We start from the raw sequence: 68,870 nt of genomic DNA on the forward strand, positions 1-68,870 counted from the left end.
CCTCCAACTTTATTCATATTTTTCTAAATTGTTTGAATGGTTTTAGTTCCTTTGACTTCCCATATAAATTTTACATTCAGCTTGTCTGTATCTATTTTAAAAATTCTGCCACTGGAATTTTTATTGTAATAACATTGAAGTTGCAGATCAGTTTGGGGAGAATTGGCATCTTTACTATTTTGACTCCTCCAAACCATGAGCATAGCCTGTCTCTCTATGTATTTAGATCTTCTCTGATTTATTTCACCATAATTTTTTAGTTTTCAGCATAGAGTTCCTGTTCATATTTTGTTAGATTTATAGCAAGTATTTCATGTGTTTTGGAGCTATTGTAAATGGTAGTTCTTTAATTTTTACTTAAAAAAATGTTTGCTCTTACCTGTTTTTCTTTTGTTTGTTTGTTTTTTTGCTGCACTGCTCATCATGCAGGATCTTAGTTCCTGGACCAGGGATGGAACCTGCACCCTGTGCAGTGGAAGTGCAGAGTCTTAACCACTGGACTGCCAGGCAAGTCCCTAAATGGTAGTTTTTTTTAAAAAGTTTCTGTTTCCCAAATCAGTAGAAATGTTATTGATTTTCCTGTATTGAACTTGTATCCTGAAACCTTGCTAAACTAACTGGTTAGTTTTAACGGGGTTTTTAGGAGGATAGATTTTGGGGGACTTTCTACCTAGATAATCACATTATCTGCAAAGAGAAACAGTTTCTTTCTTTCTTTCTGATCTGTATTCTTTTTACGTCTTTTTCTTGCCTTATTGCACAGCTAGGAATTCCATTAGTTGGCTTTGTACTGTAAGGAAGAGCTTTTCTTTTTCCTTTTCAAAATGAACTCATGGATTCCTATGTAATTTAGTTATTTTATTTTATTTTGATTTCCAGTTGCCCCAGATTTGGTCAGTAGGAGCTCCTCCAGTTGACCCCTATATCCTGTGACATGTTACCATCATTCTTTGAACTTTGTTACTTTCCAGGTGGCCCAGCCTTGGAATCAGCCATTTCTTCAAGGAGCCCTAATTCTTTTTGGTGTAGGATGGTGTTTAGAAATCAAGATCTGGGTGTCTGGTGTGCTTGTTGCTAATGGGATGACTTTGCTTCTAGGTGCTCTCGATGGAGAGAGCTAGGGAAAAAAATGTACACACACACGTGTGTGTGTGTGTGTGTGTGTGTGTGTAAATATATACATATACATACAAATATGTACATAAACATATATATTTCACACTGACATCTCCAATTGCTCAGGGCTCTTTCCAGCCTCCCCCACTTTCCATATTTGCAATTCTCTTCTCAACAGTAAGAAAAACCTGGCACCCATACATTCGCTCAATCCCCTCACATGTAACTGATTTTCCGACCACGCCAGCTGCCTCCTTGGCTTCCACCCATGCTGCCACCTCTAAGGGGAGGCAAGGCAGGAGAGGAAAATGGAGCAGGAGGGTCTTGAACACTTTGCAATCCAGCCCTCCACTTCCTCCCCACTGCCTGCTCTGCTTCTCTGTGGCAAGTAGCCCTCTCAACTCTCCCTGCCTCAGCCTCTTCCTCAGCCCCTTCACTCCTGGCTTCCAAAAGGGTTTCTTTCCTTACAATTGTATGAATTTTTTAAATTATAAAAGTATTTCAGACTTCCCTGGCCGTCTAGTGGTTAAGACTCCGCGCTTCCACTACAAGGGGCACAGGTTCGATCCATGGTCCGGCTACCTAAGATGCCACGTGCCCCGCAGCTGGAAAAAATAAAAATAAAAATTCAGGCTCATTTTTGCAAGTTCAAACCATGCAAAGCCTGTAAAACAAGGCAGGAGGGCCAGAGCAGAGAAGCCCCTCCACTCCACCTCCAAGAGGTACCTGCCCTTCTTTCCTGTGCTTTTAAGAACATACTTGCATATTTACATAATTTAAAATGTTAAATAAACATTCGAATGGGATAGTTTTGTATATTTTCATTGCTTTTTTCCCAATAAATCTACCACAATCTTCTAACCAGACACATCGGAATCCATTATAAAAATGTACCATAACTTATCCTTTTACCTCCAGATCCCGTTTTCAAGGGTGACTGTCACGTGTGATGATGCCCTTCCCAGCCACCAGCTGCCTCAAAACCCCGCGCTGCATCTGCTGGCAGCTTTGGACCGGGCTTGGCAAGGGGAGGCTGGCAGGAGCCTGGAGGGGGAAGAAGAAGGTTTATTCGCTGGCTCCCTGCGTGCAGAGTGGAACTCAGATTCCCCTGCCGCGGGAGCCTCCGTGCACATGCGGGGCAAACACCTGTGTCCCTTGGCCAATGGGCGAAGCGGTCACGCCCCCTTCCAGGCAGCACCGCCCACCGTGGAGGGCTCTTCACAACGCGATTGCAGTTGCAGAGACCATAGGGGGCTTGTCATTGCCGAAGGACAGAAGACAAACCCCAGTGCGGCGTCCCAGGCCCCTGGCCCGCACCCGCCACCCCAGGCCCCACGTGCTCCACCTTTGCCACCTGTGTTTGACCTTCTAAAAGTTCTTGAGACCTGAGACTCCAGCACAGCATGTTTAGGACTAATTGCTGACGCACACAGTTCTGGTTTCTAACAGGCTGATTCTGTTCTGACCCAGCCCCACGGGCAGCCCGGCAGCTCTCTGTCCCGTAGGGTCCCAGCCACAGCCCGTGCGACCAGAAGTGGGAAGCTCAGTTCTGACTCTGGAAGAAGGTGGCCTGGGCTCTGCCTCACCCCAGCTGCAGCCCTAAGCCTTGGGCTCCTCCTCTGCTCAGGGATGAAGTGACCTTCAGGGCCGCAGCGTAACTGAGTGAGCCGCCGCCTCTCCAGCCCAGGGTCTTGCACACAGTAGGTGCACAGTAAATGCTGACTCTCCCCAGCCCCTGGAGGGTTCACCCAGGTTCCCTTGTGGCTGGCTCTCTGGGCCCAGTGGTCGTCCCTCAGCACGGCCATGGTCTAACCACCGTGGCACCCTGGGCCACTGGCCTTCTGTCTGTCAGTGTCCACCTGCTCGTGTGGCCGTCTTGGAGCTCTGTCCACAGCCCTGCTGCCTGGCACTTCCCCCGGTAGGCCTTCCCTCCCACCTTCCATGACTCCCCCAAGCATGCTGCCTGGGTTACCCAGAGTCTGGCCTGAGCCTTTTAATTTTGTATCCAGGTGTAATTCACATACAGCGAACTGTCCTGATCTTAAGTACATGGTCTATTGAATTTGGACAAAAGTGTTCATCTGTGTCACCAAGACCCAAATAAAATTGGAGACTATTTCCATCACCTAGAACCTCTCCTGGGGCCCCTTTCCGGCCAATCCTCCACCTAGAGGCAACCAGCTGTTTTGGCTTCTAGGACCACAGATTAGCACTGCCCAATCTTGGAATCCCCAGTGGACTGCCCCAGGCTTCTCTGCGGTGGGGCCTGGTACTCTCTGAGTGTTGTAGCCCTTTGCGGGCTAGTAGGAGGAGGCCGAGGAGCTACCAGGGCATCAGAGGCACAGATGCATAGGCCCTGTTGAGAGGGGGCTGCTGGAGACGTAGTGTCTAAACCACAATAGAACACAGGGGCAGCAAACTCTTCCTCCCTGGGCTGGCCACAGGCTTGCCCTTCCTTCCGCCCCTAATGTTGTTCCTCCCTTTCCTCTTTGCATGTGGTTAAGCGCTTCCACCATGGCCTCTACCCCTTGCTCTGACCCACGCGTGAGTTTGTGTGTCTATCTCAGGTCTTAGCCACAGGCTCAGTGCCAACTGCATGGCCTAGCAGCCTCCAGGAGCACTGAGAATGTCACTGGCCACCAGGCCCTTGTTCCCGAGCTCACGACTCTCCCACTGCCCCGTCTCCAGAGCTCCCCGAGCCTGCCTCCTCGGATGGGGAGGTGTCGCCAAATAGCCAGGCCTCCTGGCATTCGCCCACCTCCTTGGTCCTCGGGCCCCTGCCCACAGCACAGCCTGCCCAGGCGGGGCCTCCGTCCCATTCTCCACTCCAAGTCTAGACCAGCAAGCAGTTGTGAAGGAATGAACCGTTTCTGTCTCTTTAAATAGCGTTAAAGCTCCCCATCCCCTACTTTGATTTTAAAAGTAAAACATACTTATCAAAAATTTGGAAAATATTACAAAAATTACAAAAATAGTAATACAAAAGCCAAAATAGAAATCTGCGTTTCCTGTGTGGAGACTGGATACGTCTCTTTGTACATCTGTCCACTTACGTAGGTGATCAGATATATGCTTTCAGTACACTTTGTGTTTTGCTTTTGTCATTTAACATCACCTAAGTTTTTGCCCTAATCTTTACATTTTTCTAATTATTTAGATTTCCTTTTTGCCCCCCTATTTCATCTTACTAAAATTATTTGGGAACAGAATTTTCAAACGATAAGAGTCCACTCTGTGAACGACTCCAACTGGTGGAGCTCTAGGTTGTGTTCCATATCTGGCTACATTGGCAGTCAGGACCCTGGTCACCCACTAGTCGCTGTCCACGCCTCCCATGCACAGTGACCAGACATCCTGGTGTTTGCTGTTGTCCCAGCCATTAATAGTCACTCGCTTGCTCTCAGCGGCGTCCCCATGTGGACAATAGGTCCCATGGACCTCCTTCAGGGGGCTAGGAGGCACCTGGAGATGAGGGTGGGCAGAGGCCACTCTCAGGCTCTGGGGACCAGTGTGGAGGATGGTGACACAATCCCTGAACCGAGGTGGAGCTGGGGGGAAGGGCAGTGGGTTTCAGAAATGTTGGGTCAGAAGTGTCCACGTGACACTCCTGGAATATGGGCACTAGGACACCCGTTGAGAATGTGCACAGCAGCTCCGTTTCTGCAAAAAGCCAGAAACCCACACCACACGGATGAATCTGAGAAACAGGACGCTGAGTGACAAGGCATGGAGAAGAATGCAGCCAGCACAATCCCATTTTCAGAAAAGACAAACAAGATGAACTAATGTGTCGGGAGATGCACGATGTAACTATTATCAGTTACATCCAATCTATGACATCGCTTCTTGGTGTGTTTATGTCAAATACTTAATGGAAGAACTGCCCAAGCTGGGAGAGGCAGTCGTGACAAGGGACTGTTCCCGGTGGGGCCACCCAGGCTGGACGGGAGAGGCAGCTGCTGAGAACCAGCTTCATCCGTGAGGCCTGAATTCACGTAGAACATGACGACACCAACAGGCCTTAAATGGACCAAGCTGCAGCCCGTTTTTGCCAATGAAATATGTACATGCAGTTCAGGCTCAAATTTATGGCTTTTATTTTTATGTATTTATTTTTGGCTGCGTTGGATCTACGTTGCTGTGCGCGGGCTTTCTCCAGTTGTGGCGAGCTGGGCTACTCTTTGTTGCGGTGCTTGGGCTTCTCATTGCAGTGGCTTCTCTTGTTGCAGAGCACAGGCTCTAGGCACATGGGCTTCAGTAGTTTCGGCACATGGGCTCAGTATTGTGGCTCGCGGGCTCTAGAGTGCAGGCTCAGTAGCTGTGGCACACGGGCTTAGTTGCTCCGTGGCATGTGGGATCTTCCCAGACCAGGGCTCAAACCCGTGTCCGCTGCATTGGCAGGTGGATTCTTAACCACTTCGCCACCAGGGAAGTCCCTATGGCTCTTATATTTAATCTTTTCATCTTCAGCAACTTTATATTGTTTCTTTCTGGGCAAAAAGGTGCCTTTCACTTCTAGAGGCTTTTGTTTTGTTTCGTTTCTAAACACTTAACTTGGCTACTTTGTTCCATACCCAAAATCAAATCTTGTTTTTCCTCTTCTCTCTTTTCCAAGTTTTGTCATGTAGTCATATTACTTTTATAATTTAAGAAAGGAGGGGGAGGGGAGGGGGAGAGAAGGGAGGAGGAGGAGGTGGTCTCCCAAGCCACAGCCATAAGGAGTGGTGGAGATAGTGGTCTGAGGAGGGGCCTCCCTGGGTCCGGGCCTGGCACCTAGGGGTACCCTCAGCCGGGGCTGGAGTGGTCCCCAGGCTGCTCTGAGGAGGCTGCACACACCCCTTGGCCTTGGGCGCCCAGATGTCCAGGCTCAAGTCCCCGAAGCAGACCCAGGATGAAGTGCAGCTTCATGGCTGGGGCTGGAGGAGGGTCTGTCCTTGACTGGTCCAGTACCAGGGCGGGCAGCCAGGAGCCCCGGGACCCTCTGAAGGGAACTGGAGGGCCGGCTAGTCATCAGCCCTCCCAGCTGGCTTCCTGCCTGTCTCTCCGGCTCTGCTGGCTGTCGGTAGCTCCCCCAGGCTAGAACCCCCACCTGGTGGGCATGAGACCCAGTCCCCTCCCACCCCCAGTCCCCCCAAGGCATACCCTGTGCCCTTGGCTGTCTGTGCCGGACTTGGCCTCTGGGTGCAGGTTCGTCCCCTGCTGCAGCCCCCATTCCCAGCTGCCATCACGCTGGCCTGGTCCTGGTCCAGGTCCAGCAGATGAATAAGGCCCAGCTGCCCCGGGGGCCACTCAGCCCCACCCGCAGCCTCCAAGCTGTGTGACTGTGTGTGAGTGTGGAGGGTGCCACTATCTGCCTGCAGTGCAGATTCAGACACGTGGGCAGCTCATTAGGGAACAATCAAGACAGCATACACTTAAGAATGAGGTTTTGCCGGGCAGATTCTGCTGGGAGCTTTGGAGGAGGCGGAGGGGGCAGGCAGGGGGAGACAGACGGGTGAGTAGGTGGGGCTGGGGGAGCCCGGGCCTGGTTCGGAGCCCCAGCCTCCCGTGGTGGCAGGCTGGAGCTAGATAAACATGCCTCCCTTGCTGTGTGGCCGGAGGGTGGGAGACCACTGCCCCAAGCCACCTGGAGCCAGAGGGGCACTGAAAGCCCTCAGGGGTGATTTGGGAGCAACACACAAGGCCCACGGTAGGCGAGAGGGGGCACGCAGGAGCAGGCGAGAGCGAGCAGGGGACAAAGGCTCAGCACGCGGGCAGGGGTGGAGGTGGCAGTGTCAAAGCCATCCTGGCTGGCTGGCCCAACTCCCCTGAAAGCACCAGCACCACCTCCTGCCCCTGTCTTGGGAAGTTCAGGCAGCACTTCGGCACCGTGGCTCAGCAGTGCAGGCATTTTTGATGTTTCCCACGTTCCCTTGAGATCTGAGCTTGGCCAGAGCACATGGGACCTTCTGTCTGAGTGTGATGGGGGAGGGTCTCCATCCTCAGAGTCCCTGGGCCACTGAGGATTCCTGCAGGGTCCCCAGGGGCCAGAATCCCCCCCCTCCACTTTTCTAGAAAAAAAAAAGTATTTATTTTTGGCTGCGTCAGGTCTTAGTTGCAGCACGTGGGCTTCTCTCTAGTTGTGGTACGTGGGCTCTAGAGTGCGTAGGCTTAGTCGCCCCTCGGCATGTGGGGTCTTATTTTCCCAACCAGGGGTTGAACCCACGTCCCCTGCGTTGGAAGGCGGATTCTTAACCACGGGACCACCAGGGAAGTCCCCTGACCCCCCTCTTGTCACCCCTGGAAGAGGCTTGCAGTGAAGAGCTTTCCCGCTGCTAGTGCTGGCAGGCTCCCAGGGATGGGAACCAGGCTGGGGGGTGGGCCAGAGAGGCCGGCAGCACTCTCTGGAATCATCTGCTCACTTTGCAAGATTGGTAGATGATCCCCCAGCGGCTTCCAAACACACCCTGGTGGCCAGGGACCAGGAGCGAGGAGGCCAAAGAAGGCAAGACTCAGGACTCGGGGGTGGGGTTCAGAGCTTGTGGTTTATTGACACGAGCACAGAGGCCCCTGGGACTTGTCCCTTGGATGGGGAAACAGCCACCCTGTCTGGGAACAAGACCTCCTCGCACAGAACACTTCCAGGAAGTGCACCAAGATGTGCATGGATAAACCCTTGGCAAGGCTGCAGGTGCATTTGGCAAAGCTGTGGAGCCTCGGGGAAGAGCGCAGGCCTCCGGGGCTGCCCGCTTGGGGCTGCAGCCAGAATCAAACCCAAGAGCTCATTCTGCAAATGCCCACTTGGTCTCCATTTGGCTCAGGTTGGGGCCAGGCCCAGGAGCAGTGCAGCTGTGCCCCCACCCTCTGAATACTGCAGACGTGGCCAGGACATCTGAGTCCACGGTGGAACTCTAGCTGCAGGGGAAGGGGCAATGGGGGGCCGCATGATGGGCCAAGGAGGACAGGGGTCGCTAGAAGGTGACCCAGGACCCCAGACAGACAGCCTGTGCTTCCCCTGTGAGGCCTGCCCCCCGTCACTCTTCCCCCTGAAACACACCAGTTCCTAGTCCTGCATGCTGAGGATGGGCTGGATCAGGGAGGCCGTGTTTCCCCCTGGGGTTTCGGCACTGGCGCTGGCCCCTCTCCTGGGCCTCCCCCACCGCTGCTGCCTGGGAGCAGCCCAACCTGTGAAAGCAGGGCTCAATAGCTCTGGCTTTTGTTTTCCATATAAGGAAGGCGCTGGCATCAGTAGCTTGATTCTTCCTCAGCCCACTTACTGTTAAGAATAGATACTAATAATACTTAATCACCCCTCGTTGCTGGCGTGGGGAGGGGCCCTTAGCCCTGGCAGCATCGCCCCAAGACGCTCCGGTTTGCCCAGCACCTCCAGAATTCCAGTGGCAACTGCACAGACTCAGTGCAACAGACTCAGTACAAAGGGGACACTGAGGCCCAGGGACGCACAAAGATAATGACCAAGTGACAAAGCTTGGGTTTGAGTAGGCAACCGAGGTTTCCAGACCAGTGTCCCTGGCTAATGGCCCTCTTGGGACTGTGACCTGAAGAGGAAGTGGGCCAGAACTCGCAGAGGCTGAAGGTGCCCTGTCCAGAGGGGAGGATGGCTCAGTGCCCAGGTGTTGCATGAGGCAGGGCTCCCTCGGGCCCCCACCCCAACCTGAGGGCTGGCTGATCCCTATCCCGGGAGGGGCCGATGAGGGGGCCTATGGCTCCCAGAAGGCAGGGCATTCAGGTTAGCCAGAGCAACACCTGCTCACTGGGCCACCAAAGCTGCTCTCTGAATTGTGACCATGCTAAAGATGCTTTCTACCAGGAGCCCCTGAGCACGTGGTCTCAGCTGCTTCATCCCTGCTGGGACGGGGGAAACGCTGAGCCTGCAGGTGGTGTCCCCCTGCTTCCTGGGGATTGGCCTTAGGAGGGGCTCTCACCGCCCTCCCTTCCCTGGGTGAGGGGGGCAGAGGCTCCCTTGGTGCAGCCGGGATCAGGGTGTGCCCTGCACAGCCTGTCCTGGGCCCTCCTACTGCAGGTGGACTCTGACCGCCTCCATGGGACCCCGCAGCCTCAGGGACCCGGCACCAAGCCCCCTCAGTGACATCCTCTAAAGCCTCAGCTAAGCCACCCACTGCCCTTCCCAGACCTGCCAGCCTCTGCCTGTGGCAGCCTGCCCACCACAGGGAGCCCAGGTCCTCCCCCCAGGTACCCCTCTCCCTGGGCCCTGACCTCTGCCTGGAGCCCCTGCCCGGCCCTGCGCTTCCAACCCTATACCCACTCAATGGGAGTCAGCAGGCAGGTGGGCTGTGGGCAAAGCAAGGCAGCAGAGGCCACCATCCACAGGCAGAGAAGGACAGACTCCCAGTGGCATCCCCCTGCCTCCAAACACAGCCGGAGACCCTCAGGCTGCCTCGGCCTTGCAGAGCCCCTTAGGTGTGTTTCCTGTTGAAACCAATTCAACTACCAATACACAAGACCTTCTGGAACATTCCAAACAGCAGCAAGGACTCGCCCACTGGTGGAGCTTAGTCCCTCAGCCTGGGGTCCAGTCAGAGACATGAGAGGCAGGGCCACAGTAACCCCGACTCTGGAGCCCCGAGCTCCAGCCCACGTTCTCATCGGCGTATCACAAAGGCAGAAAGAACTCTTCCCGGAAGAATTCTGGCCAAAATTATACCATTCTGACAAAACAAATCCTGCTTTTGAAAAAACTGAAACGTGCTATGGGAACCCATCACACGCCCGGAAGTTCCAGCCTTGCCTAAAGCTGTTTAAGGCACTTGAATGGCTTATTTACACCACCTGGAAAAGTGTGTTTCAATCCTGATTTAGGGGAAAAAATCCAGTAATACTGCAAAAGAAGTTTCTCAAAAAAAAAAAAAAGCAATTCTTAAGTTTTCTAAGGAATAAAATAAGTGCCGAGCTCTGCTTAAGTTATATGACACAACAGGTCCTATTGGCACTGACAGAACAAGGACAAAACCTGAAATACTGCTTCTGAATTAGACTTTTCCCTGGAAAAAAAAACCCCACAAACAAGACACACGTGTCTTTGTCTGAGCGTTCCCTCCCTGGTGCACGAGGGGTGAGCGGGAACCAGGGAGGTCACTGGTGGGCACCACAGATCAGACCCCTGGCGCCACCCCCTTCCCCATGAGGCCACCCTCCCCACTTGGGAAGCCACTTGGCTCGGCCAGGACCTGCTGGGCACCAGGACCAGACAGGAACATCGGTCCATACAAGCCCTCCCAGTGACGGACAGTGAGGGGCGGATGGGAAAACTTTGCTGGACACCCAGGGCACTGGAAAATGTCTGCAGCCCCTGGTTCTGCCCGAAGGTCCCACACACAGAGTCCTGCTACCCTGCGAGCATGCCCAGTGTCTTTGGTTTGGCTGTGGCCGCTGCCTGTAGCCTCTGGTCCCACCCCTACCCAATGGGGCCCAGAGCCTGTCCACTTCCTGGGCCCCTTCTCCTCCATGAGGTCTCCTTCTTGGGCTTCCTTTGGACATCCCACCATCCCACTGTCACCCCGCCTGCTGTGAACAGGCGATGCCCCTGGCAGCTACCAGGATGGGGTGACGCAAGCAGGGCCAGAGGCTGTGGGTGGTGTCACTTGCCCACCTCCTGCCGTGTCCTAAGGCATCCGCAGGGAAGGATCATGCGGGCGGGGCCCGGACCTCCTAGCTTCTCGGCACAGCGTCGGTCTCTGGCTCCAGCAGGTCTCGGGGATCCCGGAGGAAGACCACCATGACCGTGATGTTGTCATGGGAGCCCCGCTCCCGGGCGGCAGCCACCAGCTCCTCAGCCACGTGCAGCCCGCTGCCCTGCTGCCCAATCAGGTGGCTCTGCACGAGGCCGGCCACCTCCTGGTGGGGGACCACGTCAAAGAAGCCATCGCAGGCCAGCAGCAGGTAGTCCTCAGAGCCTGTCAGTGCCCGTGAGGCCGTGTCCGCCTCCCCGGACACGTAGGGCTTCTGGAAGACGTCCCCTGGGAGTGGGAGAGAATCATGAGGGCAATGCCCCTGCTGCTGTCCCCTCCCCAGGCCCCGGCCTGCCTGTGGCCACCCCACCTCCAACACAGGGTGAAAAGGTAGCTTCGCAAGGTGCCAAGCGCTCCAAAGGAACAGAGCAGGGCGATGAGACAGACTTGCCCTGTGTCCCCGCGGGCAGAGTCAGAACCCAGCAGGGCCAAGGGCAGCTCCCTACAAGAGCTGTTTCACTTCAGAGGGGACACAGGCCAAGGATGCTGTCCAGGTGTGGCCCTGGCCCTCCCCAGCCCCTGCGGCTCCCTGCACACCCAACGGGCGCCTCGGCTGAGTCGGGATGCTGGCTCTGCCTCCCATGCACCCTCTCCCATCCCCCTATCACAGGAGAGAACAGGGCACAGCCTCCGCCCGATCCTGCCCTGGGCTTCTCTCCTGCTCAGGCCTCCCCTGAGGGCTTCCCGCTGGTCCTCCTCCCCCGCTGTGGCCCTGACGTTCACTTCTCCCCAGGGCACGAGCCCGACATGTTGCTCCCTGACACAGAGCTGCCCAGTGGTCCCCTCTCCAGTCCCGGTCCCCTTGGAAGGAGGCTGACCCCTCCTGGCCTCCATGTGGGCCACCTCCCGGGGTCCAGCTGTAAGGAAGGCACCATGTGTGTCAAGGAGCACAGAACATTTCAGGAGACTTGGAGGGGCTGGGGCCACATCTCAGGGTGTGGTGGGGGAGCAGGAAGGGAGCGATTTCTCAGTCCTGGAGGGAGGTCTGAGCCCCAAACCAAGGCCTGGCAGCCACAGGAGAAGACAGGGTTGGGGAGGGGGTGCCGTTTTTCTCACTTTTTTTTTTAAGATAGAATAAAGAATCATCAGTGTGAAAGGTGGGTAGGGGAGGGTGAGCCTCATTTATAGACTGTCTATTAAAAATTACCTTTAGCACATACAGTAACTGCCAAGGGTTTCCTCCTAGATCTTTCTGAGAAACTGTTTTAATGAATATAACTTAAGCTGCAATTATCAGTGCAGGATGCAAGTTTCCAAGGTGGCTACACCTGTGCTCTGGATTCACCAGAGCCCTTTTGCAATCTGACTGATGAGCAGGTGAGGCTGCATTCCCAGACCACCCAGTGAGCACAGTCCCGGGCCCTGTGACCCCCCTCCCACCCCCCTCACCTCCTTACCGATGGCTCTGGAGACAGCCAGGGTCCCGTTGACCCTCCAGCAGTCCATGTGGGACACGAAGCCACCCAGCGCCTCAATGCGGTCCTTCTCGTCCTGCAGAGACAGCCAGGGGGGGCCGGGTAGGCCGCGTGTGCCGATGGGGTGCCCGCGCTGCCAAGGGGAGACCAGCTGGTTCCAAGGCAGCACTGGGAGCCACGGCTTTGATCAACGCCCAAGGGAAGCCTTAGTGAGGCAGTGAGAAATGATGAACAACCTAAATCATCCTAAAGATGCAGGAATGGCTAAGCAGGTGATGGTGCCAACGAAGACAGACGGCCAGTCCCCGAGCAGCCTTTCGGGGTCCAGGAAATGCTCATGGCAGCAGAAAGAGCCAGAGCCCCGGGGTCCAGGTGGGGATGCTGTGCCTCCCTCAATGGACCAAGCATGTGTACCTGCGGCCACTCTGCAGGGCTAGATGAAACCTGAACCAGGCCCTGGACAAGCCCTGTGCCCCTGCGTTCTTGTCCTCACCCCACCCCTACCCCCATCCAGGCGCTGTCCGGCTCCACAAAGGACGACGGTGCTCCAGGCCTGAGAGGACAGCACAGAGGCCTGGTCTCGCCATGAGTCCTAAAAACCGTTTTGGTCCTATAACCTCCCCTGAAAGAGAGGTTTCCCAGATGTGAGCCTGCTGCCTGAAGGGTGGTAACACAGAGTCTGTGCTGGAGCAAAATCCCATTGCCCTGTGCCCTCCCCTGTGGCTCCCACCTCTGTTACCTCACCTGGTACAAGGCTGGGGCATCCTGGGGCTCAGGGCACCCCTATCTTCACCTCTTGTCTCCTGGGACACCCACCACCTCGGCTGCCCTCTCACCTCATCCTTCCCACCTGCCTGAAACAGCTTCCCCAAGGGGAAGCCCAGAGCTGGTGGCCAGTGGGTGGGTTCCCAGCGGCTTGGCTCAGCAAGGCTCCCTGCCCACTGCTTCCTCTCACCGGCCCCACCTCCTGCCCACTCGCCCAGGGCTGAGGGGCTGAGTGGCTCACCTGTGTGCGCCCAGGCAGGTGGCCTTTCCTCCTATGCTCCCTGCCACAGGGCTACGCTCTCCTGCTTCCCCCCTACCTCTGATGGGACTCGCCCAATCTCCTGCCACACCCTCCCCACTGAAGACCCTGCAGCTCCATGCGTGGCCCTCGGGCCCATACCCCCAGCCCCTCCAGTCTTCATGGGGTGTCCCACCAGTCCCCACACTCCCAGGGAACATCCAACCCCGAGCTCCCCGGCCCTCAGACCAAAGGCATCACCATCCTCTTAGAGGCCCAAGGCCTCTCTGGCTCCCCACCCCAAAGCCTGGCCTCCCTCTTCTCTGTCCTTCCTGACTTGACAGGCAGGCCCTCCCCACAGCTGGCCGGCGACTACAGTGGCGTCTTTGTGACCCAGGCCTCAGCTTGCCCTCCACTGTTCCGATCATTCCAGAAGCTACCAGATTCCTTACAAAGTGCCTCCTGCCCCAGGAGCAGCGGCTGTGAGTGCCTCAGTGGCCGGTCCTGGCTTAACCTGCTCTCTCCTGGACCCCAGGCCTGGCCTGCTGGGCCCACACCTGCCTTGGGATCCGGCTCTGCCTCCTTCCCTCTCATTTCTGCATCTCCCAGCAGCTTGTCCATGCTCTGCAGCTCTCAGTCCCAAGTCTGGTCCCTTCCAGCTCTGACTCAGCATCACCTCGTCCCTGAAGCCCTCCTCCCCCACAGCCCAGGTGGCTGACCATTCCCCACCTGTGTGCAGGAGAGAACCCTGCCCGTTAACTCCACTTACTGCGCCGCCTGCTGGGCAGAGGGCCCAGCTCTCCCCCCAAGCTCTGGGCTCCATGTTGCTGTGACAGGAAGGGCTCGCGTGGGATTCCTGGCAGCTAAAGCCCCAAGCTTTATGGGACCCCCAGCCACTCAAGTCAGGCAGGGAGCCCTCCCCTGGAGGAGCACCAGGAGTTTCATGGGAAGATGGCCCAGGGCCCCCTTACATCCTAGTCCCCCTGATCACCTGCCTGCCCGGGGGCCCCTTACCTGCCGCTCAGGTCTGTGTGGCTCCATCAGCTTCACCACCTGCCCCTGCTGCACCAGGACCACCTGGGAGTCCCCGAGCCAGGCCACGTGCAGGGTGTTCCCGGTGATGAGCGCGCACACCCCTGTAGTGCCGCTCTGCAGCCGCTGCAGGGAGAGGGCGCACATGGGTGAGGATGGCGAGGCCGCCACAGGCACACGCCCCACGCTGGCCAGACACCAACCCTGGAACAGCACTAAGCGGGAAACAGGAACAGACCGATGCACGCAGGGACCAGGCAGCAGGAAAGGGGCATTTACATCAAGTCAGCAGAGCAGACTCTGCCGTTTCACGGTGTCAGAAAGCAGACAGGTGGGTGTCTGGGGAGCTGGGGGGCGGGGATGACCAAAGACAGAAGAATCTTTGGGGATGACGAATACATCTGTTACCATGGTGAGGGGCACACGGGCATAGACACATGCCAAAACCTACCAGACGGTACTCTTTGGACAAGTGGAGTCTCTTACATGTTAATTATGTCTCGGCAAAGGTGTTTTTAATAACACAGCCTAAACTAAACACCTCTGCTTCAGAGACTCCTTTCTTGACTAGAACAGCAGCCCTGAGCTCCCGGTGGCTGGGCTCCCACCTCACAGTCTTAGACCTGGAAGGTTTTCTGTATAGATTCAAATCCAGCCTTGTTGATTCTGGTGAGGTCTGTGCTCAGAGCATCTGATGACAGTGCCTCCTGCCCCCACCATGTCTCCTCCTGAGCCTTGTCGACGGGGCCAGGCCTGAGCTCTCTGGGCCTGTTTCTTGATCTCAGAAAGGGACACGATCTTAGTATCCACCCTGCTAGAAGGACACCCGAGGTTCCAAGGTGAGGTTCAGTGGACAGTAAGGTCACAGAGGGACTGGATGCGTGCTTTCTTCTTTCAGAAACAAATGCCTCATCGTGGTAACTGCCGACACCATCAGCCTAGGGAGACCTGCCCGGGGGGAGGTGTTTGTGGGGGTGGGGAGCATCAGGTGGACCACGTGTTGCTGCTTTCCGTTATTGCCCTTTGCCGATCGTGCGTTTTTCACAAATTGAAAGTTTGTGGCAACCCTGCCTCGGGCAAGTTTATTGTCACCATTTTTCCAACAGCTTTTGCTCACTTCCTGTCTCTGTGCCACATTTTGGTAACTTCTGCGATATTTCAAACTTTCTCATTATTATTATTCTCTGTCATGGTGATCTGTGGTCAGTCATCTTTGATGTTCCTACTGCAAAAAGATCACGACTCGAAAGCTCAGATGATGGCTAGCATTTTTTAGCAATAAGGTGTTTTTTACGGTACGTGTGTTGTTTTAGACGTTAATTCAGCTGCATGCTTATAGATGAGGATACGGTGTAAACATAGCTTTTATCTGCACTAGGAAACCAAAACATTCATGTGACTCGCTTTATCCCAATATGCACGTTACAGAGGTGGTCTGGAACCAAACCCGCAAGACCTCAGAAGTCTGCCTGTATCGGTGCTGTGTTTTGTTTTCTGTACTTTACGATGTATAGACAAATCAAGGGCTTTCTGAATCCTGAAGAAAGTACCCCTCCCAGGGCTAATTCCTAAAGAGAGCAAATGTCTCCTCAGGGAGTGTGCCTTTTCTGCACAAGCCAGGTGGTCTGAGCCCATGTCCTCAGCCAGGGTCCCTTGCCAGGCCAACATCTCCCTGGCCTGGATGGCTGGGGACCACCCTGTAGCCCAGAGCCTGTCAGGCTTATTCAAACTATCTGGTCCTCAGCTTGTGACGTGCCTGCCTACGGAGGTCACATTGAAGCCTTGGGGCCATGCTTTCCTCTCTCTCGGCCTCCTGGCTGACCCTAGTGCTCCCCGTGTGGTCCTGCATGGGGTGGCGTCTCCTCTTGGGAACCACAAGGCAGATGCCTCTGCATCTGTCATCCCACTGTACCTGATTAGAAGGAAATCGTGGGTGCATTTTAAGACAAGCTGCCCTTCCCCAGGAGGCCCTCACACCCTCTTCTGGAGTGGGGGCAGCCTCACACTGCTTCTATTCAAGCCCCCTTCCAGGCACAAGTGAAAGGACACGACTGCCAGCAGGGCTGAGCGAGGGCCTTCTGCCAGCATCAGCCACTTCGGCTTCCTTCCCTCTGCGAGGCCTGGCCCCTGGCCCCACCGCGGTTCTCACCTCTCGCCTGGCTTTCCAAAGGAACATCTCATCGGTGCAGCAGAAGGCTGCTCGCAGGGCCCCCGCAGGGTCAGTGGGCAGCTCTGGTCGGTGGGCAGTGACAGCGTGCACGTGCACAGATGCGTACCTCGCAGCGTCTACTCCTCCGTGCCCATCGAACACAGCAAAGTAGGCACGGTCCACAGAGTCCTGTGGGGGAGTGGGGTGGGGGTCACAGTCCTGCCGGCCCTGGGCCTGACTGAGGCCGCAATCTAGCCAGAGACTCTGGTCTGGGGGTGGAGATGGGCACTTCTGGGACAGGGTGTGGCAGGACAACATGGTTTCCACCACTGGACAGGCTACATCGGGGGTCTGGGAGAGGATGACCCTCAGGAGCCTCAACTTCTGCTCTGGGCCCAGTTGCAGGGAGCATGGGATGAGGGAAGAGGTGCCAGGTGGCTCCCAGTGGGTGGGGAGAGCAGGCTCAGCAAGCAGGGGTCCAGGTGCATGTGGTGCTGGGGCCTCCCGTTCCTTAGCCCCTCAGCCGGGAAAACCAGGGGCTGGGGGCTGCCCAGGCCCAGGAGCGCTGGGACCTGGCCCCCTGACGGCAGCCATGGTCATCCCTCCTGCCGGCTGCCCAGCCGGCAGCCCCGCTCGGCAGCCAGGGTCCTCCCCTGACCTTGCAATCTCCCACTTCCCACCCGGCCCTCCCCGCCCAGGCAGAGCACTCACTGATAGGCCAAAGAGCATGTTGAAGGCAGGGAGGCACACGTGCCGGTCCTCCATCCTGCGGCGGGCGTTGCGGATGGCGTGCACGGAGACCAGCCACTGCCGCTGCGGGACCCGGGCAGCCATGGGCACCTGCTTCTGCCACTGGCTGCACACTTCCCAGAGCCGGTCAAAGAGGCTCCGCGCCAGGCCCGCAGCATCCAGCACTGAGGGGCAGGACAGGGGGCTGTTAGGGAAGTGCTACCGCAGGCCCTCGGGGGCTCCCCACTCTCCACCCGCTTCCCGTGGCTACGCTTCCCATGGCCCCTGTAGCCCGTCGCCGCCCAGGGCCTCCTGAGCACAGCAGCCTAAGAAGCCACGTGGACAGCCTGTGTCATCAACATGAGAAGTGTCTGGTTTGGCAACACACACGAGGAGCACCTCCCCACATCAACATGGCGAGGCCACGCCCCTCACGGGAGCCCACCCCAAGGAAAGAGCCGGATATGCAAAAACAATTTAAGAACAAGTACAGAATCATTTATAATTGTGCATTAATTAGAAATAATATACATCCAACAACAGAGTAAATTATGGTCTGTTCTTCCAGTGACAAATTAAGCTGCTATTTTTCACAACTAAACACGTAACTGCCATTCGGCCCAGCAATTGCACCCTGGGGCTCGAATCCCAGAGAAATGGAGACTAGTTCACATGAGACATGTGCCCAGTGGTCCCAGAAGTGTTATCTGCAACAGCCAAAAGCCAGAATCAGCCCAGACATCCTTTAACAGGTGAATGATAAACTCCCAAACATCACACCCCGAACAGTGCTCACAGGAAGGAAGGAAAGAGCTACTGACACACAGAGACCTGGGTGAATCTCAGGGAACCACACTCAGTGAAAAAAGCCAATCCCATGTGATTCCATTTATACGCATACTTGAAACAACAAGATTATAGAGATGGGTGGCTGTCAGGGGTTAGGGTGGGGAGGGGGTATTAGGGTAGCTATAGAGGTAATATGACATCCTTGTGGGATGAGTTACGTCATGATCCTAGTCGTGATATTTCACTAGTTCTCAAGATGTTACCATTGGGGGAAACAGGATAGAGATGCAGGGGATCCCTCACTGTTACTTCTCACATCTGCACGCGAGGTTATGGTTAGCTGAGTTTAATTTTTTCTTTTTTTTTTTTTTGCGGTACGCGGGCCTCTCACTGTTGTGGCCTCTCCCATTGCGGAGCACAGGCTCCGGACGCACAGGCTCAGTGGCCATGGCTCACGGGCCTAGCCACTCCGTGGCATGTGGGATCTTCCCGGACCGGGGCACGAACTCGTGTCCCCTGCATCTGCAGGCGGACCCTCAACCACTGCGCCACCAGGGAAGCTCTGAGTTTAATTTTTAAAAATTAAAGGGTGAAACAGAGATAGACTTTGCAAGCATATGAGATGCTCATGTCACAACATTTTAAAAAACTGAAATTAAGAAAAAATGTGAAAAAAAAAGGAAGAGAGGAAATTACACATATGGTTCGATCATGGGAATGTGAAATGCCTTCGACCCGCTTGGGCCCAGAAGATAAGAGGCGGGAAAGGCATAAACCCCATAAGGTCAGCAGTGGGCATCCGCAGGGCTGGGTCCGCAGCTGAGGCTTTTCCTTAAGGACACTTTTTTGTGCTTTTCCCATATTCCACTACAAGCAGGAGCTGGTTTAAAATTCGTCCATAAATGCTTTGCTACTTCTCCCTTCGAGAATGGGGCCTAATCCCCTTCCCTTGAGGGCAGGAAGGAGGAACTCAGCCTCAGACTCCAGCCGCTCAAGGGAACTGCTCAAGGGAACTGCTCGCTGGGGCAGGGCACAGTGGCTGGAGGCTCCACCTGCTGGGCCACACAGAGGTCTCAGTCACACCTCCGCCCTCAGGAGTTGATTCTTTTTTTTAAAAAAAATTAATTTTTATCTGTGTTGGGTCTTAGTTGAGGCATGCAGGATCTTTTGTTGCAGTGCGCAGGCTTCTCTCTAGTTGTGGCGTGTAGGTTTTCTCTCTAGTTGTGGTGCGTGGGCTCCATGGCATGTGGGCTCTGTAGTTTGCGGCACGCAGGCTCTCTCACTGAGGCGCATGAGCTCAGTAGTTGTGGCACACAGGCTTAGTTGCCCCGCGGCATGTGGGATCTTAGTTCCCCAACCAGGGATCGAACCTAAGTCCCCTACATTGGAAGGCAGATTCTTTACCACTGGACCACCAGGGAAGTCCCAGGGCAGTGGTTATTATAACACCCGAGTGATGCCAGTTTTGCAAGAATGGCTTCGACAGACTGATTTGACTGTGTTCTACTCCCATGACAGGGGTGAGCTGTTGAGGGCGGCGGGCCCAGGCCTGCTAGGAGACGTCCTTCCCCTTCCCCAGCCCACAGGGCCCCCAGGCCTGGCTCTAGGGTGTCAGACGCACAGTTCCTTCCCGCCAGCAGGTGGCGCTGACTTCCCGCTGGACGTGGGCGGGGCTGGCGGGGCGCCCCTTTGTGGGCTGCGCGGGCAGCAGGCTCTGCAGAAGACAAAGGCGGTCTGTCACCCGCACAGCCTCAGGGCAGGAATTCGAGGCTGGGCTGGGCTGGGCTGGAACGCAGCCCGGCGGGGAGCCAGAGAACAGGGTGGGGGGCGAGGTCACGTGTCCCCCCTCCTGGCTCTGCCCTCCATGTGGCATTAATGACGAGTTTAAAGGGACAAAGCTAGATAGTAATTATGTGAGTGGTGGAGGTGTCAGGTACCATCTGCAATGCATAAATGGACCGAATTGACACATTGTGCACTTAAATTACCGTTACAAGTCAATTATGTCTCAATTAAAAAACAAACAATAATAAAGCAACACAGTCCAATAGGAAATGGCAAAGGAGGGGAAATCTGCTGAGGCTCCGACTGCCCCTGCCCCCACCCCCACTCCAGGGCTGGACTCCAGGACCCACCCTGCTTCTCTGCATCCCGACTGGCCCACAGCCCCACACCTTCTCCAGCAGGTGTGGAGGAACTGAGACCCTGCTCAGGCAGGGCTCACCCAACACTCTGCCAGGGCCTGCCTGGCGCACAGGCCCTCGCTCTCTGCAGCTCTGGTCCAACGTGAACCGACTTTTGGGTGGAATACAGTTGGAAGAACTACTAGGAAAGGGACAGAAAGGCCTGCAAAACAAGGGCCCTGCCTGATCCGCGGATCATTCCCATCCTGGGCTCCTCTGGCTGCTGACTGCTGTACCAGGAGCAGGACACAGGCCTCTGTGGCGCCTCCCCAGGCTCTCAGGGACCCTCGAGTCTCCACCTGACAAGGGTCCCAACCTGGATCAGCTGAGACATGGCCCGAGCTCTGGGTTTTCTACCACTGGACCCCAGGACCGGCTCCCGCATCACCACCCACTTGTCAACCGCTGAAGTGGAAGAGCGTGTGGGTGAGGCCTGTTGGCACCTCGGGCTCCTCCTGTGTGACCCGGGACAGAGCTGTTTGTCTCCCGGGCTGCGGCACTCACCCCGCTGGCTCCAGGCTGGGGAGGTCTCTCCCAGCGTCTGGGCTCTGCCACACTGTCGTGAGCACATGAGCCTGGCGCTGCCCACAACCTCCCTGTCCGCCAGCAAAACAGGAAAGGAAAGGGGCGGCCAGGTGAGTTGAGCCCTGATGCTCCCCTGCAGCCTGGCCCCCATCTGGCTGGAGAGTGTTGCCCAATAAGCCCAGGGCCCCAAGAGGGAGAACTCACGGGTCACAGGGGCCTCCTCCTCTTCCTGCTCCGGCAACTTCCTGAACTCAGAAAGGTCTGTCTGCAGCAGCTGGGAAACTGCCTCGTGGGCCAGGCAGGCAGCAAGTGGCAGCGGAGCGCTCCTGGGGGCACGAATCCGGAGTGAGGGGCTGGCTCCTCAGCAGGAGCCAGCACCCCAGAGCCTGCCCCACACTCCAGGCAGAGACCCCCAGCCCCTTTCTGCTCCCGGAGGCCCTTCCAGAGATAGTGGTGACCGCTCACACTCCACGTGCACCCACGACAGGCAGGTCGGCCTCTGGTCCTTGTGCAGATGGATGGCCATCCACGCAGTACCATTTATGGGGCCCTCACTAGGGCTAGTGGGGAGGGGGAGTCACAGACGTGCGAGCTGCTTCTGCTGGCCTCAGTGGCCAGGCCAAACTACCCGACTTCCAGCCTTATACCAGCTCCTGGTCCCCAATACCAGCTGGGGACCCTTGGGGGTTGGGGAGTTCTATAAGTTGAACTGTGTCTCCCAAAATGTATACGTTACAGTTCTAACCCCCAGTACCTCAGAATGTGACCTTACTTGGAAACGGGGTCGCTGCAGATACAATGAGTTAAAATGAGGTCCCACTGGAGTAGGCTGGGCCCCTAATGCAGTAATGCTGGTGTCCTTATCGAAGGGGGAAATTCAGACAGAGACCCACAGGGAGATGCCCTGTGAAGGTGAAGACTGGTGAGCTGAGCCTATAGCCGAGGACCACCAGCAACTGCCAGAGGGACCAGCCCAGCCGACATCCTGCTCTGGGACCTCCAGCCTCCAGAATCCTGAGACAATATGGTTCTGTTGTTTAAGCTGCCCAGCCTGTGGTGCTTTGTCACGTATGCCCCAGGAAAGGAATCCAGGGAGCGTGGGACCCATGGGCAGTGTCTGGAAGATCAGGCTGTGTGCAGCCCAGGGTGTCCCTGGGCAAGGCAGGCTATTGGGACAGCTGGTGAAGGGGAACCTGGGGAGGCAGCATGACCTTGGTCTGGCTTGAAGAGAGACATGATATGATCCAATTGGGCTTTTAAATTTTATTTTTTATTTTATTTATTTATTTTTTGCACTTTGATTATTGTGCTTTGCTTTATTGCACTTTGCATACACTGAATTTTTTAACATCTTTATTGGAGTATAATTGCTTTACAATGGTGTGTCAGCTTCTGCTTTATAACAAAGCGAATCAGCTATACATATACATATATCCCCATCTCTTCCCTCTTGCGTCTCCCTCCCTCCCACCCTCCCTATCCCACCCCTCTAGGTGGTCACAAAGCACCGAGCTGATCTCCCTGTGCTATGTGGCTGCTTCCCACTAGCTATCTATTTTACATTTGGTAGTGTATATATGTCCATGCCACTCTCTCACTTTGTCTCAGCTTACCCTTCCCCCTCCCCATGTCCTCAAGTCCATTCTCTAGTAGGTCTGTGTCTTTATTCCCGTCTTGCAATTGGGCTTTTTTACACCACCTGGCCTCATCTTGGAGGGTGGGCCTGGCAGTGGATGGGAGGGGACAGAGCAGGCATTGGGCAGGGGACTGGGCGGGTCCGCAGTGAGTCTCAGGTTCCACTGAGGTCAAGAGGCCTGTGGACAGTGGGCACGTGGTCTGGGTGGATGTAAGGGGTGGGGCAGAGAGCCTGTGAGCCACAACTACTGAGCCCACGTGCCACAACTACTGAAGCTCACGTGCCACAACTACTGAAGCCCATGTGCCTACAGCCCATGCTCCGCAACAAGAGAAGCCACCGCAATGAGAAGCCCCAGCACCATAATGAAGAGTAGCCTCTGATTGCCGGAACTAGAGAAAGCCCGTGCACAGCAACAAAGACCCAAAACAGCCAAAAATAAAAATAAATAAATTAATTTTTTTAAAAAAGAAAAACCACCAGCCAAGGCATGAGAAGTGCGTTCCTCTGCCGTGTGGGGATTTCCTGCCAGCCTCTGGGCTTTCCTTTTTCAGGGCGGGGAGAAGTGCACCTCTGCTCCCGGTGCTGGGGGCAGTGAGGCGGCTTCCGGCCATGGGAAGCGGACAATGCCTGGATGTGGGCCCCAGCCTGGCTTCCTGGCCGCCCTCCTGTCTCATCCAGGGGTCCTGCCCAGCACCCCGAGGCCCCTAAAGATGACAGCGATGCCTCGGAGACTGGGACCAGGTACCCAAGAAATAAGAACTGCTTTTATCTGGTCACCTCGGTGTTTCCAAGGAGCCTCCAGTCTAGAAGCAGAAATGAAAATGCACATCAGTGGCTACAGTGTCAGGGACACACCACTTAGGGACCTGAGAGGTGACCGCTGACCACAAGGGGAGGACTGGAGGTAAATCACTGCAGCCCCGACCTCGTGATCTGACTCCTGGACAGACTCATGCAGGATTCCATTTACAACCCGAAAAACCCTGCGGACCAACACACTTGGGCCTGGAGAGCCAAGAGCCTGCACACGAGCTGCTGGGATGTGCGGGGAGGGGTCCTGACCGCCAGATGTGTGTAGACATGTGACACGTGTGACATCTCTGTGTCTACACAGTAAAGAAATACTAGGGAAAGACAAAAATAAATCCATTAAAATGGCTGGAAAATATGAGACTTTAAAATACCACGTTTTAACATCCTTCAAGGTTGGGAATTCCCTGGCTGGTTAAGACTGCGCTTGCACTGCCGAGGGCCCAGGTTCGATGCCTGGTCAGGGAACTAAGATCCCACAAGCCGTACAGTGGAACCAAAAGAAAAAAAAAAACTCCTTCAAGGTGGATTCATGGGGGGCCTATAGGGGCCATGGGAGCCCACCTGCACTACCCCTGCCAGCCTCAGGCTCTGGGGCTGTGAACCCTGGCCTCTTGCTGATCACTGATGGTCTCAGGCCTGCTATGTCATCTGCTAATTAACAGGAGCTCATTCACCCTCTGTGCTCAGGGCTTGGCGCTCTCCCCACCCCCCAAGCCTCGCCCGCTGCTCGGTCTTGAGGGGCCCCGCTCCACCTTGAGAGTTTCCCCCTACTTGAGGGGGAAACTTGAGGTACCCACCTTCCCCCATAACTAAACTCACCCCCCAAGGCCCTGCCTGCAAGAAGGTCCTCTCGCCCTCCTCATGCCTGGCAGGGGCACCAGCCCTGCTCAGTGGCTGCTGGGGATTCAGGGCCCCTCAACGTTCCTTCTGTCCCCCAAGTGCCACTGTGGTGCCTGGTGGGTGCCAGGCCCTCCCTCCTCTGCGCTCCCAGCCCCTCGTCTCTCCCACATCCAGCACCCAGACTGCCAATGTGGCCTCATCAGGCCCCATGCCCACTTGGATCCACTGATCTGCTTTATGGCACCTGCCTCTGAAATATTTTCCCAAAGCAAAACAAAGCAGCCTGCATCGCCCTCTGCACACACTACACCGAGGGACAGGTCACTGGCATTTCCCCCGAGCTCCATGGACGCAGCCCTGGAACAGGCCCGCAGCCTTTACGTTCCTATTGCTGACTGTTACAGGGCCTCGGGTCCCACCAAGCAGGTGCCCCAGGGGTGCGAGAGGGTGGGGCTGACCTGCCACGAAGAAAGAGCACTCGGGGACACGGAACACCACCGCAGAGGCCGGGGCATGTCCCAGCACAAGGAGTAACCCAGTGACTAGGGCTGGTGGGTACGGCCCCTGGGGAGGGATGAGGTTCACAGGGGCCGAGTGACCCACCAGCCCTCACCCACGAGCCTCCCTTGTGGCTGCTGGTGGCGCACAGCTCCTCTGACACCTGCCAAGCTGGTCGTGTCCCTCTCTGAACCTTGTCTTCACGGCTTGTGAAATGGGGACAGTGCCACCACCTCTCAGATCTTGGTGGCCAGGGGACCGCCAGGCCTCAGGCCAGTCTCTTAGCCTCTGCCTCCCTGACTGCGAGACAGGATAGAAATGGGACCTACTGCTAGCACCCATCAGGGGTTGAACTGTGTCCCCCGGAAAGGTCCGCTGAAGTCCTAACCCAGTGGCTCAGGACATGACCTTGTTTGGGATTAGGGTCTTGGCAGGTATAAGATGAGGTCACACAGGAGCAGGGCCCCTAATCTAACAGGACTGGTGTCCTTACAAGAAGACGAGAGACACAGACAGACAAGGAGGACGCCTGGTGACAACAACAGCCAGTCTGGGGTGATGTGTCTACAGGCCAGGGCACACTCAGGACCAGGCGACACTAGAAGCTAAGAGGAAGGCCTGGAGCGGCCCTGACTTCTGGCCCCCAAGACAATGAGATGGGGCACTTCTATTGCTCTAAATTGCCTGGTCTGTGGCGCTTGGCGGTGGCAGCCCTGGGAAACCCACGTGGCTGGCAGGGGAGTTCTGCGCAGACCATAGTCAGCAGGAGCAAAACGCAGGGGATGAAGGCAGCCAGGGTCAGGGTCGTGCCCTGTGCTCCCCTCCCCCTTCCATCCTGGGCCCCTGTCCTGGCACCCACACCGCTCACCTGCTGCTCAGGAAGCCCATGGCCAGCTCAGCCAGCTCGCCTTCCACCTCCTCCTGGCTCAGCATCGTCCCTGGGACCTTCCATGGCAAAGGGCTCTCCGGGCCCAGCGGGGCTGGGAAGTCGCGGAGGAGCACGTCCAGGAAGCTGGGGTTCTCCTCTGCCTTCTGGCTGTTCTGCTGTGGGGTTCCCGAGGCCACACCCAGAGCATCTTGGGGGGCTGCTGCCGGGTCGTTGGTCTTCATTCTGGGGAGAGATGTGAGGGTTGGCAAGAATACAGTCGATCGGCGCCCTACAGCGCTGAGTGCCTCACTTTCTTTGCTTCCCCCTGAAGCATCGAGGGGCAGGGGCCGCACCAAGCCTGGGGCTCCAGGCAGAAGGGCGGGGCCGCTGGGCCTCACACACAGTTCCAGGGCCCACGTGGGAGGGATAACCCTGAGAGGGGACCTGGGGGTGCCCAGAGAAGTGGCTTTAGGAGACAGAGCCCGGTGCAGAGGGATGTCCGGAAGGAGGAGGAAGGCGTGTTCCTGGCGGAGGATGGCCAGTGTGGCCAGAGGCAGGCAGGAGAGGGACCCAGGGCCAGGCCATGGAGGCAGGTGGACACGGCCAGAGCAGGGGTTCCACCTGACCCTGGACCTGGGCAGCAGGGAGGTGAGGCGGTGATGCCACTGGGCCTGGGAGCCTGGAAGTCATGCCCAGAGGGGGCAGGGCTACCTGACGGCACGGTGGCAGGGCCATTGTACAGAGGGCGTGTGGGCAGGAGGGAAGCAGAGGGTTAACCCAGGAGAGTCAGGGCCTTTGGGACATGGTCAAGCCTTTATAAGTTCTCTCAGGAGAAGTCCCAGGCCTCCTGAGGCTTAAAAGGTTTGTCCACGTCCACAAACGCCCCGACCGTCCTGGGCTTCAAATGGGCTGGAGAATGGGGGATACAGGGGGCTCACTGCCCACTTAGGATCAGAGCTCCTAACTCAGCACAAGTCTCCTGGAAGAACAGAAACAGGACACAGCAGACAAGCAGGCATGGCGGCGAGGGGGAAGGGGAAGCAAGATGTCATCAGTGGAGGGTCTGGAGGGTAAAGGGAGGTAAATTAAGAAACAGGCAATCCCCTGGAGGTCCAGTGGTTAGGAGTCGGCGCTTTCACTGCTGGGGCCTGGGTTTGATCCCTGGTCAGGGAACTAAGATCCCTCAAGCCACGTGGCACGGCCAAAGAAAGAAAGAAACACAAAACCTCTCTCATCTATCAGAGAGGAGAACTAGAAGTTAATTTCTTGAAGTAGACACACATGAATAACACAGAAACTGGGGTGCTTGTGATGGAAGGTTCTGGGGACAGGCTCCCACTCATGGCCATCCCTCCTGTCTGCTCACAAGTGAGTGACACAACACAGCTCCAGGCCGCAAAAAAACAAACAGGGAAACAAATGAAGGACATAAGATAAAGAACAATCAGGTGAGAGCAAGCTAGACACAGCGGTAGAAACATGAGGGTCCAGGACTGTGAGATGTGGGGCCGGGCGCCGTGGGGGTGGTAAGGACAGGGAGGAGGCAGCCAGGCCGGCCTGAGCCAATGATAAACAACAGGAAGGTGGCATGAACTTCCCAGGAAGCTCAAACACCCTTGGGCAGGGAAAGAGGCCAAGCTACCTCTCTGCCTGTGAAATGCTCTGGCCTGTTGCATAGAGAGAAATGTGAGTGACACAGAGCTGCCCCAGGCAACACTGGCCCCAGCTCCCCTGCAATTTTGAGTCCAAACAAATACTCGAGGCCCTGAAATCCCTGGTGGCCCAAAACACGGTCATTAGATACATGATTAGGGTCAAATGGTGCTCACTGACCTCCCAGGGCACGTGGGAGGGCCCACAGCCCAAAGCAAAGCACCGAATTCAGGCCCTTCAGGCCCTTCAGCTTCGACTTTGCTGATGGTGGTGGGGTTTTTTGGGGATGCAGGGGCCTCCTTCTTGCCTCCCAGCCGTGGGATGCTGTTCCTTGGGCCTGGACCCCAGTCCCCCGAGTCTGTTTCTCTGGGGGTTGGGAGCCCCTCCCCTCTGCAGCACCAAGGCCTGGTCTCCGCTGTGCCCCTGTGCCCACTGCCCCATGCCCAGGCATGACTGCACCTGAGGGGTGCGGGCTGCTACTCTCATGGCCTGTCCCAGCCCCGCCTTTGCTGGACAGGTGGGCATCACCAGGGCCTACCAGGCTTGTTTTTGCATAGCCTGGCAGAACAAAGGGCCAGGAAATGAGCTGGGACATGGCTTTCCTTCTCTGGGGCCAGCTGGGGTAAGGGACAAGAGTAACTTCCTTCCTTGCCATCTTCTTCTCAACCAGCTCCTGGATCTGTGACCTACCCCAGCTGATATGAGCCCGGGGCCCAAGATAACAGCGGGAGGGAGAAATTCCTGCCCAAAGGGGCCCAGAGGCAGCCCTGGGAGGGTCAGGAGGGGCAAGGCCAGGACCATAGCCCTGAGTTCTCCCAGGACCAACTGAGGAGCTGGTCAAGAAGGACGGAGGCCAGCAGGCAGGCAGTGGGATGGGGGGATGCGGCGGGGCTGTGCCTGGTGTGGGGGTCCTGACCAGGGAGCTGGTGAGAGGCTGGGGCGGGGGTGGGGGGAGACTCCTGCATGAGGACCTAGGGGGGGCGTAGGAGGGACACTGGGCCGCCAGCCCCCACTGCCACCTGCTCCACCGGACTGGCCAAATGTGGCCCGAGGCCAGGTCCTCCAGCTCCTGGAACGACGCCCCTCTGCACTGCTCATCAGCAGGAATAAGGGTGCTGCGGCTAATACCGGCCAGGGGACTGCAGGGCCGCCACCCTCTGAGTGCACTTCCCCTGCCACCTCTTCTTACACCCCCCCCCCCAATACCCCGTGTTATTACCCTCACCTTTCAGGCGGGGCGTCAGCGAAAACAGCCAAGTTACCCAGCCAGGGTCCCAGTCAGGCCAAGGTGGGACTGAGGAGCCCAGCTGCTAACTGGACGGAACCCCGCCCACCCCTCATGCGCCGCCGACCCTGGGGCTGGCCGCTCCCAGGCCCCTCTTTCATTTCTGTGCCCTTCGCCCAGGTGCAGCGCTGAGAGCTCCGGCCCTGCCTCTGCTGAAATCCCCACACCTGGGGCACAGCCGTCTTCACAGCTCTATAGCACTTCTGCTGGCATCTGACTTGTAAAAGCCCATTTTTCTTTTATTTCCATTTAAAATATTTATTATCCTCCAGTTTAACCGTTTTGACTTCGAAGCTCAACCAATGTGTGTTTGTACAACTGTGTTTTTCTCGGAGGTATAGATAAGATACTTGTCAAGTCCTGTTTGATTTCAGAACAGGAGTGAAGAGAGAAACAGCAATCTTTAGGAAGGGAAACTGCATCACTGTTACAAAAGTATCTATTCACAGTTAAACATTTTTCTCCAAGTAGAGAGCCTTATTCCTTCATTCATAAACAAACACTGGGAAGAGTATAGCAGAAACCCTTCCAGATCTTTTCCCACATATGTATTTTTTTCTTTTTAAAACACTTATGGTAAACTATACATAACATACAATTTATCATTCTACCCTTTTAAGTGTACAGTTCTGCTGCATTAAGCACGTTCACATTGTGGTGCAAATGCCACTTTTTAAAGGCTTGACTTCTCACAAGATTATAAGCTGTACTCCCACACGCGGTCTCTCGGCCGTACCACGGCCCTCCGTGCAAGGCCCCTTTGTGCGCGGCTACTGGCACGTGTGGGCAGAGGGAAGGTGTCGGCCTCCTCCCAACACCCCCCTGCGGATGGTGTGGCCTGGGAGGTGCAGCCTGAGGCCTGGCCCCTTGAAAGAGGAAGCTAAGACACTCTGCTAAAAGTGGTGGGCAGCAAACAGGTCCTAAGGACTGGGCTGGCTTCAGGCCATCTCGCAAAGGAATTCTAGGAATGAACGTGTGGAGGTTTGCAGAGTGGTCTGCATCCTGTTTACCTCTCACAACTATGCTGAGTACACATTGTTGGACTCAGCCAGGTTGCAATGGAGAAAGAGACTCAGGGAAGGTCAGCAACCTGAGGCCACACAGGCAGGAAATGGCAAAGCCGGAATCAGGTGGGGTCTTCCCACGCCTTTGTCACTTCCAGCTCAGTTGCAGGAGGAAGAGTGAACTGTGACAATAGGCCGGATATGGCACAAAAGCCAGCAGTGAGCTTCATGTTCTATCTCCCATGGTGGGAGCACAGCTCACCCACAGAACTCGCGCCAGGGAATGTCGTTAGGATGTGTCACTCAAGACACGTGTCCAGCTGAGTGGAAGGCTGCGGGGAGGAGTCCATCACCATTCACTAGGCCCCCACTATGTTAAGCCCTGCACTAAAATCCCTACAATCAGCTGCCATATCTCCCTGTTGCACAGAGAGGCTAAGGGGGTTGCCTGAAGTCACACAGCTGCACTGCTGGAGCCATGGCCTCCTTACCGGAGGTTCAATCTCATACGCGTCTCACTAAAACTGCTGTAGCCGAAGCACTGGCTTTAACTAAAACACCTTAAATACGCTTGGGGCAGGCCAGGGGTGGAGGCGCTGGGGCAGAGCTGCAGTCCGGCAAAGGTGCGGGGGCTTCTGGGGTAGGGGTCTGGGCAGGGGCTCGGCCAGATGCTCCCGTGGGGGCGGAGGGAAGGAGTAACCCCAAGCAATGGGGTCGCGTCAAACCTCAGAACCCCATTCTGCTTCACGGCCCTCGGGCCCCCGGCTCGGCCACACCCCCACGGACCCAACCCCCACCGCTGCACCCTGGGCGCGCAGCCCCCAGGCCCACCCCGGGCTCCCCGGGTCCCGGCTACCGCCCCCGCTCTTCAGCCCCCACTCGGCTCCCAGCCCCTCGCGGCTCCCCATCTCGGCCTCCCCAGCTCCCCAACCCGCCCCTGCACCCCTGGCGCCGCCGCCGGAGCCTCCCCCGGCGCCGTCAGCCCCCCGCCCGCGCCCCGCGATACCCCGGGTCCCCACGGTCCTCACCTGCCAGCCGGCCGCCCGGCGCCCTCTAGCCGCTCCCAGCCAACCCCGACACTTCCCGTCCGGCCGCCGCGGGCACCGCGCAGGCGCAGTCGGGCCCAGGTGGGCGGGGCCGGCCTCTGCTGCCCCCTGGCGGCCCACTGCGCGCGCCGGCGGCCGCACCCGCAGGACGAGCGCACCTGCGGCCTGCATCCCGGCCATTGCGGCAGGTCTCTACCTGTGGTGGCTGTGTAGATGGGGCGGTGCCCAGAAATTAGGCAACTTGCGCAGTCAACAGACGGTTAGCATCAGAACAGGGATGCGAGCCCACACTGCCCAGGGCCCACGACACTTTTAGGGACGGTTAGCTTCCACTGGCCACAAACTCACACACATTTAATATCTACAGGTCTGGAGATCAGAAGCCAGTAAAGTCTCAGTGGGCTAGTTCAAGGGTCATCAGGGTGCCTTCCTTTCTGGGGGCTCTAGGGGAGAACGTTCTCCCTCCTTTTTCAGCTTGTAACTGCCCCGCCTCTTGGCTCATGGCCCCTCCCACCTTCAAAGCCAGGACCGAAAAGCCCCTTGTGATGACCTTGGGCCACCCAGATGACCCAGGATAATTTGTTTTAAAGTTAGATGAGCGAGGCTTCCCTGGTGGTATAGTGGTTGAGAATCTGTCTGCTAATGCAGGGGACACGGGTTCGAGCCCTGGTCTGGGAAGTTCCCACATGCCGCGGAGTGCTCCGCGAGCCACAACTACTGAGCCTGAGCGACTGGAGCCTGTGCTCCGCAACGAGAGGTCGCGACAGTGAGAGGCCCGCGCACCGCGATGAAGAGTGGCCCCCGCTTGCCACAACTAGAGAAAGCCCTCGCACAGAAACGAAGACCCAACACAGCCCAAAATAAATAAATAAATTGAAAAAAAAGGTCAGATGAGCAACCTTAATCCCACCTGCAGCCCTGATTCCCCTCCACCACATCATCTAACAGCACAGTTCCAGGGACAAGGACCTGGACATCTTTGGGGGTTATTTTTCTGCCACCTTAGAAGCCCAGGAAAAAAATATATATTTTTTGGCTGCACCATGCGGCTTGTGGGATCTTAGTTCCCCAATCAGAGATCAAACGCGTGCCCCCTGCAGTGGAGGCACAGAGTCCTAACCACTGGACCGCTAGGGAATTCCCAGAAAATGTTTTTTTTTTTTTCCAGAAAATGTTTTAACGCCAGAAAAGATAAATGAACTTTTAGGTCAAAGAAAATGTCTTAGTATATAATATTAATATATTCATCTTCATATCAATGCACTTGTAAAGCATAATTTAAACTTTTTATGGAGGAAGAGCTCTCAGAAGACCCACTGGGGCCCTGCCCACCTGACCTCCAGGCCCACACATGGCTTTTGTCCATCCCAGGAACTAAGGTTCACTAACAGGAGGGTCTGGAGAACAAGCAGTTGGCAGATTTGAAAGGACACCGTCTGCGGAGGGGGCTGGGTGTGGAAGGCAGGGGGTGCCTGGGCAGAGGAAGCAGGGTGGAGCAGGTGCTGCTTATCCCATTCTCCTCCTCATACCTTCCTAGATCCTGTAACCTGTCCATCACCATGGTGACCCCAGCAAGGTCCACGGCTACTTCTTAGGACCTGTGACTTTGAACATGTTCCTTAGCTGCCCTGTGCCCACCTTCTTTACCAGAAAAACGGGGACAATAGCAACCAACCTATCTCCTAGGGCTGTTGTGCACCGCCCCCCCCTCCCCGCCTCAGTGTTTCTCACTGTGTGCAGGACCACTTGCATCAGAGTGAGTAAAGGGTGAAGTCTGAGAACCAGTGTGGGTGAGGCAGTCCTGGGACAGGACTCCACATTGCAAAGCCCATGAACACTGACATACCCATGGGCTTCCTCAGCGGGGCCCACACTAGACTCCTCGGAGCACTGATTCCATTCAAGGCTGGTGCTGGGAGATGACGGGGAAGCGAGACGCCGCCACTTGGCCAGGAGCTTGCCTCCTACTGGCGGGTGCTGGGCCAAGGACATGCCGGTGAGCCGACTCGTGCCCAGTGGCTTCTGTCAATCCCTCCCTGCTACATTCCATCCCGCCTCAACTGCCGGCTCCACTCCCGCCCTTAGGAAAGGAGCCTCCCCACGTCACCCAGCCCACCCGGCCCATGAGTTCCAGCCTCTAGGGTGAATCTACAACTGAGGTAGTGGTCCGTGTGTGGGCAGCATAGTTCTGACCGCCCCTTGCAGAGACTCCGAGAGGCGTTTCATGGAGCCTCTTCTTGCGGTGGAGCCTGGGCAGGGGGTGAAATCCCAAAGTGTGGAGGCCTGACGTGAGTGCCCCTCGGGTAGAGCAGGCTTGGGAAGGGGGCAGGTGGCAGGCGGCCCGCAGGGCGGTGTGGCTTGTGGGGTACTTTCTCCACCTGGCACGTGGGCGATTCCCTCATGTAAACTGCTGCCTGCCTCTGTCTGAGAGGATGGGTGTTTGAGAACTGAAATGGGAATGGGCCCTAAGGGTGCAGGCCCCACGCCAGACCCGCTCCCAGACGCCAAGTGGGGACCGGGGGATCTGGACCGGGGCAGTGGGTGGGAGTGAGGGCCAACATCCAGGGAGGCTTCTCCCAGCTGCCTCCTCCCACCTAGGACAGCTGGTGGCGGGCAGCTGGTGGCTTCCTGCCTTCCAGGCGCCTGGGCTACCCCCGAGGCAGGCACACAGTTACTGTGCCGTGTCTCACATGCGCTCGAACGTGACAGGAGCCTCAGACTGGGTCTGCTCCCCGTTCCGTGTGTGGTGGCCTCCCTGCAGGACGCGGGCAGAGCGGGCACTAAGGGGGCGTGTGCAGGATGAGGGAGAGGCGAGTGGACGGGGCCGGAGGGCCAATGGGGGACGGGCACAACCCTCTGACAGCACGCAAGGTCCCGCGAGCTGCTCGTTCTGGAGAAGACAATGTGTTTAATGATTTCTGTGACCCAGAGGACGCCATGCAGAGCCCGGGCAGGGCCGTCACACGAAGTAGGCGGCCAGGGCCGACATCTTGTCCTTGGGCCTCCTGGTGCCTGGCTTCCCCGCTGGCTTCCGGCCCCGGCCCCGGCCCCGGCCCTGCCTCCTCCCAGGGCCGCGGTGCATGGGGTGGCAGGAGGCTGCGTGCTTCAGCTCCACCAGCTCTTGGAAGACGGGGTCGCAGAAGACGCAGCCCGTGTGCTGCGTGCCATCGCCCGGCAGTGGGGACCTGGCCTTGTTGAAGTCGACGTCCAGCAGGGCGGCCTCGCAGGTGCCGCAGGTGTCGGCAGACACACGCACGCGGTGGGCATTCTCGAAGCAGTGCGCCACCACACTGCACCTGTTGCAGGCCACCCGCCACTTGGGGCCTGAGGTAGGGTCAAGCACCAGCACACCGCTCTCGCACTCCACGCACTGGCCAATGCCCAGCATGCTCAGCGAGTGCTGGCAGGTGGGGTGTGTGCACTCGTTGCAGCCTGTGCCTGGGAGGGTGCAGGGGGTACCATTATGCACACCCACCTGCCCGCCCACCCACCCTCGGGACTTCCACCACAACCCTCATTCCAGCAGATTGCACTCCTCTCGCCTGGCGCATGCCGGCCCTGGGCTCTTCTTCTCTGAGACCTCCTTGACCTTTGACGTCCCCCCACTCTGAGGTTTCCAGCCAGCTTCCGGACGGCCTCCAGCCAAGTCCACCCCCAATTTACTTTGCTCTCCGTGGCCCAGGTGGGGCCATCTGCTGCCCTGTAAGCTGCTGGAGGGCAGGGATGGGTCTCCCTGAGAAAGGTGGTGACTGATGGCTCACCCCTCGCCGGGGGCGGCCCCCTCCCACTGCGTCCTCTCACTCCCCCCAGCCCAGGAGCATGCCCACTGCCCAGATCACAAGTGATCTGACTACGGTCAACCATCCAATCACAACTAGGCAAAGAGCAGCAGACTGGCCAGCTGGGCCCTGAGCAGTGCCCGAGCACACCTGGGTCCTTGGGGCCCTGTGCAGGGAGCTCTGGAATGGTAGGCGCAGGGTCCCCTCAGAGTCCAGCGTGGCACGAGCAGGGCTGGTGCTGAGGAGGGACCACAGGTGCCCGGGGGACAGGCGAGCTGGCTAGGGAGGGAACAGCTCACCTTTCTTCATGTCTCGAAAGGGTGGGTGGTTGGAGCAATATGGGCACAGCGGGTAGCTCTTGCCCCGCGAGCCTGATGACCACAGAACCAGCTCAAAGTCGTCCAGCGGGCACCGGAGCTCCTTGTAGAGCTTGATGGTGCCGTTCTGGGGGAGGGTGTAGGTCTCATCACAGTGGGAGCAGTGCAGGCGGCTTGGCTTGGCCTGTGGCAAAGTCAGGGGGGTGGTCACAGGTTTGCTGGGGCTGCCGACCCTCCTGCCCGCCCTCATTCTCCCCAAGACATAGGATATGTAACATGTAAGACGTAATGTGTAACACCTATAACATGTAACACATAGTGCACGATGCTAATGCATAACACGTGTAGGTAGCACATAGTATGGAATATCACCAGGACCTCTCAGGCAAGGATCCCTGGTCACTGAATCTCAGAACACTTGCTCCACACATACACAAATGCAGTGCTAAAATCCCTGCACGTACATTAGTATCCGTGACAGCAAGTAACATGTTGTCAAGAGAACATGGACAGTGGGTTTTTCAGTAGCCTGATGGCTTACGTGCTGCTGGGGTCTGGGGGCAGCGGTGGGGGTTTGTTGGCAAAGCTGCCCAGGCCCCCCCGTCACTCCATGTGAAGGCAGCTGGAGCAAGGCCCGCGGGGTGGCAAGACCACCCATCTGTGCACATCTGCCCTGTGCGTCCCGGCCCCTCCCCCCTACCTGGATGTACTTCATGAACCGGTGGCACTTCCCACAGCGGGAAAGGGGCTTGCCGGTGGCCGCCAGGGGCGAGAAGGACACCTCCATCAGCTCATCCATGCCTGAAAGTGAGCAGGGCGGGACTCACACCCCGACCCCGTGGTGCCCACCTCCACGACAGCCGGTATACTGGGGAGGCTTGAGGGAGCTACCACACACGGCCAAGAGTCTGAGGGTAAATACGGACACCCCTGAGGGTGGGGGTCTTTGCGTCAGTAACTGAACGGCAAGCGGCAGCCCTGTTTGTCACACGAGCCGCGTGTGCTGCACGTGCTGTCACTACACTCGCTTTGTAATCCCGACAATGGCCTGGAGCCCAGAGCCTGGATCTGGGAGCTGGTATCGCTGCCGGAGGTGGCAGCCCTGACCAGGGCCCTCTGGCCGAGAAGCAGGGAAGAGGTGGGCCTCACCCGCGATGGAGTCTACGAAGTAGTGGAACTTCCTCTTGAAGACGTCCAGGGTGTGGCCCAGGACCTGGCGGTAGTCGGCTTTACCCTGGGCTATCAGGTTCAGCTGCTTCTCCACTGCACTGCGAATGGTGGGGAGCACCAGCTCTGCATCTGTCGAGTAGGGGACGCACTGTGAGCCCTCATGCCATGGGGCCAGGGCTGCCCCCACCTGTGATCTCCCCCGGCACCCCGTGTGAGTGGCCAGGACACCCCGTCTCCAGGACAGCGTCACAGGACGAAGCTGCTTGGGTGGGGTCCATACTCCATCTCCCATGGGCCCCTCAGGACAGACAGACAGCACTGCAGCAAGGACCCCAGGGCCCAGTCTACAGGGAAGAGCCCACGTCCCTCCTTTTGGACCCTGACACACACCCATGTGTCCATCAGCCCTGCTACGGCAGGTCCTGGGCGTGGCCGGAGCGGCCTCCTTGCAGTGGGAGCTGCGGGCTCACTGCAGGGCCAGGTCTGTAAGGGGAGGCGCCCGGCAGCTGGACTCACCAATCTTGTAGTAGCCGTGCACCAGTACAATACCAAGGTTGGTGGGCTTGAGCCGGCGCCCACTCTCCACAACCACGTAGTTACGCTGGCAGATGTTGTTGATGTGTACGGGGATGCTGGCATCCGTCCCTGAGACACAGCAGGGCCCTGTCAGACTTGGCTCCCCTTTCACGCCCGCCTGCCTCGTGGTCCCTGGTTCTCAGCCCTGCCCCTGGGCACCACACCACAGGCCTTTACTGGGCTGTCCTGTGAACCCAGCGTCGATGTTCCCAGCTCAGAGAGACTATGGAACTCTGCCAAAATCACAGAGCTCGGTCGCCTGCCCCTCACATCTGGAATTGTGCCCTCCTTGGCCTCTCCCTGTCTTGACCCTGCGGCACCCACACCTTTCCAGAACCAAGGCCCCAGCCCCCCAAATGCAGAGAAGCGTCCCTGACAAATTGTCCCTCCAAAACCTGCCCGGGTTTGCCAGCTTGCTGGCTCCTAGTCCCTCGTGATCAGCCCCCAGGGCAGGCTCCCAGCTGCGGGGTGCACCTGCCCCAAAGACATCAAGGTTGTCTGGCACTGCCAGATGCTGCCTTTACTGCTCCCCGAGGTCCATGGCTGGCGGGATGAGGTGGGCCAGGCTCTGAGCCCCATGTGGCTCTGCAGTGCTGCACCACACACTCCTGCAGCACCTCCTGCACTCGGGCCACAGCCCAGGGGCCCCTGGTCAACAGGGCCGCCCTTGATCGCTGTCAGGGGGTCCGTGACACTGTCTAGTGTGTGGCCACGAGAAACCACGGACGTCCCGTCAACGAGAAGGGGCAGAGGGTGCTGGATGAGCGGCACCCACACCCGCAGTAGGCTGAGGACCACCAGGACCCACTGCAGGCACCCAGGCCCCTGGAAGCAGGAGCCCAGCTCTCCTGGTAAGGCCACCACTGTCACCAGGACCCCGGGCACAGGTAAGAGGCTCCGTGGCAAGGCACCCGCGGGACTGTTAGTGATGGAGCAGAGTCCAGATACCGTGGCCTGGTTGTCCCACAGCCCTCCAGAGCCTGTCAACTGTGAGGGGCCCGGTGAGCTGGGGCAGCCCATCAGGGAATAGGCAGCGCCCCTCGGAGCAAGCACCACCTGGGGAGGCAGCACCGGCACAAGGCCATCCCCCAGCGTGTGAGGCCTCAGGTCACAGCCCCTGGGCCTGGGGACTGGGAGAGACCCTCACCCGTGAGACATGTGCATCAGCGACCCCACTTTTGAGCTCACAAGCTCCCCGTGTGGGGCACGTCCACTCCCCACGCAGTGAAGCAGTGCCGTGGGAACTTGGCTTTCCTGTCGCCTTGTGGATTTGTTCTGAGTTTTGTGTCCTCCCTGTGGGTAAGTCACTGGCAACCTAGGCCAACACTCAGCTCTGGGGGTGGTAGTTAGTGCCTGTAAAGGTGCATGTTGGCCTTTACAGGCAAGGCCAGGTCCTGAGGTAGAGGCCTCGGAGAGGGCCTGCCCGCAGCCACCCTGCAGGCTCAGCTGGCCCCACTGGGCCCCAGCCCTGGGATGGGAGCCCTGGGCCCGGACCCACCGATGCCGTGCTTCTCCATGAGCGTGATGAGCTCAGCCTCCGTCAGGTAGTCAGGGGGGCTCGTCTGCTTCTCCAGCATCTTGACCTCAGCCACGGCGAAGGTGTCGCCCCTCTGACAGGTAGGCAGGCTCTCCTCCAGGGGCACACTCTGCCAAGGCATGATCTCCGTGAAACCTGCGGAGACCAGGCGCCGACACTCAGGGCCGGTGGCAATGTCTGCGGAGGTGGGAGAGGTGCCCGCCTGGCTCCACCTACCTGGGGAGATGACGGTCTTGCCTGTGCAGGTGAAGTGCTCAGGCCCGATCCGGAAGGAGATGGTGGTCTGCAGGTACTTGCAGTCGTGGCTGACCGTGGCGATGAAGTGCCTGGCGATGTACTCATACAACCGCCAGGCTTCGCCGCCTACAACAGGCGCGGCTGCTCAGTGACGGGCTCTGGCTCCAAGCAGCCCCAGCACTCGTGCTCCAACAGCAGGGCCTGGGAGCCAGGGCTGGCGTGCTCTAAGCCCTCGAAGGGGGAGGGGACACACAGGAAGGATCGCAAGCATCTCCAGGCCTTGGTGGCTCTTTCAGGCCCTGCTTCTGGGTGGGACTGTGCTTCACAGCCCGACCTACCCCATAAGTGACCTGCCACCATTGCTTCAGACTGGGGCTGCGCACAGGGGCTCCTGTCTCCCACTCCTGCCTTCTCCCAGCACGCAGGCCACCAGCAGGGCCTCGAGGGTGGGAAGTAAGGGCGCCCCATGGTTAAGCCTGTCACCCTGCCCTGGTCTCATCCCATTCCATCTGTGGTCTCCTGGCTGGCCTGCTCCAGTGCCTGCCCGCACATCACACACCTGCCACCACCACTTCACTCCTGTCCTGTCCATGGCGACAGATCAGGTAGCCCCTTCACTGCAGCCAAGGCCGTTGGGGGCCCACACTGCTGATGGGGCCTGACCCCGTCCAAAGGTGCCATGTAGCCAAAGCTCCTCACCCAGCCCTCCTGGGAAGCTTGAAGCGCGCACGTGTGCGCATGTGTATGCGTGTTCGCGTGTGTGCAAACTTCTGGGAGGAGCCCCCATACCTAATTCAGCCTCCGTGGCAGACTTCATGGGGGTGATGGGGGGATGGTCGCCAGCGTCGTGGCCTTTCCGTGGGCGGTTGATACCTTCCGCTAACAGCCGCTTCACCTGAGGGGAAAGCCCGGAGCAAGGCATGAGCCGAGCAAGGCTGCCAACCCACAAGGGAGGAGTGGCTGCCCATCCTGGCCTGGCCCGTGGGGTCCTGGCCTCACCGTGTCGGCCCAGTAGGGGTGGTTGGCCTGTTGCCGCAGAGGCCCCTTCAGGTCGAAGCTCTCGGGGTAGTGGGTGGTCTCGGTGCGCGGGTAGCTGATGTAGCCCTGCGTGTAGAGCCGCTCTGCGGTCTGCATGGCGTGCTGTGGGCCCATCCCTGCCGGACATGCAGGCTCAGCAGCCTGGACGCCAGGACAGCAGGCATCCCCGGGCCAGGTGCCCAGGCTCCTGGGAGGTGGGGGCGACACAGCCCGATCCAAGGCCAAGCTCCCCCACCAGGGCAGGGACACCCCAAGGTCACCCTCGAGACGCTGGTAGCTGCACTGCCAAACGTGGCCTTCAGAGCGCCTGTGTCCTACTCGGCCTGGGGTCACACCCATGCCCTGTGGTACACACACGCCCTCTGTCCTGAGCCCTTGGGTGTGTCCACGCTCACAGCGCCACAGGGCACTGAAGGGGGCTCGTGCTCCTGCTCCTCCCCAACCTGCAGAAGATGGCCTCAGCGAGTGGTCACTCCATGTCACCGCTGCCCCTCGAGCATCCCTGGAGGTGCTGCCCTGAGAGGATGGTGCCCACGGTTTCCTGAGGCTGCAGAGGGGCCACCAATGCCTGGAGGCTGCCAGCTCCAGACCAACCTTCTAGCTCAACCTTCTCGCTACAGTAGAAACGAGACTCAGGGCCACGTCACAGCTGTCACACCTGTCGAGTGCCCCGCCCACACCTGGCCTCTCCCTGCACCAGGGACGCCAGTGCAGCTGTCCCCCTCAGGTAGCAGCCATCGTCACAATCGCTATTGTCAAGACGCCATGTGCCTGCCCCAAGAAGTCTCCTGGGGGCTTTGAAGCAATGTCCACACTCACCCAGGGAAGAGCTGGCCACACGTAGCATCTCCACGGTGTTCAGGGCCAGTGGCCTCTGCTTGGCCTTCTCCTTCCTGCTCGTGGCCTCCACCTGCGGGACAGAATAGATTCACGCATGGGTGCAGGGAGATGCCATGACAGGCTCAGGACATGTGGCCAAGAGTCTAGACTCTTTTACCCTCCCAGCTTCTCCAGTTCTCTTCACAGCAGACTCAGGACTTGAATGAACATTTGTTCAGGACCAAGAAGGGAAAATGAAAGAAAATTCTTTTCCAGGGAAACACAAAACCTGGAGAAGAGGGGAAGAATCAGGGAAAGGGGCTGCATATTTGAAACCCAACAGGAGCCAGTGTCTGCCAGGCCGCGGTGCTGACGGGGGGCCCAGGGGACCGTGGGGTGAGGGCTCATCGCAGGGGCAGCTGCTTACCCCTCACTACGCCCAGTAGTGTTCCTACACCTGCCAATTTGTCAGGAGAAGCTGGAAATTGGGATTTTTTATGTGAACTCTCCTAACTTCTAAAAGTGGGTAACCACTTTGGAACTTGGTAAATACCACACACTTTAAGGAAAACTGTGGTGAGTAACCACCGTCAGCCTCTGGGCTGAGCAGCTGTCAGAAGAGATGACCGCTTTGTCTGTGGCAAAAACAATCCAAACCACCAACCCTCGCCCCTGCTAACCTCACGTGGACCTGGCCAGGGCCACGCCCCCTGAATTCTGGACAGATGTGGGGCTAAACACTCAGGCCTAGTGGTGTCTGTGCAGCAGGGGCAGCTTGGATCATGGGCAGGGAGAGGGGGCACTCAGACGGGGTGGCCATTGTGGGTAGAAGCACGGGGCAGCTTTAGGGGAAGCTCTGGAGCCTGAGTCAACTGCCCTGGGCAAGGGGATGCCCAGGAAGTTTCAGGAAGGACGAGAGAAGGCGGCTGAAGGAGGCCGGCTGAGCCTCAGTGACCATGGGGGCCGTCACTACTGCAAGGCATAAGCTGCCACAGCCACGGACATGCCCCCACCCATGCGGCCAGCCAGTTGCCAGGTGGCATCAACCTCTTCCTAACAGCCACGCAGCCCATGCTTTCCAATTCGTGAAAACCTGAGTAAGAAATGTAGCACATGAAGGCCACGAAAGCTGAAGACCCAGGGATGCCCACGCTGGCTGTGGGACCTGGGCGAGTTCTTGATGTGCGTATGGGCCTCTAGCTGTTAGCCTGAGGTGTCACAGAAAAGGGACATATGGGTGGAATCCCCCCAAAAGAGGTAATACCCACAGAGCACGTGGAGGGCTCAGAGCAGGCACGTGGTGCACAGCAGCTACGGCCTGGGCAGGAGTTTCTTAGGGGGAGCGTGTCGTGAGTAACCATTCTTCTGTCTAAAGTGTCTGTGTTCCAGAAAGGCAGAGAAAGATATGAGCCTAGGTCAGCACAGTCTTCTGAGGCCCCCCCAAGGCAGATGGGACTGATGTGGGTGGAGCAGCCCACCTGGGCCTCCTTCTCCAGCTTGGTCATGTTCAGGAACATCTGTGCTATCTCCCGGTCGAACACGCGCACTCGGTCCCAGTCTAAAAGGAGGGATCGGTCCTTATCGGCGTCCACCTGCAGGAGGGGAACAGTAGAGCCCGGGAGAGAAAGCATCCAGGTGAGTCAATGCCAGCAGGGAGAATCAGGGCAGACAGAGCTGGTCCTCACCTGGGCCCTACCTCTAAAGTCTCTCGGCTGTACCTGTTCAGGTGCATAGCCGCAGGTGTGCAGGTTGAGGCCCAGCCCCTCCCCAAGTAGAGGCTGCTTTGACATGAGGCTTCCTTGCTGAGATCAGCCAGACGGCCTCAGGAGGGGAGCCCCAAGCCGAGGCTGAGGTGTCCTTAGGGAGCGTCAGGGCCCCCCCCCTCATACCATAAGCCCCGCTGGCACTAGATGTGGCCCCACCTAGGAGACCCCAGCCCCGTGTTGACTGAAGCAGCTCTGTATTATGCTCTAAATCTTACAAAGACTTTCCTTTTTACTTGGAGCAGGGGTTCCAAGACTTCTTAGAAGCTCGAAAGTCAGCAGCCCATGGCCCTCAGTCCAGTCCTTGGACCTGACCACCCTAACCATGAGCCTGGCGGGTGACCTCACCCTGAGCTGCCAGAGCGTCCAGGCCTGGCCTTGTCCTGTGGCCTCCACGAAGGCTGGGGGCCCTTCCCTGGGTACCCGCAACCACTTCCTGGTGGGACAGCCACCCACAGCTGTGCCCTTGGCCTGGGGACTATGACAATGATGATGGAGGCTCTCAGAATCCATACCCAAACCCGGAAAGACCCAGCATGAACAGGAAGTGAACCTTGGCCTGCAGCACCCAGTAGGTCTCCGGTTTGAAGGACTGGATTTTATCATGTCTCTCCACGCAGAAGCCCAGCGTGGGGGTCTGGCATGGCCCAAAGGAGATGAGCGAGCTGTCTAGGTTGCCGTATTTCCCCTGGAAGTATTTAGTCTGAAACCTATAAAGGGGGGTGGGGGGAGAGGAGGACATTTTGGTCACACATTCACTCAAATACCATCGTTAGCTGCCCATGGGAGTTGGGCAGGAGGCTGGCTGGCGAGTGTGGGAGGAGGCCAAGGCAACCGCTCCCTGCTCAAAAGATGGAAAGGGAAGAGCAGAGGCTCTGTCCACCCTGGCCAGAAGCCCTATTTTATTCCGTGCCCCTCCACCCCCTCAGGACCTGCCCACCCTGCTTGTCGAGAGAGACCTCTGTAGTCTGCGTCAGCTAGAGAGAGAGTTTTCTTGGGGATTTAAAAATGCTGACAATCTCCTGTCGCCAACCAGGCCTGGGGGGAGGCCGGGAGCCAGGCAAGGCAGTGGCCTGGCCAGTGGGCAGGCAGCACCTGGTGAAGGCACAGCCGATGCGCAGGTCCAGCTCCTGCCGCGCGTCCACTGAGAGTGCCTCGTTGTGGTCGGGCTCACCCAGGCGGACCATGGCAGCGCAGATGTCTGTGTCTGTGATGGAGCTGAACCGGGCCCGGAACACTGTCTTCTCACTGCTGTGGGCCTGATTCATGACGGGCAGCACCGCGTCCAGGACCTGGGAAGGCGGCTGGCTGTAACACCCACACCTCACCTCACCTGGGCGCCAGGCCCCCTCCACTGCCCTCTCCTCCCGGAGCCTCAGTCTCCACGGGCCTCCTGCCATGTGCTTCCTTTCCTTCTGTCCACCGCTGTGTTCAAACCCCCTCTATTCCTAGAGTGGTTTCCACCCCTGAACCAGGAGGCGCTACTGCCAGGGACACAATGGACCCCAGCCTCCAAGTCCACCCCGCTCCACCCACTTTCCCACCTTCTAGAGGAGGGAGTGCTGGGAGGGCTGAGGGGATTTGGGAGACTTTCCAGAGACTGGAGGAAACACAGAGAAAGGAAAAGAAGAAAACGCAGTGGATAGGAGTGGGGGCTGGTGCATCTCAGGGCTAGAGCAGGGTGGGGAACCTGGGGGGCCTGGAGCCCAGACTCACTAAGAGTTAGTGAAGGCCGTGCAGCGGGAGGGGAGTCGCCGCTGGAGCCTGGCCATGCAGCTTCCTTATGGGGAGGGAGTGGCTCCGTTTCTGAGGGGAGAAAGCCCGTGAGCTGCCAACATTCTCCACCCCAGACGCAAAGGTCCCTGGGGAGGAGCAGCCCTGCAGGGAGGGGTCGGGAGAGGGGTGTCTGGGAACAGTTTCCTGAGGTGCCAGGTCCCAGGTGAGAGCTGGGGTGTTCCAGCCTGAAGGACTCCTGCGGGAGGCAGGCCTGGGAGCTGCCACCTGCTTCCAGCCTGAGGTGGGGTGCCTGGGGGCTGGCGGAGATGGGAGGCGGGAGGGCACAGCTTGGGGGGGCGGGGAGAGAAGAAGGAGGTATGTGAAAGGGTGTCAGGCAGCACTGGCTGAAGGTCCCTGCATGGCACTGGGAGGGTGCAATGCTCAGAACCCACCCTCTCCTCCAGGGAGTCCTCCATATAGGAAATCCTGCCCCACAGCTTCCCCACAATGTGCCCTTCAGGCAAAGGGACACTCCCTCCCCTGGGCAGAGCCTGTGCATCTTAAAATATCTACAGAATCACCAGAATTTAAGCCGGTGCCGTGGTTCCCCTGGCAGCGTCAGCCCCAGGAGTGGCATGACAGCGGCGGGAAGGCTGATGTACGGACCCCCAGCCCCCTCACCTCGAAGCAGATGTTCTCTCCCTCCTTGTCGCAGTCCAGCCACAGTACGATGTAGTCACAGCCTTTGCCCTCCACCTGAGCACAGCACATGGGGAATCACACCTGCCTCGGCCCCCAGTGCCTGCCCACGGCGCCCCCGCCCGGCTGGCGGAGCAGAGCCCAGCCCCTGATCACCCTGAGCCCTGGAGCCCAGGGCAGGGCCCAGGCTGAGCCAAGGAGCTGGCTAGTCAGGCTGGCTTAGCCTCTCAGCAAAGAATTTAGTTCAGAACTGCTGTTTTTTGGACAAAAAAGTTATAAATGCCACATGATCTTAACCTCCAAAACCGCATTTTAAAAAAAGCTAAAATGAAATAACTAAGTATTAATAGTAGTTGTCTCGGATAGTGAGATTATAATTAATTTTTCTTCTTTTTACTTACTTGTATTTTCTAATTTTCATCACATGTATGCATTTGTTTTAAAATTAGGAAATCACCACCACCAAACTATTTTAAAAGCAGGATGTTGCCCTGGGCACCAGGGAGCCCAGGCTGACTGTGGGGGAGGAGTGGGCGTAAGGGCACCTGGGGAGGCGGGCTGGGGGTGCTCCCTCACGCTCAGGACGCACCTGCAGGAACTTCACCATGTTCAGCTTGGGGTTGGCCTCCTTCTTCTCCGTTGGGGCCTGGCTGAACAGCTCGGCGGGGTCCACCTTGTCCCACTTGTTGTACTTTCCTACAAACACAGGCATTGAACATCCAAATCACACTTCACGCTTCCCGGGACTTGGACCCCAGGAGGAGGCTCGGAGAACCCTTTGCCCAGAGCAGGGGCTCCCTTCGCCTGAGCTGTGAGCCAACAACGCACTTGAGCTGCGCGTGGGAGCTGCTCCCGGATGTTCCCCGTGGCTGGGGGCACCGCTCCTGGTGATCTCACTGCCACTCATGTCCTGTCTCCTCCTCCAGCTGGTTTCTGTACCCTCTCCCCGCCCAGCACTTGGCCAGCCCCTGACAGGTGCTCAGCGGATCCCGGGGGGGCCTCAGTGTCCTCAGGCCCCCCATCCAGCGCATCCCCCACACTTCTCTACTTGGCGTTCGGGCCTCATGTGCCCAGCCTGTAGGCTTCCTTCTAGGCCTCGCTGGTCAGACACAGCCAAGTTCAAGCCCCAGCTCCCTGACTTCAGGGTCCGAATGCCCTGCTGCAAGGGGAGCAAGAACTGCCGAGGCTCTGTTGTGAGCTGCCCGCGCTCAGTGCTGCACCTCCCGCCCCACTGGGGCCTCAAACAGTCCTGGAAGGCGATGGCACTGATCTCAGACCCTTCACACACCAGAAGCAGAAATGCACGGAGGCCCAGCTCCGGTGGAGCAAGGGTCAGAGCCCAGGTTGGACCCACATCAACTGCGACCCTGCACCCAGCCCCACTGGGTCACTGATGCTGGCCTTCCAATCACCACTGACTGACTGCGGGACAAAGGTCATACTCGGAGGGGCAGCAGCCCTCTGCGGAATGCCTGCATGGGCGAGGCCCCTGCTCAGGTGGGGACCACTGCCTCCACTCTGCACAGGAAGGTGCAGGACACGCAGTGACCAAGGGGCACCACTGGGACAGGGACCCCAGGTCAGCTCTCCACAGTCTGCTGGCCTCAGGACTCATGGGTTCTGGGCAAACCTCTCTGCCCAGAGCCTGCCCTGGGCTCCAACTGGACTCTGGGTAGCACCAGGCAGGGCTCCTCAGTGCAATGGAAGGTGGGCAGGGGGGCAGGGGCTCACCTAGGAAGTCCAGGGTCATCACATGACCACAGACGGACGTCATCTTGAAGCGGACCAGCTGGCCAGTGAAGGTCCCGGTGTACTCGTGCACTGAGCACGTCCCGTTCAGCCCTTTGCGTGAGGACATGCTCCCTGCAGGAGAAGCACAGCCATGTGGGGACCCAGGGCCCTGACGCTGCCTCTTGGAGGGCCGGGGTCCCCTCCCCACAGCGGTCAGTGACAACTTTCCTCAGGCCATGGCAGTCACCGGGTGCTGAGAGATCTAGCGGCTCTCAGGGGAAACACGCAGAGCTGGGGAGGGGGGGGCGGGAGCGCCCCCTCTGGATGCTCAAGAGCAGACACTCTCGTGTCGTTCTCTGCATTTCTGTGTTCACTCCTGAATCTGATTTCTGCCCCTTTCAAACCCTACTCAGAGGTTCCCCAGAGACCCCCTAACTATTGAACTCCAGGGTGACCCCTCCACTCCCAACCAATGGCTCCTTCCCTGAACTTTCTCGGCCTCTGGGGACCGGGCACTTCCAGGGTCTCCCCTCCCCTTCAGATGACTTCTCAGCCTGCTGCCCTGGGGTCTCCTCTTCCTTCAGCCGCTGGACTGAGGGGATGTCAAGGTGGACACCTGCCATCTCTGGGTCCCCAGCACCCACCAACCACCCAGGGGCTAGGGGGAGGCAAGGGCAGGTGTTCTCTTTCCCAGTGCCCTGGGGTCTCAGGGGCACGCCTCAGCCTCGTGGCACCATCAAGTGGCATGAGGGGCGTGGGTGCAGCTGCAGCGGGGCATCCACAGGGCGGCAGTGCCGATGCCCATGGCATGGCCTCATTAGACTAGGCCGGGTGGGGTCCTTCCAGTGGACTCTTTCTGCACAAGTTAGCAGGGCTCATTTCTGCTGCTTGTGACCGACCACCCTGCCCGGCACAGCACTTGTCCAGTGGCCTGCCTGCCATGTGCTGCCAGCTGCGCCTGCACCTTGTGGGAGCCCCGGCTCACGCTCAGCGTGGCAGTAATCGCACCCCACAGGGACTAAGTGACTAAGTGACCGAGGGCTTCATCCACGCCTGTTGTCCTGAACAGACTTGACTCCAGGGGGCTGGGGTTGCTTAGGAAGAAGAAAGGATTGACCTGCAGAGCAGGAACGCGCACGTTCACAGATCAAAGCCTTTGAGAGCGCTGGGGCTGCCCTCCTACCTCGAGAGAGGATTCTGGCGATGGACTGGGCCAAGGACGGCTTCTCAGCCACCATGAGCACCGTCTTCATCTTGTCTCAGGCTGCCAGCACTCTGCCTCACTCTGCTCTCAGGGAAATGGCAGTGAAACAGCTCACACACTGCCCTAGGGCAGCGTCACGCTGCTGCCATGCCAACTCCTAAGAGAAAAGACATGCAGAAAACGATGCTTCCAGTGGAACCTCTCACTTTAAACAACAAAACAAACCCGAGGCAAGAAAAAGAAACTCACGGAAACCTGAAGGCACCTGACAGACAACTGCCTAGGGCAACTGAACTGGATCGGGACCACAGCTTTGCTTGAAAAGATGAGGTGGCCCCATGACACCAGGCTGATTTTGTCCCCAAATCCACGCTAAGAAGCCCTGGGGGCCTTTGGGCCTGGCCCCCCTCCCGTGGAGCCATCGTTTACCCCCAGGGCTGAGACGGCATCCTCACCTTGGCTGAGCATGAGGGTGTCCTGGGCACTTTACCCAATGCAGATGCCCAGGCTGGGCACCCATGTCCTCCTGACACCCGACTGGGCTGAGACCCACTGGCCAGGAGATCCAGCTCCCAGGAGAGCTCGAGAGACCCTTCGCAAAAGGCTCTGATCTACCTCTCCACTTGCCCTGCCCCACCTCTCACTTTGCAGGCCAGGGTCTAGCCAGTTAAATTGGACATTGTTGTCTAAAGAAAAAAAATACATCTGTTTGCCTGGAATGTTCCATGGATCCTGGGGAAAGCAGATCTACTGTCAAAGGCCTGGCTCAGGCACTAACTCTTCTTTAAAGGCTTCTCCCTCTTTTAGGGAAACACAGGATGGATCCTTTTCTGTGAGCTGTTTATTCACATTTGTACCCATTTTTTCCAAGAGGGTTGCTGTCTTATTTTAGGAGTCGTTTAGATAATGAGGAAATTAGCCCTTTACGGTATGACCTGATGTCCAAAACATTCCCCCAAAGTTCAGCTAGAACAGGCCTGTACTTATGTCACCAGCAAGGGTTGCAGGTGGTGGGGCTGGGGGGCAGGCAGACCTGGACGTGGCTGGTAGAATTTGACCGGAGCGACTTGATGACATCTCTCAAAACTACGAGCATGTGGCCGTAGCAGCCCCACATCCAGGGACGAGCTCAGAGATCCCACATGACTTACAGAGTGCACGCTCAGTGTGTCGCCCTGTGCCATGAGGGACAGAGCAGGGGAGGCACAGGGCAGGCATGACCTGTGCAGTGTCCGGGGGCAGAGTTTCAAGGCGGCCCAGGGACTCCCCTTCCCTCACCCACAGAAGCCAGAGGCCAGAAGGGGAAACTGGCAGCAAAGGGAGTTTCCCATTCCTTCCAGAGTAGGAAGGACTTATCCTAAAATGTTCCTTTAGGTTTTCTCACTTCTGTGTCACAAGAGCAGCCAGCAATTATGGTGTAATTGTCCTGCCAGTGCCCTCGGTGGGGGTGCCATGCTGCCCCACGGCAGGAATTGTAGGGTCGGGAAGACCAGAGATCAAGCGGCAGGACCTAAACACACATGCGCAGCCCTCATCCTGTCCAGCCTCGGTGAGCATCCTGGGCAGAGCGGCAGCCCTGCTTTGCTTCCCTACAGCACCGATCACTATACCCGAGAGCCTCTCCAGCTACGTATTTATTTTTTTGTCTCACAGTTCCTAGAATGTACGTAAACTCCAAGAGGACAGGGCTGTTACTCTAATGACAAGTAACAGACGATTCGCAAATACTAACTGAATAAAAAAAAGAGCAATTTTACCTACAAAGTGAATAATAAATACTTTCTTTGATGTCTAAAATTGAAAAACTGACTTTAAATCTGTAAGAGCATTGCAAACATTTCACCTACTCAATGTTCTTTTCTCTTTTTAAAAAAAATTATTTATTTTTGGCTGCGTTGGGTCTTCGTTGCTGCGTGCAGGCTTTCTCTAGTTGCAGCGAGCGGGGGCTACTCTTCGTTGCAGTGCGCAGGCTTCTCACTGCGGTGGCTTCTGTCATGGAGCACGGACTCTAGGCGCGTGGGCTTCAGTAGTTGTGGCATGCAGGCTCAGTAGTTGTGGCTCGCGGGCTCTAGAGCGCAGGCTCAGTAGTTGCGGCACTTGGGCTTAGTTGCTCCGCAGCATGTGGAACTTCCCGGACCAGGGCTCGAACCCATGTCCCCTGCATTGGCAGGTGGATTCCTAACCACTGCGCCACCAGGGAAGCCCCTCAGTGTTCTTTTTTCCATGGTGTTTCTGGAAGTTTTACATCTTCACTACTCCCCTTCATACCTAAGGATCCTAAATACTCTTCCAGTAAATAATTAACATATTCTTCTGTAAAGATCCCTTTAGAGACAAACATTTTGCCCTAGCATCTTCAAAGGGATTACCTCATTTATCCAGGACAAGGGATACAACTGGACAGTCACAAAAGTCACATCAGCAACAGTCCCAATTTCAGAGCACCTGTCCCCCTGTCACCGTGTAGTTGCTATTCCTCAGTTGATATGTGGCCTGTCTCCAGCAGCTCTGGCTCAAAAGAAACAGGGGTTCTGGTTTAACAGTTTATACTCCACTACTGCATGAGTACTTTGTAACCTCCTGAGTACCACTGCTTTTTTTTTTGTGTGGTATGCGGGCCTCACTGTTGTGGCCTCTCCCTCTGCGGAGCTACAGGCTCCGGACGCGCAGGCTCAGGGGCCATGGCTCACGGGCCCAGCCGCTCCACGGCATGTGGGATCGTCCCGGACCGGGGCACGAACCCGCGTCCCCTGCATCGGCAGGCGGACTCTCAACCACTGCGTCACCAGGGAAGCCCCACCACTGCTTTATTAGAGGAAAAAAATCACTTTCTTTAAGGATATGGAATCATGGAATCCTGGGGGAAGGAGTCTTGGTGATGATCCAGTACAACCATCTCAAGAGAGAACAAACTAAGACCCAGAGAGAGCGATTTTCCAAAGGTAAGCTGGGAAATTTACCACGTTGGGGCTGAAACTCATGCTTCCTTACTTCCAGCCAGGTACTTTTTTTTTTTTTTGGTGCTAGGCGGGCCTCTCCCGTTGCGGAGCACAGGCTCCGGACGCGCAGGCTCCGGACGCCACGGCCCACGGGCCCAGCCGCTCCGCGGCACGCGGAATCCTCCCGGACCGGGGCAGGAACCCACGCCCCCTGCATCGGCAGGCGGACTCCCAACCACTGCACCACCAGGGAAGCCCCAGCCAGGTACTTTTTTCTTTTTATTTTCTTTTTTCTTTTTAAACCGCACCAGGTTCCACCTTTTAAAAGATTTTGGCTGTCTTAACTGATTAATTGCCTGTGATAATCTTGGGGCCTCCCTATTTTTCCATTAAGGCACATCTCCAATTTCAAAATGGAAGCCAATGAAAACAGAAGCTGAGAGCAGTGGCTTACAAACTTCATTTATACACCATCTTAACACCTCTGCCTTACCAACATTATTATTCACTTAAGTTTCTGCCTTGAAGAAAAAGCTTAAATATATAAAAAAGGGAAATTTCATAGCCTCTTACAAGCTGAAAGCCTGTAATCAATAATCAGAACTAGATTCTTTCCAGTAACCTACATGGTCTGTCAAGTTTGATCTTGTTGCCTGCCAAAGCTCCGAGCCTGAAGTTTGTCCCCTTATTTCAAAAAGGGAGATTAGCAAGTGCTAAGAGGATGTTGACAGCAAACACCCCAAATTAGGGCTGTAATTAAGAGAGCTGAAAGTCAAGGAGAGTAGAGGTTAGCCTATTAGCCTGTCAACTCACCAGCGATACATGTCCTTGGGAGACACAGTGGATCAAGTCCTTCCATGTCAGTGTCTTATGGACAGGTGGATTCAGCTTGGGAGTGGAGGCCTAGCAGTGGTCCGCACGGCATTTTACAGGCCTAGGATTTCCCACCTTAGTGACTTTAGCAAACACCTATGGAGTCAGGGAAAGAACCCTTTCTTAAGCACCTCCTTTGCAGGCACGCTACAGCTGTAAACGCTACTTTGCTTAATCTTGCTAGCAACCCTACGAAGCCTGTGCTGTAACTTTTTAAACTATAGGTAGACTGAGGTTCAGAACAATACAGACTAGTGTCAGTGATCTTTAGCAAGTCTCTAGGGACTCCATGGCTCGCTGGCCACCAAGCCCGCGTTGGGGTGACTTTCTCACGTCCTCTTCTCACAGGCTGAGCGACAAAGAAGGAAGACGAGGCCACTGTCCAGGATTCCAGCTAATTTGTCCACAAAAGTGCCCTCCGCACCCCACCCGCCGCGTCTACACCAACTACTCAGAAAAACACACCCCGTCGCCCTCCAGACCGGACCGGGCCGGGGGGCGGCGGGCAACGCCTGGACCCCGACCCTGCCCGACGCGACGCGGCCTCTGTCCCCGCCTGCGACGCAGACCCCGCCTTGGGGGGCTGCGGGGGACTCGGCGCGGAGGAGCTCCAGCCGCAGCGCCTGCTCCCTCCGGTCACTCCCCGAACCCACTGGCCAGGGAGGAGGCGCCGAGAAAGCAGAGCCCGGCCGGGACCGGCTCCCAACGGCGGGGCTGGGCCCACACCCCGAGCCGCCCTCCGCCCGCTGCTCGCCGTTCGCCCCTCACCCGCGTCGCGTGTCCCGCTCCGTTCCGCCTCCCGCTCCCGGCGGCCGGAGGCGACCTGCTTCCGGGTCCGTCTGCGGACGACGTCCCCCTCTGCCCTCCGGCGCAGCACGCCCGCGTCCACAGGTTCCGAGGCTCGCGCGTTCCGGAGCACGTCCTCCAGTCGGCCCTAGCACGCGGGGGCCACACGGGTCTCCAAACCCCACCCGACCCCTCCCCGCCTGGGTCCGCAGAGGTCCCCAAACCCCACCCTGGCCGGGGTCCCCAAGCCCTTCACCTCGTTCTTCCTCGCCGCGGGGAGGCAATAATAATTACCTACAAAGATGAAAACCGGATGTTAAGCATGAAAACATATATACTGCTTTTTTAAACTAAAAACTACAGATGCGTGTGTAGCAGGCTTCTTTCAATGCTATAAACATTTGTGGAATGAGTGAATGAACTATGTAAAACATATCTGGAAGATGAATTGGAAAATAAAAGTAATTTTTTTGTGTTATAGCAATAGGTTTATGGAAGGTTTAAAATAATTTTCGTGGCTTTATTTTAATATCTTTAAAATAGTAGCGTGCACACTATTCCTTTGCTACCTTAGACATTTCCCCCAACTTGCCTTTATTGAAAGACTAGCCCTTATAGTCTGGAAAAAGAAAAATTCTAGAGTCAAATTAAGATTGAGAAATGCCAAAAAATTGAGTCACGGTGAGATTTCACTTTCAAAACAGAACTCCTGGTGCAAACCCATTCCTTGGTAGGTTCTCCATCTCCAAAATGGCAACTCCATCGTCCTGGTTGCTCAAGCCCAGTGCCTGCAGGCATCCTGGATTCCTCTCTTTTTCTCACCGGTTATCTATCACAATGTTCAAAATATATTTGAGATCCTATCAATCATCCCTGCCTTGGCTGCCACCATCCTGATCCGTCTCTCTCCTGGCCCCCACCCTGCTACCCTACAGTCTGTCTCCACACAGCCCCCACTTAAGGAGACCAGGGCTAATGTTGGATCCCGAGTGCCACCAGTTGGCAGAGAGGCAAAACCAGAGCTCCTCCATCATTTAACCCAGCTCAGGGGTTCATTCTGCAGAGCAGGGGGAAGGACTTGAGGCCTGGACCCACAGGGGGCGCTGAGTGGTCGGCTCTGGAAGCCTGGGGGTCTCCATCAGTGCTGAGAAACTGCAGCTGGCCTGTGCTCTGTGCCTGGGCAGCCCTGCAGCTGAGTCCTCCCCACAGACTTCCCAGGGAGCTGCCTCCAGGCTGTCCTGGTGACCTTTACGTGGACAAATGACTCAGAGTCAGAGGGACCCTTAGACCCTCCTTACTTATGCATAGGTGCTGGGTGTGGTGGATGATATGGCTAAGAGCTCCTGGGTCTCTCTTCTCTCTGATTGGGCACAGGCTGGACCACGATCTTCATAGTTCTGTTAATAGTCTACACCAGGAATTCCCTGGCAGTCCAGTGGTTAAGACTCTGTACTTCCAACGTGGGCGGTGCAGGTTCAATCCCTGGTGGGGGAACTAGGATCACAGCGCGGTCAAAAAAAAACCAAAGTCAACACCACCCCATGCTTACTCTGTTCTAGGCACATCTCTATTTTTAATGCATTTGATTCTCGTTGCAACATTAGGGACTAGATATTGTTATTATCTTGATTTTATGAGGAAACAGGTCACACAGGTGTAAATGACAGAGCCAAGTTTCAAAACTAGGCAGCTGAATCCCAGAAGGCATTTTCCTGTTTCTTGTGCTCAAGTCTTACTTATGTCAGCTCCACATGCGTGTCTGCCTTCGTGTCTAACTATGGTATATTGATATACCATAAACCACTGTGACTTTTATACTTGGAAGTCAGTTTGGCTGTACCTATATATATTCTTTTTCAGATTCTTTTCCATTATAGGTTATTACAAGATACTGAATATAGTTCCTTGTGCTATGCAGTAGGTCCTTGTCATTTATCTGTTTTATATGTAGTAGTGTATATATTAATCCCAAACTCCTAATTTATCCCTCTGACAAGGAACATTTCTAATAGGTACTCCCTTCTAAACGCTCCTGTTAAGGGTTGAATTTGCCGTGTGTGTGTGTGTGTGTGTGTGTGTGTGTGTGTGTGTGTGTGTGTATTCAGGGTCAGGGAAGGCTGGAGTCAGCAGGCAGTGCCTGTAATACCTTTTGGTAAGCATCAGGGGGCGCTGTGGGCACGTCCCTGAGAGATGCAGAGGCCGTTGCACAGGGGCACCATCTCCTGCCTCCCTGTGCTCAGTGCCCCACGGGCCCAGCGCTGCCTTCCAGTGCCTGCCCAGGCCACCCTTCACGGGGCCATCTTGACAGAACGCAGGGAGGGCGGGCCCGGCGCTAAGGAGGGGAGCTGATCTGCACAGAAAGGACTTCCCCCTCTTCACTGGGCGGGGCAGGTGAGCCGGGGAAAGGTGAGCTTAGGGAAATTCATAGGGAAGCCATCTAGACATGGGGCTTTCTTGGGGGGAAAACTGAAAAATTAGAGATTCTATTTCTTTTTTAAAAAATATTTTTCGTTTATTTATTTATTTACTTACTTATTTTTGGCTGCATTGGGTCTTTGTTGCTGCACGTGTGCTTTCCCTAGTTGCGGTGGGCGGGGGCTAATCTTTCTTGTGATGCATGGGCTTCTCATTGCAGTGACTTCTCTTGTTGTGGAGCACAGGCTCTAGGTGCGTGGGCTTCAGTAGTTGTGGTACGTGGGCTCAGTAGTTGTGGCTAGCAGGCTCTACGGCGCAGGCTCAGCAGTTGTGGCCCATGAGCTTAGTTGCGCTGCAGCATGTGGGATCTTCCCAGACCAGGGCTGGAACCCATAGTCCCCTGCATTGGCAGGCAGATTCTTAACCACTGCACCACCAGGAAAGTCCCAGAGATTCTGTTTCTTTAGCAGATATAGGACATTTTAGATTTACTATGTATTCTTCTGTTTCTTTTGGGAAACTGATTTCCAAGGAATTTGTCTATTTCATCTTTGTGGTCAATTTTATGGGCATAAATTTATTAATGTTATTCCTTTAAGTCTCACCCTCCCCTGGACTGGGTTGTTCTCCATCTTTTCCCATTTCCAACCCAACTGTCCATTTCCATCTGAGAATGTCACTGGGTGTTATTCTATGGGTTGGCATGGGCCTGGGACAGAGCAGTGGCAGAGTCCAGGCCCATGCCCTGGGGCATCAGGGGCCTGGTGGGGCTGTCCCTGGGACCTGATCAACCAGCCCCCAGGTTTCCTGACTGCCAATATCTCAGGCTCCCTGGTGATGCAGGGGGTGGGGGAGGGGAGGACACAGATTCCACACCCAAAAGAACAGAGAGACAAATTATTTTATCAGAAATAAAGGGAAGGCAGAGTCAAGATGGCAGTGTGGGAAGACGCGGAGTTAGCATCTCCCCACAACTAGGGCACCTGCCGGTTGCTGGTGAGGGACTCTGACACCCAAGGAGACGGGAAGAACCCCAGAGTGAACCTGTAGGACATAGGAGGGCTGAGGGGGGAGGAGAAGTGAAGGCCAGGCAGGATCAGCGCCCCTGAGGCTGGGGAGATCAGGAGAGGCAGGCAGGAGGGGCCCTCCCAGACCCCAGACCAGAGGAGCAGGAGAGTAGAGGAGGGCGTTTGTCCCTCCCACTCGAGTCCAGGAAGACTGCTGGGCTCCCAGGTGAGGTCCTCTGCCCTCTGAGACCAGGGATGGGGGGCATGCCTGGGCCCCTTCTGTTCCTTGAGCCTAAGCCCTACCCCCCACAGCTCCCAGGGCCTTTTCCAGCCCTGTGGATCCTGAGTATTGGCCCTGCTAACTGCCCAAACCTCGCCCTTGCTTAGGCCCCGCCCTCCACAGCCAAGGCCTTTCCCCCCCTTTCTTTTTTTTTCTTTTTCCCTCCTTCTCTTTTTTACTATTGTGGTACTGATGTACCTTCCGGTTGTTGATTCACCTCTATTTTTATTTTTACGTTCTTTTTAACATATCTGTTAGTTTCCCAGTCTTATTTTATTTTTTACTTTGTTTTGTTTTGTTGTTTTGCCACCCCACGCGGCTTTTGGGATCTTGGTTCTCGAGCCTGGGGTCAGGCCAAAGCTCCTGCAGTGGGAGCCCCGAGTCCAAACCACTGGACTAATAGAGAACCTCGGACCCCAGGGACTATTCATTGGAGTCAGGTCTCATGGAGGTCCTCTTCTCAGCACCAAGACCCAGCTCTACCCAACAGCCTACAAACTCCAGTGTTGGAAGCCTCAGGCCAAACAACCAGTAAAGCAGGAACACAATCCCACTCATTAAAAAAAAAAAAAAAAAAAAAAAAGATATGGCAAAAAAAAATGTCACAGATGAAGGAGCACAGTAAAAACCTACAAGACCAAATAAATGAAGAGGAAATAGGCAATCTACCTGAAAAAGAATTCAGAGTAATGATAGTAAAGATGATCCAGAATATCGGAAATAGAATGGAAGCACAGATTGAGAAAATACAAGAAATGTTTAACAAAGATCTAGAAGAACTAAAGAACAAACAAACAAAGATGAACAACACAATAACTGAACTGAAAAATACACTAGAAGGAATCAATAACAGAATAACTGAGGCAGAAGAACAAATAAGTGAGCTGGAAAACAAAATGGTGGAAATGATTGCCGAGGAGCAGAATAAAGAAAACAGAATGAAAAGAATTGAAGACAATCTCAGAGACTTCTGGGACAACACTAAACACACCAACATTAGAATTATAGGGGTCCCAGAAGAAGAATAGAAAAAGAAAGTGTCTGAGAAAATATTTGAAGAGATTATAGTTGAAAACTTCCCTAACATAGGAAAGGAAATAGTCACCCAAGTCTAGGAAGCACAGAGAGTCTCATACAGGATAAACCCTAGGAAAAACACACCAAGACACATATTAATCAAACTAACAAAAATTAAATTGAAAGAAAAAATATTAAAAGCAGCAAGGGAAAAACAAAAAATAACATACAAAGGAATCCCCATAAGGTTATCAGCTGATTTTTCACTGGAAACTCTGCAGGCCAGAAGGGAGTGGCAGGATATATTTAAAGTGATGAAAGAGAAAAATCTACAACCAAGATTACTCTACCCAGCAAGGATCTCATTCACATTCAATGGAGAAATCAAAAGCTTTTCAGACAAACAAAAGCTAAGAGAGTTCAGCACCACCAAACCAGCTTTACAACAAATGCTAAGGAACTTCTCTAAGCAGGAAACACAAGAGAAGAAGACCCACAAAAACAAACCCCAAACAATAAAGAAAATGGTAATAGGAACATACATATTGATAATAACCTTGAATGTAAATGGGTAAAATGCCCCAGCCAAAATACACAGACTGACTGAATGGATACAGAAACAAGACCCATATATATGCTGTCTACAAGAGACCCACTTCAGACCTAGGGACACATACAGACTGAAAGTGAAGGGATGGAAAAAATATTACATGCAAATGGAAATCAAAACAAAGCTGGAATAGCAATACTCACATCAGATAAAATAGACTTTAAAGTAAAGAATGTTAAGAGAGATGAGGGACACTACATAATGATCAAAGGATCAATCCAAGAAGATACAGCAATTATAAATGTTTATGCACTTAACATAGGAACACCTCAATACATAAGGCAAATGCTAACAACCATGAAAGGAGAAATCGACAGTAACACAATAATAGTAGGGGACTTTACCACCCCACTTTCACCAATGGACAGATCATCCAAAATGAAAATAAATAAGGAAACACAAGCTTTAAATGATACATTACACAAGATGGACTTAATTGATATTTATAGGACATTCCATCCAAAAACTACAGAATAAACATTTTTCTCAAGTGCTCATGGAACATTCTCCAGGATCGACCATATATTGGGTCACAAATCTAGCCTTGGCAAATTTAAGAAAATTGAAATCGTATCAAGTATCTTTTCCGACTACAATGCTATGAGACTAGATATCAATTACAGGAAAAGATCTGTAAAAAATACAAACACATGGAAGCTAAACAGTACACTACTTAATAACGAAGTGATCACTGAAGAAATCAAAGAGGAAATCAAAAAATACTTAGAAACAAATGACAATGGAGACACGACGACCCAAAACCTATGGGATACAGCAAAAGCAGTTCTAAGAGGGAAGTTTATAGCAATACAATCATACCTTAAGAAACAGGAAACATCTCGAATAAACAACCTAACTTTACACTTAAAGCAATTAGAGAAAGAAGAACAAAAAAACCCCAAATTTAGCAGAAGGAAAGAAATCATAAAGATCAGATCAGAAATAAATGAAAAAGAAGTGAAGGAAACAATAGCAAAGATCAATAAAACTAAAAGCTGGTTCTTTGAGAAGATAAATAAAATTGATAAACCATTAGCCAGACTCATCAAGAATAAAAGGGAGAAGACTCAAATCAATAGAATTAGAAATGAAAAAGGAGATGTAACAACTGACACTGCAGAAATACAAAAGATTATTAGAGATTACTACAAGCAACTCTATGCCAATAAAATGGACAACCTGGAAGAAATGGACAAATTCTTAGAAATGAACAACCTGCCGAGACTGAACCAGGAAGAAATAGAAAATATGAACAGACCAATCACAAGCACTGAAATTGAAACTGTGATTAAAAATCTTCCAACAAACAAAAGCCCAGGACCAGACGGCTTCACAGGCGAATTCTATCAAACATTTAGAGAAGAGCTAACACCTATCCTTCTCAAACTCTTCCAAAAGATAGCAGAGGGAGGAACACTCCCAAACTCATTCTATGAGGCCACCATCACCCTGATACCAAAACCAGACAAAGACGTCACAAAGAAAGAAAACTACAGGCCAATATCACTGATGAACATAGATGCAAAAATCCTCAACAAAATACTAGCAAACAGAATCCAACAGCACATTAAAAGGATCATACACCATGATCAAGTGGGGTTTATTCCAGGAATGCAAGGATTCTTCAATATACGCAAATCAATCAACGTGATACACCATATCAACAAACTGAAAGAGAAAAACCATATGATCATCTCAATAGATGCGGAGAAAGCTTTTGACAAAATTCAACACTCACTTATGATAAAAACCCTGCAGAAAGTAGGCATACAGGGAACTTTCCTCAACATAATAAAGGCCATATATGACAAACCCACAGCTAGCATCGTTCTCAATGGTGAAAAACTGAAACCATTTCCACTAAGATCAGGAACAAGACAAGGTTGCCCACTCTCACCACTCTTTTTTTTTTTTTTTTTTTGTGGTACGCGGGCCTCTCACTGTTGTGGCCTCTCCCATTGCGGAGCGCAGGCTCCGGACGCACAGGCTCAGCGGCCATGGCTCACGGGCCCAGCCGCTCTGTGGCATGTGGGATCTTCCCGGACCGGGGCACGAACCCGTATCCCCTGCATCGGCAGGCGGATTCTCAACCACTGCGCCACCAGGGAAGCCCTCTCACCACTCTTATTCAACATAGTTTTGGAAGTTCTAGCCACAGCAATCAGAGAAGAAAAAGAAATAAAAGGAATCCAAATAGGAAAAGAAGAAGTAAAGATGTCACTGTTTGCAGATGACATGATACTATACATAGAGAATCCTAAGGATGCTACCAGAAAACTACTAGAGCTAATCAATGAATTTGGTAAAGTTGCAGGATACAAAATTAATGCACAGAAATCTCTGGCATTCTTATACACTAATGATGAAAAATCTGAGAGTGAAGAAAACACTCCCATTTACCATGGCAACAAAAAGAATAAACTATCTAGGAATAAACCTACCTAAGGAGACAAAAGACTTGTATGCAGAAAACTATAAGACACTGATGAAAGAAATTAAAGATGATACAAATAGGTGGAGAAATATACCATGTTCTTGGATTGGAAGAATCAACGTTGTGAAAATGACTCTACTACCCAAAGCAATCTACAGATTCAATGCTATCCCTATCAAATTGCCACTGGCATTTTTTACAGAACTAGAACAAAACATTTCACAATTTGTATGGAAACACAAAAGACCCCGAATAGCCAAAGCAATCTTGAGAACGAAAAATGGAGCTGGAGGAATTAGGCTCCCTGACTTCAGACTCTACTACAAGGCTACAGTAATCAAGACAGTATGGTACTGGCACAAAAACAGAAATATTGATCAATGGAACAGGATAGAAAGTCCAGAGATAAACCCACACACATATGGTCACCTTATCTTTGATAAAGGAGGGAAGGATATACAGTGGAGAAAAGACAGCCTCTTCAATAAGTGGTGCTGGGAAAACTGGACAGCTACATGTAAAAGTATGAAATTAGAACAATCCCTAACACCACACACAAAAATAAACTCAAAATGGGTTAAAGACCTAAATGTAAGGCCAGACACTATCCAACTCTTAGAGGAAAACATAGGCAGAACACTCTACGACATAAATCACAGCAAGATCCTTTATGACCCATCTCCTAGAGAAATGGAAATCAAAACAAAAATAAACAAATGGGACATAATAAAACTTAAAAGCTTTTGCACAGCAAAAGATACTATAAACAAGACCAAAAGACAACCCTCAGAATGGGAGAAAATAGTTGCAAAAGAAGCAACTGACAAAGGATTAATATCCAAAATTTACAAGCAACTCATGCAGCTCAATAACAAAAAAACAAACAACCCAATCCAAAAATGGGCAGAAGAACTAAATAGACATTTCTCCAAAGAAGATACACAGATTGCCAACAAACACATGAAAGAATGCTCAACATCATTAATCATTAGAGAAATGCAAATCAAAACTACAATGAGATATCATCTCACACCGGTCAGATTGGCCATCATCAAAAACTCTAGAAACAATAAATGCTGGAGAGGGTGTGGAGAAAAGGGAACCCTCTTGCACTGCTGGTGGGAATGTAAGTTGATACAGCCACTATGGAGAACAGTATGGAGGTTCCTTAAAAAACTACAAATAGAACTACCATACGACCCAGCAATCCCACTACTGGGCATATACCCTAAGAAAACCATAATTCAAAAAGACTCATGTACCAAAATGTTCATTGCAGCTCTATTTACAATAGCCAGGACATGGAAGCAACCTAAGTGTCCATCAACAGATGAATGGATAAAGAAGATGTGGCACATATATACAATGGAATATTACTCAGCCATAAAAAGAAATGAAACTGAGTTATTTATAATGAGGTGGATGGACCTGGAGTCTGTCATACAGAGTGAAGTAAGTCAGAAGGAGAAAAACAAATACCGTATGCTAACACATATATATGGACTCTAAGGGAAAAAAATGTCATGAAGAGATTAGTGGTAGGACAGGAATAAAACACAGACTTACTAGAGCATGGACTTGAGGATATGGGGAGGGGGAAGGGTGGGCTGTGATGAAGTGGGAGAATGGCAGGGACATATATACACTACCAAATGTAAATTAGATAGCTAGTGGGAAGCTGCCACATAGCACAGGGAGATCACCTCTGTGCTTTGTGACCACCTAGAGGGGTGGGATAGGGAGGGTGGGAGAGAGGGTGATGCAAGAGGGAAGAGATATGGGAACATATGTATATGTATAACTGATTCACTTTGTTGTAAAGGAAAAACTAACACACTATTGTAAAACAGTTATACTCCAATAAAGATGTTTAAAAAAAAAAAAAAAAGAACCTGCTGTATAAAGAAATAAATAAAATTAAATTAAAAAAAAAGTCTTCAGGTGTAACGTGTGTTGTACTGACATCTTCAGAGGGGACAGAGAAGGTTTAATGTACAGAGAAGTGCACAAACGACAAGCATACAGCTTGATGAGTTTTCACAAGGCAAACACTCTTGAGTGACTGACTAACACCCAGATAAAGAAATAGAACACAGAACAGTGTTCCACTTCTTGGACAACAGAAAGAGCCCCACAGGTGATTCTAACAAGCAGCAAGATTTCCAGAACCATTGCAAAGAGCAGCGGTTTCCAAACTTGGCAGCATATTGGAACCACCTGGAATCTTTAAAAAAGCACTGATTCCTGGCTCTGACGTCCAGCCCCCGATGTTATGGCTTCATAGGTATGGGTGAGACGCAGGCATCCAGGTGATCCTAATGTGCAACCAAGTTTGGAAACCAAGACAGTCAGGAATTAATAAGCAAAATGTGCCATGCAGGTGATGGAGTAGTATGCAGCTGTAAACAGAGATCTCCACACATGCTATAAAGCAAAAGAAAGTGAGGAATAGTTTGGGCACTGCAGAGCAATTAGACTGATGCATGTTAAAAAAATACTCATAAGGGCTTCCCTGGTGGCGCAGTGGTTGAGAGTCCGCCTGCCAATGCAGGGAACACGGGTTCGTGCCCCGGTCCTGGAAGATCCCACATGCCGCGGAGCGGCTGGGCCCGTGGGCCATGGCCGATGAGCCTGCGCGTCCGGAGCCTGTGCTCTGCAATGGGAGAGGCCACAGCAGTGAGAGGCCCGTATACCACACACACACACACACACACACACACACACACACACACACAAAATACTCATAAAACCACTATCATTTTCTTAAGATATGTATGTGAGAGAGGGAAGATGGCGTTTGACAGCTGGGAGCCTGGCAGTCCGAGCAGCAAGGTCTGGGTTGCCGGGAGCTGGCCTGGCCCCTATAGCTCCTCTGAACATGCATAATTTCACAGAAAGTCAGCCTCAGACAAGGCCAGTCTGGGACCCTGCTGGATCAAGACAAAATAAGACCACTCCACAGTCGTATATGAACACAGGAAAACATGAGCATTGTTCAGACCACAAAATGACCAAACATCTGCCCATGCTGGCTCTTGTGAGTGAGTGCTACTTTTCTCCCAGCTACAACTTCGGCCCCCCCTCTGGGCTTCCTCCTCTGTTTTTTTTGTTTTTTTTTTTTTTTTGCGGTATGCAGACCTCTCACTGTTGCGGCCTCTCCCGTTGCGGAGCACAGGCTCCGGAAGCTCAGGCTCAGCGGCCATGGCTCACAGGCCCAGCCGCTCCGTGGCATGTGGGATCTTCCCGGACCGGGGCGCGAACCTGTGTCCCCTGCATCAGCAGGCGGACTCTCAACCACTGCGCCACCAGGGAAGCCCTGGGCTCCCTCCTCTGGGCTCCCTCCTCTGGGCTCCCTCGTCTGGGGTTAGAATGAGGACAGTACCCAGTGATAGGATCACCCGGCTTCCTGAGAGCATCCAACCACCAGCAAAGCCTCACTTCCTTGTACCTTCCCCAAAATTCCCTAACACAAGTCCAAATCCCCTAATAATTCTTTCCTAACACCTTCCTACAGAGATACCCCACGGCTCCCACAGTGCAGTGAATCCAGAAACCCAACCTCGCTTGCCTGCAGGTGTGTCCTGGATGTCTGTCTGGAGAACACTGACAAATGCACAGGATTACAAACAAATCCAATTGTCCTGAAGCACACTCATCACGATGGTAGAATTAACAAATCTATGATAGTGTAGCAGCAGGTTTGATCTAATAGCTACCAGAATTTGGATGCAGTGGTAAGTGTAAATTGTATTTGGAGGTTGGTGATCTGAGAAGAGCTGCTATTTCTGTTGGTGACAAACAGGTATGGCCAGTACTGTGGAGGTTTTTTGCCTGTATTCACAAATGAAGGAACTGATGAATTTTAGAGGTCAGCTGTAATAACGATATATATTTTATCGCCCCCAAGTTCAGCCCTGTGCTGGGGCTCGCACATCTGCAGCCGGCAGGGGGCGCCATGGAGCTGTCCGAAAGGGACAGCTGGTGGGGACCTCCCAACGGGGAACCCCCAAGGGGACTCTGAGGTAGTTGCGCCAACAGGGCCTTCACGCGGGTGTGACTGACCGCAGCCGTGCTCTGCCAGGACCCGCGGGGTCCCGATGGGACCAGGCGCCCCTCGGCCCCAGAGAGGCAACTCCAGGAGGCCAGCACTCCCCAACCCCATGCAGTCAATGCCCAGAGCAGGGCCCTGGGCCGGCAGGGGGCCAATCAGGAAGCACCATCCTCCTGCATCTCTGCCCCCACGAAGGTGTCAGCAGGTATTAGAGGGACCCGGGAACCCAGCCTCCGCTGTGGTCTCAGGACTGGAGCTCTGTGGACCCCTCCACCATGGCCTGGACCACTCTGCTCCCCTCACCCTCCTCACCCTTTTCCCAGGTGACCGGCTGATGTGCTCTCAGGTCACATACCGGCAGGGCACGTGGGCTCCTCTCCTGCCTTCCTCCTGGGTTCAGTGCCGGCTCTCAGCTCAGGGTGACTGCTTTCTGTCTCTCTCCTTCCATGGTCCTGGTCGCAGTCAGTGCTGACCCAGCCGGCCTCGGTTTCGGGGACTCTGCGACAGACGGTCACCATCCAGTGCTCTGGGGGCAACAACAACCTTGGCAGCAACTATGCCAGGTGGCTCCAGCAGGTGCTGGGCGGGGACCCCAAGCTCGTGGTCTTCCCAGATAACAGTCGGCCCGCGGGGGTCCCTCCCCGCTTCTAAGGCTCTCGGTCCAACAGCGCGGCCCCCTTGACCATCTCCAGCCCGAGGACGAGGCTACTTATTACTGTGGCACACGTGACCACAGCCTCAGTGTGCCAATAGAGCTCCAGGGCCACGGGCAATTGGGGCAGAAACCTGCTCCCCGCTCGCTCTGTTGCGACCAAGTGATTCTGTTATCTCCCGCTCCTCTGGCCCCTGGGGCATTGCACCCTGTAACTGTGCCCTGGGCTTCCCAGGATAGGGGGGCCAACAATATGGATCCTCCCCCAGGCTGCGGAGCCCCAGGGGCCCAAACACATCAGTGTGCAGAGCAGAATTTCTATCCCAGACGCACCTGAATGCTCTAAGCGTCATCTGAGTTTGTAAATCCTATGTTATAAAGGGGTTAGAGAAATCCCCCAATCTCTACCAATCTCCCTCACCCATCCCTCAGCTTCCAGGACCTGATGCTTGTCAAACATCTGGATGAATGGGGATGGGGGTGGGGTCGAGCCGGGGTCTCAGGATGGCCACAGGCTCCTTCAGTCTCCAGCCTCTGAGATTTGGTCCTCAGCTCAGAATTCTGCTCCCTCAATTGTCGGTAGACAGGAAGAGTTGATCTAACTCTTAGTAATGACTTCAGAGAGAGGGAGATCCTTGAATCTCCGTTGGTAAGTAAATACTAGGAAAATGGCATCTTGGGCACAAGGAATTTGGCCAACTCAATTCCTTATGGAAAACAGAACGTTAAGTAAACTTGGGGTATCCCACCTTCAGCTGGTCAGGCGTCACACAAGCCTGGAGTTCTGGTGTGTCCGGACCTCCATCCCTCCCAAGGGAGTGAGGGAATCTCTCCCTTCCAGAGCCCTATTAAATGCCCTAATTAGATTAATCTGATTAAGTAAATTGTTAAAAAGAAGAGAAAGTTTCAGCACTTTCATAGTCTTTGCCCACAGCTAAGCCTGATTGGATTTGGGGGCTTAGTTCAAATGTTTGAGGGATTGATTGTTTCATTCATTCAAGAAGAAAAGTAATTGTTTTAAAAAAGATAAACACTCAAAAGTTTTTCTTCTTGGTACCATCAAAATATCGGAATGACCATGTTAAAAAGCAAATAAGGTCACCCTGTGCTGAAAGTCACACACCCAAATGCCCACACAGGTTAGGGGAAGCTGTAAATGAGCAAATATGGCTCAATGCAGAAATAAAATACCAAAAAACCCCAAAACTAAACTAACCACCAGGAACTTACTGAAATTTGTTTATTCATCTACAGTGTGAACATACAACCGACAAAAATATCTCTGATGATGATTGTTTAAAATGCAAAGTGGAAAAATCTTAAAAAGGAAGCACTGACCTATTTTTACTTTGATAATTCATTGTTCACTGATTTGAAATGAGAAACTATCTCATTTTATTTATTTTACGATGGAAAATGACTGCTTACAAATGTCGATCCATTTATTGTAAAATCCTTCCCCTGCTGTTTCCTCTCAGCCTGGTCTTTGCACAGAGGTTGGTACTTTTTCCAAAAAAAAGTGAAACAAAGCATGCCCCCCCCCCATGATTTTACACTAAGAGAACATTCTTCCCATCCCTTCCCTGCCCCCACATGTCAGACGGGAGGACCCCTCTGCCCTTCTAACTCCACTTCCTCCACCCTGAGACTCTTGGGGCTCAGCTGTGGGTCACTTCTGCTCTTAGGAAGATGTTTGATTATGTTTGGTTGATGGTATAGTCCTGTGTGATTTCAGCAGGGGCAGAAGGTAGATTTTTAGTGGTTCTAGTTAGAGGCAGGGCAGCTGTCGTGAGTCTGGTCCCCTCTCAATGGACTGGGGCCTCAATGTGGGCGACATTCATTCAGTGGGGCTCAGGAACCCAATTAGCTGTGTTAGAATTTCCAGCTGGTCACCCAGAGTGAGAGGCTGAAGAGCGTGAGCTGCTCATGGGCGCCACTTGCTGTCCACCCCCTGTGTGCCCACCAGCTGCTGTGTGGGCCGTCACCCCCACCAGAGAAGCACCATCCATTCATTCACGCTGTTACACAATAGTGAATCTATAGGGGAACTGTATTACCTAAGGGTTGTACATTCAGCGATGAATACAGAGAAACAGTCCCTGTCCTCGCACAGATTGTGGTCAGGAGAAGAGTGACGCACACGGATAAACCTGGATAAGCTCTTTGACAAAAATGCAAGTAGTGTGTAGGAGAGCAAGATGGGGTGAGCCTGCTTACCTGGGGCAGTCACGTAAGACTACAGAGGAGGTGACATTGAAATTAGCACCAGGGCTTCCCTGGTGGCGCAGTGGTTGGGAGACCGCCTGCCGATGCAGGGGACACGGGTTCGTGCCCCGGTCCGGGAAGATCCCACATGCCACGGAGCGGCTGGGCCCGTGAGCCGTGGCCGCTGAGCCTGCGCGTCCGGAGCCTGTGCCTCGCAACAGGAGAGGCCAGAACAGTGAGAGACCCGCGTACCACAAAACAAACAAACAAACAAACAAAAAAACCCCATGCCCTAGGCAGTGAAAGCATGGAATCCCAACCACTGGACTTCCGGGTAAGTCACAAATTTCCCCTTCTTGTAAGGACTCCAGTCTTGCTGCATTAGGGCCCACCCTAATGACTTCACTTTAACTTAACTACCTCAGTGAAGATCCTATCTCACTGGAAGGTCACACTCTGGGGTACTGGGGGTTAGAACTTCTACATGAATTTTGCGGGAACACAATTGAACCCTTAACACCCTCCAATGGGTGTGTCCTGTTTCCTGCAAGATGCTGACTGATCCGCTGGCTGATGAGAAGTAAGATGCAGTCTCACCTCTTCCTTGAGCCCAGCTAACATTTTCTTTCAACACTTATCTCTGGGGAACGCTAGAAATCAACTCCTTTTCCCTCAACGGTTAGGATTCTGGGGGACGTGGAGCAACTGTCAGCAGTCTGCCAAGATGGCGGCCGGAGAAGGGCAGGGGTTTACAGGATGACGGGGGACATCGCGGGCCCAGGCTCGGGGACTGCAGTACAGTGCCACCTTCAGGGCTGTTGCCTCTCTAACAGGTCCACCAGCCTGACCCTTCCAAGAGAGTGTAGGCTTTGTGAGGACAAAGATCTTGCCCTCACATCTGCCGTGGGCTCTGCATTGCCTGGCAGAGCAGGAGCAGGGTGGATATTTGTTGAACAGATGGGGAAACAATGATTTCCCCCAGGATTTTGGGCTCATGCCCCTTTATACAGAGAAAACTTTGTTTCCCTCAATGTCTTGGTTTCTGTTTGTGGGATTCCTCCGTTTCCAGGTCCATATGGATGCTTCCTAAGTGCCTCTGGAGAAATATAGGAGTGGAATTATAGGAAAGAATGTTGGGCCTGTGTTAGCCTGTTGGGGCTTCTATAACGAAGTGGCACCGACTGGGGAGCTTAACACAACAGAAATTCATTTCTCACAGTCTGGAGGTGAGAGGTCCAAGATCAAGGTGCCTTTAGGGTGGGTTTCTGGTGAGACCACTCTTCCTGGCTTGTAGATGACTGCCTTCTTGCTGTGTCCTCACATACGTGGCCTTTTCGTGTATGTGCAGAGACAGATAGATAGATAGATAGATATGGGAATTCCCTGGTGGTCCAGTGGTTAGAACTCCACATTCCCAATGCAGGGGGCCCTGGTTTGATCCCTGATCAGGGAACTAGATCCCACATGCAGCAACTAAGACCAGGGCAGTCAAATAAATAAATAAATATTTTAAAAAATAAAGTAAGATTAACAAATAAAAAATAAAAATAAAAATAATATAGATAACTAAGAGATACAGATAGATTAATAGATGATAAATGGATACTTAGGTAGCTAGATAATAGGTAGACAGACAGACAGACCGATAGACAGAGTGAGCTCTGGTGTCTCTTTCTCTTCTTATAAGGACACCAGTCGTATAGGATTAAGGCCCAACCCACATGACTTCATTTAACCTTAATTACTCCCTTAAAGGCTCTACCTTCAAATAGAATCACATTGGGGGTTAAGGCTTCAACATATGGATTTGGGGGAACACAATCCAGTTCATAACTGGGCCAAAGTGCCTGCTTAGTGAGCTGGATAATGGGGAGCAGACGATGCTGAGTGCCCTTTGCAATGCAATTCTGACATCAGCTACATGGAGTTAGGTCAACTGTCACAAGTTAAGGGCACAGCCCCCTCCCTCCCAAAAATAACACTGCTCATTTCAGATTGCAAGCTCAGATAGTCCCAGACCACCTGTATTTCTGACCAATTGGCCACAGATTTGGGGGGGATCCTCAAACCCCCTCAGGCTAAATGGCTTGGTAGAAACACAGAACTCAAGAAAGTTCCATCCTTATGATTCCAGTTTTGTTGTAAAGGCTACAAACCAGGAACAGTCGGATGAAGAGATGCGTGAGGGGCGATGGGGGTCCCAGATGTGGGGCTGTTGTGTCCTCAGGATGCCTTGCCCTCCTGCACACCCACAATGCACCAGCCTGGGAGGCTCCTCTGAACCTCTGTGTCCACAGTTTCCACTGGGGTTTCATTACTCAGGACGATTCCTGCGACCACTGGCTCTGTGCTTGGACTCAGCCTTGGGCCCCCCTCCCCGCCCTGAGGGTTGTGCTTGTATCCCATGGCCTAAAGCCCTAATCTTTGAATCACACAGTACGGCTTTCTTCATGGCCAGCCCCCATCCTGAATCACCCATTAGCATAAATTCAGGGTCCCCCGTGAATAAAGAAGACACTCCTATCACTCGGGAAATTCCAAGGATTTAGAGAGACTCCCTTCCAGGAGCCAGGGACAAAGAGCAGCCATTTCTTTTCTATAAAACCCCTTGTGCCCCACACAGCATCTTATTTATGGACCGGAGGATGCAGGTGCAGGTCTGGCCAAGGAGTGGGCCCC

At 54.6% G+C, this 68,870-nt stretch overlaps 2 protein-coding genes across 6 annotated transcripts; both read right to left on the reverse strand.

The window, feature by feature from the left end:
• Positions 1-408: 408 nt before the first annotated feature.
• PPM1F (protein phosphatase, Mg2+/Mn2+ dependent 1F) lies at positions 409-30,413 on the reverse strand. 2 transcript variants are annotated; one of them, XR_010836957.1, is made up of 10 exons: positions 30,319-30,387; positions 25,349-25,591; positions 20,895-21,016; positions 17,176-17,378; positions 16,465-16,653; positions 14,298-14,441; positions 12,263-12,356; positions 10,727-11,093; positions 2,029-2,160; positions 409-1,721 (listed from the first exon to the last, which is right to left on the reverse strand). XR_010836957.1 is itself a non-coding variant. In XM_059041297.2 (8 exons), the coding sequence occupies exons 2-8, from the start codon at positions 25,588-25,590 to the stop codon at positions 10,786-10,788; spliced, it is 1,302 nt and encodes a 433-aa protein (XP_058897280.1). In that variant the 5' UTR covers position 25,591; positions 30,319-30,413; the 3' UTR covers positions 7,622-10,785. The 2 variants fall into 2 exon arrangements, 1 of the variants encoding a protein (XP_058897280.1); XM_059041297.2 differs by lacking the exons at positions 409-1,721; positions 2,029-2,160 and having other exon boundaries at positions 7,622-11,093; positions 30,319-30,413.
• Positions 25,535-51,594, reverse strand: TOP3B (DNA topoisomerase III beta). Of its 4 annotated transcripts, XM_067015394.1 has the most exons (19): positions 51,503-51,565; positions 50,675-50,830; positions 46,902-47,079; positions 45,719-45,850; positions 44,577-44,683; positions 43,970-44,044; positions 42,668-42,864; positions 42,126-42,282; positions 41,288-41,401; positions 39,810-39,900; positions 38,952-39,106; positions 38,742-38,847; positions 37,932-38,078; positions 37,677-37,850; positions 36,119-36,247; positions 35,582-35,731; positions 35,133-35,233; positions 34,415-34,616; positions 33,225-33,774 (listed from the first exon to the last, which is right to left on the reverse strand). In XM_067015394.1, the coding sequence occupies exons 3-19, from the start codon at positions 46,969-46,971 to the stop codon at positions 33,296-33,298; spliced, it is 2,586 nt and encodes an 861-aa protein (XP_066871495.1). In that variant the 5' UTR covers positions 46,972-47,079; positions 50,675-50,830; positions 51,503-51,565; the 3' UTR covers positions 33,225-33,295. The 4 variants fall into 4 exon arrangements, with proteins under 4 accessions (XP_066871497.1, XP_066871495.1, XP_058897277.1 ...); XM_067015396.1 differs by lacking the exons at positions 33,225-33,774; positions 50,675-50,830 and adding an exon at positions 25,535-25,591 and having other exon boundaries at positions 51,503-51,581; XM_059041294.2 differs by lacking the exon at positions 50,675-50,830 and having other exon boundaries at positions 51,503-51,594.
• Positions 51,595-68,870: the final 17,276 nt, after the last annotated feature.

Source organism: Kogia breviceps, chromosome 15, assembly GCF_026419965.1.
Source record: "Kogia breviceps isolate mKogBre1 chromosome 15, mKogBre1 haplotype 1, whole genome shotgun sequence".
NCBI lineage: Eukaryota > Metazoa > Chordata > Mammalia > Artiodactyla > Physeteridae > Kogia > Kogia breviceps.

Bases quoted from the DNA above. Each gene is read 5' to 3' on its own strand.
- PPM1F (XM_059041297.2), bottom strand. From the start codon at position 25,590: ATGAAGACCAACGACCCGGCAGCAGCCCCCCAAGATGCTCTGGGTGTG. The intron at 17,379-20,894 runs GTGAGTTCTCCC...CCTGCCCCTCAG, and splicing joins GGAGGAGGCCCCTGTGACCC to TGCTGGATGCTGCGGGCCTG. The intron at 16,654-17,175 runs GTGAGTGCTCTG...ACTCCCCCACAG, and splicing joins ACATGCTCTTTGGCCTATCA to GACTCTGTGGACCGTGCCTA.
- TOP3B (XM_059041294.2), bottom strand. From the start codon at position 46,971: ATGAAGACGGTGCTCATGGTGGCTGAGAAGCCGTCCTTGGCCCAGTCC. The intron at 44,684-45,718 runs GTGAGCCCCTGC...CTGTGTTTGTAG, and splicing joins GATGACCCTGGACTTCCTAG to GAAAGTACAACAAGTGGGAC. The intron at 42,865-43,969 runs GTGAGGGGGCTG...CCGCCTTCCCAG, and splicing joins GAGAGAACATCTGCTTCGAG to GTCCTGGACGCGGTGCTGCC.